This window comes from Haliotis cracherodii, unplaced genomic scaffold, assembly GCF_022045235.1.
Source record: "Haliotis cracherodii isolate W230 unplaced genomic scaffold, xgHalCrac1.p SCAF_7, whole genome shotgun sequence".
Classification (NCBI taxonomy): Eukaryota; Metazoa; Mollusca; class Gastropoda; order Lepetellida; family Haliotidae; genus Haliotis; species Haliotis cracherodii.
In genome coordinates, this window is record NW_027266330.1 from 8,283,875 (window position 1) to 8,339,922 (window position 56,048).

General features: G+C 41.0%; 1 protein-coding gene and 2 pseudogenes across 1 annotated transcript; 1 reads left to right on the forward strand and 2 right to left on the reverse strand.

Annotated features, from left to right (window-relative positions):
- Positions 1–511: 511 nt before the first annotated feature.
- Positions 512–16,878, reverse strand: LOC139447459 (blastula protease 10-like). The gene is made up of 10 exons (XM_071228836.1): positions 16,810–16,878; positions 15,528–15,945; positions 14,666–14,768; positions 12,895–13,010; positions 11,219–11,339; positions 10,320–10,386; positions 8,854–9,057; positions 5,107–5,236; positions 4,150–4,431; positions 512–537 (listed from the first exon to the last, which is right to left on the reverse strand). The coding sequence occupies exons 1-10, from the start codon at positions 16,876–16,878 to the stop codon at positions 512–514; spliced, it is 1,536 nt and encodes a 511-aa protein (XP_071084937.1).
- A 14,753-nt stretch (positions 16,879–31,631) lies between these two features.
- Positions 31,632–36,266, reverse strand: LOC139448037 (monocarboxylate transporter 12-like; annotated as a pseudogene).
- Positions 36,267–47,348: 11,082 nt separating this feature from the next.
- On the forward strand, positions 47,349–48,736 carry LOC139448039 (putative nuclease HARBI1; annotated as a pseudogene).
- Positions 48,737–56,048: the final 7,312 nt, after the last annotated feature.

Here is a 56,048-nt window from a genome sequence, read left to right on the forward strand (position 1 = left end):
CCTAAGTTGTGTGGTAGTGACAGACAAAGTATTATATCACGACCAGCGGATCTAGGAACGGGAACGGCCTGCAACTCTGCTTTGGGACAGAACCCGCTTCAGTTTACTGGACCATCAATAGAAGACGGTGAGAGGTAAAGAGGCGTCGGTATGAAACAACACAGCTACTGAGGTGGGTTTGACAACATTATTGAACATATATAGGAACTGTTACTAAACCATGTACATAGTTCATTTTGCCGCCACGCGTATCTTCTAGTTAAGACGTCACGTTGCAATAACTGAGACGTTATTTGATTTGTATTTGACGTTCATCAGCTGATGAAGACACTGGCTCACGTAAGCAAATTTACCATAAAGCGCTTATATATATATATATATATATATATATATATATATATATATATATATATATATATATATATATATATATATATATTCACTCATTTATTTTTTGTTTTTCTGTAACTGAGAGTTAGAACTTGCATGTAAATACTTACTTTCGTTTTTTTCATTTAAACGGCGGATAGTAGGGATCTGAAATACAAATAAAATAACGCATCATATATAACGCATCATATATTGAATCAGAATACTTGCGGTGCTTACGATTCAATATTACCCATATGGTTAGTATGATCGTATGTTATAGCTTTCCGATATTTGCACAGGTGCATTTCAGCGCTTCTCAATGCTGATCGGGCATGTACATGTAACATGGCAGTGCTTCATTGTTGAGGAACATCCATTGTTCACGAAGTCACAAATTGCCTTCATTCAAGTTTCTCACCAGGGTTGACACTTCATATTTGTTTTGTTCATTTTCTTTCTTAAAATGTCAATAGGTAGTATACAGCATAACCCACTCGGAGCTACGGTTGGTTGGTTGGTTTGTTGTTTAACGCCGCACTCAACAATATTCCAGCTATATGACGGCGGTCTGTAAAAAATGGAGTCTAGACCAGACAATCCAGTGATTAAAATCATGAGCATCGATCCACATGCATCAGCGAGCCTCACCACCCGATCCCGTTTGTCGCACTGGCGACAAGTATAGCCACCTTTTACGGCAAGCATGGGTTGTTGAAGACCTATTCTACCCCGGATCTTCACGGGTCCGGAGCTACGGGATTATCTGTACCCCGGGAATTAATATGAGTGAGTGAGTTAATATTTAACGTCAAATCGGCAGTATTTCAGCCATATTGTGACGAGAAGTTATACATTAATAATAATACTAAATATAAAGCTGTCAACGATGGACAGTACAATAACTAGAATATCACAGATTTGATTTTAAAACTAGTTGAGAATATTAAAAGTTAGTAAGTTTTAGAGACCAAAACAATATAAAAATAGGCTAGAGATGGTCAGTCACAGAAGGGTGATCACCATACTAGGGACCATACTTACAGTATCATGAAGCCACGATATGACGTAGACCTGTACATATTAGAGTACATGAAGAATTGGTATCATGAGAAATGATCCACGACTTCGGGTACGTAGACTTAAGGAACAATGTCACCGAGGCTGACCACCCGATCCACTACATCTCTTGGGGGCACGGGTGGCCCAGTCGTCTAAGGCGCCGCAATTCGCTGTGCAGAGTTGCGTCCCTTAGGCACGCCTGAAACCTATGATTGTGGGTTCGAAGCCCGGTTTGTCAGCACCATACCCGTGCTCGTGGGTTTCACCGAAGTGGTAAACGTCTGAGACCTGCATCACTTCGGGCATTCCCCCCACATTAAGCTGACACGCCGTGATATGACTGGAATAATGTTAAAAGCGGCGTTAAACCAGACTCACTCACTCACTCATTACGTCTCTTCGTACGACCAGCATTGTTTGCTGGTGACCAGTTCAACTGAGAAACCCCACGGGGCACACGTCAGATCAACCACAAGCACAGACATCAATATATCATGTGCAGCCACTATCATAGATATGCGTCAACATATCTACAGTCAACAACATGCACATGCGACCCTATAATCAACCATATATGGCATGTATACCGTACATTAACAAAGAAAATGCACCACGATACTTTTACCAGTCGTAGTAACCTCAACCTACATATAACCTTTCCAGACGTAATATCAACGAGTATAATTCATAAATCATAAAAAATAAATGATGCCACCGTCTCCGTGGTCGAGTTGGTAAAACGTTTGCCCGGAGTGTAGAAAGTCGGTAGTTCGATCCCCCGGCTACGTTTAAAAGTGTTACTTGTTGTTACCCTGCCTGACACTCGGCAAAATAGGACCGGTCGGCTCGGCGGCAGTATACTGTCTATATAAGTGCAATAATCTAAAGCGACGTTAAAACCATTTCACTTCACCTTACCACCAACGATGTAATATTATCTGGAGCTACTGCGCACCCGTTTGATGACAAGACTTTGTAAACGTCTTGGTGAAATCACGCATGTACACATGCATCCACCAGGTTTCATGATATGATGTTCTGCATGTATGTATATTCGCCTAAAGTATTACAATTGTCCAGATGTTACAACCAGAAGTTAGTGAATGTTTTGTTGAGGTCTCACTGAGTACTATTCAAGTCTTGTCATGGCTTCCGGTTCCTGATCGTGTCTAGGCCTGATCTATGATTACTTAAATGCGAGGAATTGTTACTCGTTTCACGAACATCTTGTGTCATAGTTTTTAGTCAATTCCATCTCTGAAGTAGTAACTCTGATTCCTTCGGGGCGGCGGGTAGCCTAGTGGTTAAAGCGTTCGCTTGTCCAACCGAAGACCCGGGTTCGATTCCCGACATGGGTACAATGTGTAAAGCCAATTTCTGGTGTCCCCGGCCGTGATATTGCTGGAATATTGACAAAAAACATACTCACTCACTGATTCCTTCCCCGTTACAGGCTTGCCGTAAAAGGCGACTATGCTTGTCGTGAAAGGCGGCTAACGGGATCGGGTGGTCAGGCTCGCTGACTTGGTTGATGCACGGTCATCGATCCCAATTGTGTGGATCGATGCTCATGATATCAATGACTAGATTGTCTTGTCCAGACTCGATTATTTACAGACCGCCGTCATATAGCTTGAATATTGCTGAGCGCGGCGTTAAACAACAAACCAACCAACCAACCACGTTACAGATGCATGGAGATGAGTGAGTGAGTATATTCCTTCAGGAATAGTATGAACATAATCACAGCGGGAGACACCGTAAATTGGCTTCACACAATATTAATGTACCCAGGTGGGGCTCCACTAGATGCACGATAACTCACATTATCACACCTCCATGTCAGAATGATGACATCTGATTGGTCCACGTGATCTTGATAAAATACTGAGTAATCCGTCTTGGAGCGAAATTTTCTCAGCGGGGGAAATACATCCCTTACACCCCGCCACGAGCAATACAGGCTGTACGTGGATTTATGAGAGGCAGAATAAATCCCTCAAACCTCGCTTCAAAGCAAAAAGCCGCACGCTTTATCCGAGTTATTGGAAGTCACGTGGCAAGGACAAGCTAACCTCAGCTCAATCGAACAGCTGTTTTCTATCAATTTTGAATTTGTGTTAACTCTTTTACAATGTCACATTCAAACATGTCAGTAAGACAAAAATCATTGTAGCAGGATCAGTCGGGGTACATGGAGTTTTATGTGCCCTCGTTAGGTATAAAACACATAAAAATTCCGAATGAAAACACATAAAATACGTACCTCGAGTGATCCTGCTACAACTTATAGGTGAGGTGAAATTGGGTTTATTGCACTTATATAGCGACGTACATGCACGTGTGTGTGTGTGGCTGCTTGTACTAGTCCGGGCAGATACCGATTTATAGTGCTAGCTCACTGAGATACCATAACGCAGTTTAACATGAATATCCCACTCAGACACAGTATACTGACTCCGAGCCGACCAGTCTTTGTTTTAGCCCCTTAATGCCGAGCGCCAGACAGGGTAAACCCAAGTACCATCTTTTAACGTCTTTTGGTATGACGCGGCCGAGGATCGAACCCTGGACCTTCCGCTCCTCGGGCGGACGCTACCACTAGACCACGGAGGCGGTCGCTACTTATCATACACAAGTGGTTGTGGTTATATGTGGCGGATAGAAGATGAAGGTGGGGTTCCTGTCTGGTAGAAACCATTTGGTTATCCAACTTACCATAGTGAGAATTGACATATGGCGCACTTGGATAATATTGCCCAAATCCGGGGTTGATTGGCGGGTATGGCCTGGGTTCATAAGGCATCATGAATGAGCCACGCCACGGCCTGTTGCTGAATCCAGACATCCTTATTCTGGGATTTGGCCTGGTGCTTTGAGGTACTGATGTGACTGTCCGCCATCTTCTCTGGGCACATCGCTGCGTGCCTCCAGGGCACACACAGCGACAATACCTGTTGACATATCCTTCTCCACAGCTTGGCTTTCGCCTACAATTGCCTTGAAACAAATAGAAAATTGCGTCTTATGAAATTTGAAATTGTTATGATGTCGAGATCCAAGAGTATATAACAGGAAATCTGCATTGTAAGAAGAGTTCACCTTTACTTAATTTATATAACATACATGTAAGAGTAGAGCCACACTTTTCAAGCTGTATCCTCAACGAATGCTGCTGAAAGAAAATCGTAACGATGGACACATAAAGCGAGACGCGTCTTTATATATTAATAACTATCAGGAATGTCTAAAAGGGCTCCTTGTTTACCCCAAAGAACAACTTATCAGTTTGTTGTTGTCTCATTGATCGATTCTTCAAATCACTTGTGGCATCGTGAAAAGTTATCCCTATGTGTGCATTCATTGTATACTATAAAAAAAGCACTACCAGCGTGACTGAAAGAAATAATTAACACCCTTACGCTTGCAGGTTTCCTACAAAAAACCCTTTTGTTGCTAAACATGACATTGAAATAATAAATACATGAAACATATTTTTGTAATTGTACTTCCTTCCTTATGGAAGCGCTTTTTTTCGAAAGAATTGCCCCGAAAATAATGATAATATACCTACTGTACTTGCTAGAGATGAAATACTTAATGCCTTCTGCTTGCATCACTGCTGCCCCCCCCCCCCCCCAAAAAAAAACATGACAACAATCATGCAATACTTACTGTCACACTTGTACATGGAGTTCACAACCTTAGCATCTTTAAATGACACCTTCGAGCTGGTTCCAATGATGTCTTGGAATGACGGGTTTCTCGTTATCATTGTGGTGGAGACATCATCTTTCGAAAATGCCTGAATTGACAGAAACGTGGTAAACAGTCTGGCCCTTTAATATATTATCACACAATATCAGTTGACGCAGTAGGACACAGTACCATCTGATGATGCAGTAGGACACAGTGCCATCTGATGATGCAGTAGTACACAGTGCCATCTGATGATGCAGTAGGGCATAGTACCATCTGGTGATGCAGTAGGACACAGTACCATCTGATGATGCAGTAGGACACAGTACCATCTGATGATGCAGTAGGACACAGTAACATCTGATGATGCAGTAGGGCATAGTACCATCTGATGATGCAGTAGGACACAGTACCATCTGGTGATGCAGTAGTACACAGTATCATCTGATGATGCAGTAGTACACAGTACCATCTGATGATGCAGTAGGGCATAGTACCATCTGGTGATGCAGTAGGACACAGTAACATCTGATGATGCAGTAGGACACAGTACCATCTGATGATGCAGTAGGACACAGTACCATCTGGTGATGCAGTAGGACACAGAACCATCTGATGATGCAGTAGGGCATAGTACCATCTGGTGATGCAGTAGGACACAGTAACATCTGATGATGCAGTAGTACACAGTATCATCTGATGATGCAGTAGTACACAGTACCATCTGATGATGCAGTAGGGCATAGTACCATCTGGTGATGCAGTAGGACACAGTAACATCTGATGATGCAGTAGGACACAGTACCATCTGATGATGCAGTAGGACACAGTAACATCTGATGATGCAGTAGGGCATAGTAACATCTGATGATGCAGTAGTACACAGTACCATCTGATGATGCAGTAGGACACAGTAACATCTGATGATGCAGTAGGACACAGTACCATCTGATGATGCAGTAGGACACAGTAACATCTGATGATGCAGTAGGACACAGTACCATCTGGTGATGCAGTAGTACACAGAACCATCTGATGATGCAGTAGGGCATAGTACCATCTGGTGATGCAGTAGGACACAGTAACATCTGATGATGCAGTAGTACACAGTATTATCTGATGATGCAGTAGTACACAGTACCATCTGGTGATGTAGTAGGGCATAGTACCATCCGATGATGCAGTAGGACACAGTATCATCTGGTGATGCAGTAGGACACAGTAACATCTGATGATGCAGTAGTACACAGTACCATCTGAAGATGCAGTAGGACACAGTACCATCTGATGATGCAGTAGGACACAGTAACATCTGATGATGCAGTAGTACACAGTACCATCTGATGATGCAGTAGGGCATAGTACCATCTGATGATGCAGTAGGACACAGTACCATCTGATGATGCAGTAGGACACAGTACCATCTGATGATGCAGTAGGACACAGTATCATCTGGTGATGCAGTAGTACACAGAACCATTTGATGATGCAGTAGGACACAGTACCATCTTGTGATGCAGTAGTACACAGTACCCTCTGATGATGCAGTAGGACACAGTACCATCTGATGATGCAGTAGGACACAGTACCATCTGATGATGCACTAGGACACAGTACCATCTGATGATGCAGTAGGACACAGTAACATCTGGTGATGCAGTAGGACACAGTACCATCTGGTGATGCAGTAGGACACAGTACCATCTGGTGATGCAGTAGTACACAGTATCATCTGATGATGCAGTAGTACACAGTACCATCTGATGATGCAGTAGGACACAGTACCATCTGATGATGCAGTAGGACACAGTACCATCTGAAGATGCAGTAGTACACAGTATCATCAGGTGATGCAGTAGTACACAGTAACATCTGGTGATGCAGTAGGGCATAGTACCATCTGATGATGCAGTAGGGCATAGTACCATCTGATGATGCAGTAGGACACAGTAACATCTGATGATGCAGTAGTACACAGTACCATCTGAAGATGCAGTAGTACACAGTAACATCTGATGATGCAGTAGTACACAGTAACATCTGATGATGCAGTAGGGCATAGTACCATCTGAAGATGCAGTAGGACACAGTACCATCTGATGATGCAGTAGTACACAGTACCATCTGGTGATGCAGTAGGACACAGTACCATCTGATGATGCAGTAGTACACAGTAACATCTGATGATGCAGCAGTACACAGTACCATCTGGTGATGCAGTAGGACACAGTAACATCTGATGATGCAGTAGTACACAGAACCATCTGATGATGCAGTAGTACACAGTACCATCTGGTGACGCAGTAGTACACAGTACCATCTGGTGATGCAGTAGTACACAGTACCATCTGGTGATGCAGTAGTACAGAGTACCATCTGGTGATGCAGTAGTACAGAGTACCATCTGGTGATGCAGTAGGACACAGTACCCTCTGATGATGCAGTATGACACAGTACCATCTGGTGATGCAGTAGGGCATAGTACCAACACCATCATGACGGCTAGTAAAAACTAAGTAAAGACCAACAACGCCAGTGAACCGATCATTATGACGGATAATTTGTCCTGGAAAGTACTTGAAACATAACGCATATTCACTGGATGTCCTCTGCTGTATCCTGGATTCCACAACATCAATCCTCTTGACAGAGACAAATCGTGAATCTGACAGGTAAATAATCATCTTTCTCTGACAAAACATCGAACCAGTGGAGCAGACTTGAGGTCATATGACAACATGTATTCTCGATCTTCAGTAGCGGGTTTATGCTGCCTATGTATTTATAAATAAAGAATGCCATTACAGTTTGTATCCAGAACTTCAGAATGAAACGCGGCACAGGAAGCGAATTTACCACGCAAAACAAGAAATAATGAAAACGGGGTTGACCGATGTGTTTGGCCGATCAGGAAGTAAATTAGTCATACGGCGGTAGTGTTGCCACAGACAAAGTGGGAACTGAACTGCTGGGCAAGGACAAATCAAGTGATATGTTTGATCATAGTTGTGTTTTAAACTACAAATTTGCAGTGTTTCGGTGACTGTATTAGCCTCCTGGTAATCCAGGATTAGCTGAACCAACATACAAAACGAGTTTGAGACCAGTTGGCGGTGCACAGAATTTAGCCAAACATATTTGGTTTGTTACAGGTCGAGAGAGTACGCATGTTATGCACGTGCATGTAATGACGATGACATTGACTGCGTTCCTGTGGACACACGTGTTGCTCATAAGACTATTAAGAGGTCGGTGTGACAAACCGATACCAGAATTCTCTTATAGAAGTTAATAATAAAAAAACAAAACATGTCAGTGCTAGGTAGGCATGGCCAAATCATACATTCTCAGGGTCGAGAATTGGCTTATAATGTCATAAATTACGTTAACTCTCAAGGGTCAAAACCTGCGGTGCCGATCGGGTGCCCACATCAACACATACCATTATGTGCCTGTCACCCTCCACTATACCCCGTTGTTCGCCGAGACAGGACAGGCACATATCCATCGTACAACTTGTCGCGGACCACCCGCTACCCCTTTCTTGACAATGGTACGCGCCAGTGGGATTAATTGTCCACAATTCAATTTATCTTGGCTTTCCAGTAGTAACGTTTTGATAACGTTTCTGATGATTTGCTCAAATCCAATTTTCAAGTGTATGATTTCTATTGCCCGGCAGATTACGATCAGAGGTTACCAGAGACGATCAAGGTCACTCACAGTTCTCCCGTAATGCATGATGGAGTTGTAGTCATAGTCAACCCCAAACAGGTTGATGCGACTGCTGTCAAACTTCCGGTAGTTCTTCATGCGCCCGACGCCCACGTTTTCCGTCGCAACGATGATGTAATCATCCCTGTCTGGACGCTGGTGCTCGTGGATGAGGCCGATCACATGACCTAGCTCGTGGGTCATCACGTGCTTCTGAAAACATAACGAAGCACCAGTATTATCGCATCTGTTTCATTGACAAGAGACCTTTCGTTTTCAGGCGGTGGTATAGCCTTGGGTTTAAAGCGTTCAATTCTACCGCCGAAGACACGGATTCGATTATCAACATGGGCGCAATGTGTGAAGACCATTTCTGGTGTCCCCCGCAGTGATATTACTGAAGTCTTGCTAATAGCGGCGTAAAAACATACTTACTCACTCATTTCGACTTCACTCGGCTTATTCCGCTGGCTACATTGAATAAAACTATCAATTCATGTTTGACAGGCGTTTAAATGGGAGTGTTTTTGTCCGTTTTATCTTCTTCTTTAATCTGTGATGCATAAACATATTTAATGTAAAAAGAGTCAATATATGTTTATTGCCCCCGTTCTTTTCCACTTAGAATACCCATATCCATATCCGAGTTCGATTAACGGAGGTCCCGAGATTGTAAACTGATACACCACAAAATGTATGATTCTAGCTAAAATCTAGTCTCCTAGTGATTTGAGGTGAAATAAGGTTTAATGTCGCGTTCACGATTATTCATGCATGTGTTTGTGTGTGTGTGTGTGCGTGCGTGCGTGCGTGCGTGCGTGCGTGCGTGCGTACGTGTGGTGTGGTGTGGTGTGGTGTGGTGTGGTGTGGTGTGGTGTGTATGTGTGTGTGAGTGATTGTGTGTGTGTGTGTGTGTGTGTGTGTGTGAGTGAGTGCGTGTAAGTGAGTGTATGTGTGTGCGTGCGTGTGTAGGGGTGCGTGCGTGTGTTGTGGTGTGTGTGTATGAGTGTGTGTGTGAGAGTGTGTGTGTGTGCGTGCGTGTTTGCGTGCGTGCGTGCGCGTGTGTGTGTGAGAGAGAGAGAGACTGCTTGTATTAGTCTGGACTGATGTCGGTTTCCATGTTGCAGTTTAACCTGCAAATTAATCTTTAATGCCGATCGCCAGGCATATTAAAAGAGAGTAGCATCCTTTAACGTTAGGTATGACGTGGCCTTCGGCTCTCAAGGCAGGTGCACTACCCACTAGACCACGGCGGCGGTCCTAGTCTTTAACCCTAGTGTATAATACACACCCATGTGAGCACTTATTCGACTTGGCCTTGTCATCCGTGTGGCAGACGTGTCTCAGTCGTCCTGGGCCCAGGTTCTTATGCATTGTTGCGTCCCCAAGAAATGTATTATCTCATGTGTGAAGTAAATATGGTGCTTTATGATATAAACAATGCCATGCTTCAAGAAACCCATGCTATCTCTTACCACGCGACAGCCTGCTTCCAGGTTCAGATTCTGCTGACCTCCAATTCGACCAACAAAAGAGTTGCATCTGCAGGAGAAACACAATTTTAATTACAATCAATACACAATGCATTTTACGAAAGTGGTCAAATGTAACAAATGTTAGATTTGGAGTACACTGTCTTAGTAAAGTACAAATTCTTCTTCTGCGGAAGCCTCTGTGGCTTGGTAGGAAAGATTGCTGATTGTTTGACGCTTAGGTTTCTCACTCTGAGAGTGTGGGTTTGACCCACAGTGGGAATGGTTTAATGGTTTATACTGCAAGCGCCGCAGTAGCCAAGAAATGGCCAAACAACACCACTGACACAACATGTGTTAGTGCCATGGACACTGTTTCATGTAAAGATTTCTAAACAAGGTCGAAGTAGAAAGTAGAAATAATAACAACAATGATAATTATTATCCCAGACTGGCTTCCACGGGAGATATCGCTTGGGTGAGATCAAGCGATATCTATATTGTAGATATCGCTGCAATGAAATTGCATCACTATGCTTTGCCGACCATTGTGACGTCACTGTTACCATGACGTCACAATAAAATGACATCACTAATGGCCCTGCTACTGAAACTGTTAGCAGTACTTTTTACACTTAATACTGCTTATTACTGTCAACAAATTGAAAATGCTGGAAGAATGATGTTGGATGATAAATAAAATCTCACCCGAGTGTCTTTTGATAGCAAATATATCAACACTCGGCAAGCCTAGGAGTTTTTTCACTATTATTAATTCGTGTTGATATATTTGATATCAAGAGACACTCGGGTGGGATTCTCTATTTATCACGACAATGATCACAACTATGGCAATGATGATGATGATGATGATGATGATGATGATGATGATGATGACTTACCCCTTGCCGTTCTGGATATGGAGAACATCTTTGTCAGTAGGACGGGCACGTATAAACTGGACGCATGTGTCTTCCATCCATGCCTGGAGGGAAGCATCCAAGAGGCGCCTCTCTGCTTGGCCTGTAACAAGAATGAAAATATTGCGTTGTCTAAACGAATGAGTTTAAAGTTGCATGGAAAATCATTTCGTTTCCACCCTGACATTTCAGTTTATGTGGGAAGAATGAACAGTGTAACGCCGACTGGCTAAAACTAATAATAATAAGCTAAACACATATCTCCAAGTGTCTGCATATGTATGTAACGTGGATCCAACTAATTTACCTGATTGGACAATGTAATATACTCTAAGAGCTGTTTCCCTTAGTCTGCAGGCACCTCACCTTTTATGGTAGTAGTCAATTCTGATATATTGAACGATACCTGTGGTCGTTTGTATTAAGGCGGTATAGTGTATGTGTATGGGCAGGAAGTTCATGATCAACACGATAACATTGAATGGCCAAGCCCGAAGTGATCGCTGGGCATGTTAGCATCATATCATAACAGTGCCTCGATTTCTTATTTACCAGTTGTCCTACATGCTCGTCCGTTTAGACAAATAACTGCTGCTGCTTTCCTATGTAATGACTAAGAGTCACATGTAATTGATCAAATTACCTGGCTGTGAATGAAATATCCTAACCGTTCCACATTTTGTCGCAAGGTGAGATTTCAGAAGTGCAAAGAGTTGACGCCATATTGTAATCAAATTGTGTCGAAGTCGGTTTCAAATGCAATACTTCTATTTCTGTCGATTAAACATAATACAACTACTGAATACATTAACATGACTTCCATGAGCCCAGTGGTTAAAGCGTTCACTCATCACGCCGAAGACTCGGGGTCGATTCCCGACATGGGTACAATGTGTGAAGCCATTTCTGGTGTCCTCCGCCGTGATATTGCTGGAATATTGCTAAAAGCGGTGTAACATCAAACTCACTCACTCACTCTAAATAATGACAGCAATTCATTTTTGCATTTGCGTTATCTGCTCATGAATACGCTGTGCTCTGTAGAATTCAGTTCAATTTGATTTTCCTTTCATTGAAGCTGATAAGAGCGCTATAAATGATTGTTTGCTGAAATAGGATTTTCCGTGTCTCTAATTAAACAGGTAACATTCTGCGACTGTACAAAATTACTAATTATGTAGGTAGATATTATCAAATACACAATACTAATTCTTCACAGAAAATGCAATATAAATGTATATTATTGTAACACGACAGGTTCGTATTTCCAACATTCTGCAATGGATATTGGATAAGTCTAATTAATTTTAGATTTACAATTAGTGATGTAGATTTTTCTCTCGATTTTCGTATGATGATCTATCTAATCTATATGATAATCTATGAGTATCTATGTTTTTACTATTATTTGATACTTCATCTGTGGTGTTAGCAGTGACGTTACTAAGTGCAATCAGTGGGTTACCACTCCAAAACCGGCATTATTATGTAGAAATATGTAAATATATATATACTCTTAAAAAATGTAGACAGTCCAAAAATTAATTTTCAGGATTTTTCGATGCATATTAATGCATATCAGTAAATGCTAACGTTGAAAGATATTATGGTAGCCGCGATTCTGTCTTTCTTGGCAGCAGTTTAAGAGAAGTACTTACTGAATGAACCATCGACGGTGAAAGGGATCACTCCGTTCGGCCAGTAGGTGAACTGGGATCTCAGGGCTTTCCTCTTCACTCGTCTACCACGTCCATTGTGTTCACGGGGAACTATCCTGCAGACAGGGGCAGATATATAAGATATTTCTTTCTAACTAACTTCGTTTCGGATCAGAAGTAAATAAAACGATTTTTTTTATAAGCACCTATGTTGTTAATATAGTAAATTCAAAACAAACTTACTGGAGTCGCCCGTCTTTCAGGCCCGTAAAGAAATAATCAAAAAGAAAACACGTGTGAAATACCTGTTAAGATTGCGGAGTGGTTCCGGAGCCAGTTTCTGTATATGTATTGTAAAACTGGTGCCTTTTACCCACTGACAATATTTTTGAATGGATTATTTAAAAATAGATTTGGCAATTTGTATATACTAGCCACATAAAGAAACTGTGCACGGAGAAAGTATAGATATAAGGGCACACCGTACATATATGAAATATAGGTTTGAACACAGCAATTATTGGAGACATTCAAACGCTCATGCACGTGCCATGCGATATGACGTCATTGATGGGGGCCTATGGACCTGCAATGTGTTACTGCACGTGCATCCTGTGCAGCTGTACACAGCATGTGCAACTCAAAATTCGCTGTCACTTTGGAAAGCATGATCTGTGGTCATTCAAAAATTCAAAACTTCTCGGGCGCAGACACAAGCATATCACAAGCAAATCATGCCAAGATTGACAGCTGCACAGCGTCATGAAGCCATTGGAATGATCCGAGCGGGAATGAGGCAACAACAGGTGGCAACACATTTCCAATGCCATCGTAACACGATATCGGCATTGGTGATGCGTTATCAGAACACAAATGACGTTGCCGACCGTCCGACCACGTTCAGGACGTCCCCGAGTAACGACGCCAAGACAGGACAGATGGATTCGAGTTACACATCTCCGACACAGGTTCCAAACGGCAGTAACGACGTCCCAGACAATTCCTGGACTGCGCCGTATCCATCCCAACACTGTCAGGAATCGTTTACGTCAGTACGGGATTCGACCACGACGCCCTGCCATACGTCCCATCCTGACACACCGTCATCGAGTCAACCGTCTAAGATGGTGTCGAAATCATGTTCGCCAACCTCGAATATGGTGGAGAAATGTTGTCTTTAAAGATGAATCGAGGTTCAACATTTCCCACAGTGACGGGCGCCCGTTATTGACTTTGTGACTTTGTCGTTTGACCCCCTACTCCATTTTGATCTTCTGACGTCATCGTAACAGATGTTGTTCAGGTCCCGTTGACATTTTCTTATGGTCCGATCATTCAGCTACTACAGCGTCTGCATCATTTTGTTCTTGCTGTGTTGTATTTCAATCCAGAATATATTTTCTCCGTGCACAGTTTCTTTATGTGGCTAGTATATATATTTACTCGACCACACACCCTATGTTTTTGAAGGACCGTGCATCAAGTGTAAGCTGTACCTGACAAAATGAACCCACGCGTGTACTTATATGTTTCTCTCTCTCTGTAATTACGTCTTCCACATGACGTTTTCCACAGGACAAAAACGTTTAACATTATCATCTTAATTATGACAGCTTTGCATAACGAAACGGCCGGTCTTCTAGAATAAATTCTTTTTTTTTTCAAAATATTCCCGGCCTCAAAGAATATCTCATTGGATGTCCTAAGAATCAAGGGCCCTTCGTTCACATACAATCAGGATGTGCACACACACCGCTACGGAAACCCTTACCTTCGGTTCTCGTAGTAGTGCATGTATTGGGCATACGTCAGTCTCATATCAAGTTCCATGAGGATGTCACCGGTGTCGGAGGCGTAATGTAGCTGGTGTGGAGCTGAGGAGGAGACAGTGTACAGTTACCATAGCAACCCAAACTCAATTCAGTAGGAGTTAAAAATAGTAAAAAAATTGCATTTAATATGCACACATATTTTGAGACAGTACCATTTCATTATTTTGAACAGGATTGCAGTTTGCTTGAAATGGATTTGATTGATGCAGCGGAAATCTCTGTGTGCTGTAATATGTCAATACAATTCATCTCTTTACGGTGACTATACGATGAGCCACAATATCCGTTGTGGGGTCCCTCCCATACTTATCAATTATTCTATTGTACATGTAGGAATAAAGCGTCAGTAGGCAATTCTCTATTTGGTAAATATGTGATAATAGAGCGCCAATGTCAAAAAGGACACACACAGTACGATTGTTTTGGTTTTTTTGTTGTTTAACGCCCCACTTGATACGTTATTCCAGCTTCATGACGCCTCTTACGACAAGCATAGTCGCTTTTACGGCAAGCATGTGTTACTGAAGACTTATTCTACGCCGGATCTTCACGGGCCCACACAGTACGAAGAACAGGGGAAACTATGAATGGTATTTAATAAAATATTTCATCATGTGCCTCATTTAGAAAGGGAAACGACTGGTGATTGTTTATTCATTACAATATTCCCAAGCTCGATGTCAATAAAACATTTTTAAATAAAATTTTCTTTATTATTAACATTTCTGTGTTTTACGTTCTTTTGATCTGCAAACAAAGAAATACTATTAAAAAAACGTCTCCAATGCTGTACCCACGTACTTCTGCTGTTGCTCTTGATGATCTGGTCCACCGACAATTCTGGCCTGGGACTGTTGAAGATCTTGGGAGACTCTGAAACTACAGGGTTGTGAGGGTAAACATTCTGATACTGGGCGTCCGTCATGCCTGGACGTATCTCCCCCAGACGTACACCCGCGGGCATGTTCTGCAAGAGTGCATTGGTCTCGATGATCTTATCCTGGGCCTGGCCTCCCGGTACAGGGGCAGAGAGGCTGATACCTCCTGACCCACGCGTCATCATCACGTTACCGTCTCTTTGGACGTAGTAGGCGGGTTCTGTGGAAGCCGGAATGACAACTGAGATTGAACTGTTTGATTTGTTGAATTTCACACCTTGTGGAGATATTTCAAGTGTGCCGACTGCAGTTGGAACTGTCAGTGTATCGTGGTTTTGTAACTGAAAATGGAAGATCGTATTGAGCGTTGCATAAGGAAGAAATCTTTAGGTGGAGATATTAGATGTAATCCTACACATTTACGCAAAGTTGTAGACGATAAGAATGTATGGAGGAGTGAGTGAGTGAGTATGGTTTTACGCCGTTGTTAGCAATATTCCAGCAATATCACGGCAGGGGACATCAGAAATAAGCTTCACACATTGTATCCATGTTGGGAATCGAACCCGGGTCTTTGGCGTGGCGAGCGAACGCTTTAACCACTAGGCTACTCGCCCGCTCCTCACGATGTATGGAGATTAAAATATATAAGACCACGGGGAAGTGGCTACTTCGCATGAACTTTCGCATGTACAATACAGAAATACAGAGATAATTCATTTAATAAAGTGACCACTACATTTCTCTTACTTCTTTTGATGTACATGTTCATGTAATCGAATATATCAAACAAAGTTGTAAGGGACAGTCCATTTAATCTTCAGAAGAGTGTGAGTTGGATTTAACGCCGCTTTTAACATTATTTCAGTTATATCACGGCGTGTCAGCTTAATGAGGGAGGAAAGACCGAAGTGGTTCAGGTCTCAGACGTTTACCACTTCGGTGAAACCCACGAGCACGGGTATGGTGCTGACAAACCTAAACATAATCGAGGCGAACAGGGAGTCGAACCCACAATCATAGTTTGCTGGCGTGCCCAAGGGACGCAACTCTGCACAGCGAATCGCGTCGCCTTAGACGACTGGGCCACCAGTGCCCCCCTCAGGCGGTTAAGATAGTGATATTGATCATACACGCTATTATCGTTTAGGCATCATTGCGTTTAGATGATGTACACAAAAGATTAAAATGATGATCTTTCTCACCATCGCAGACACCAAGGCTCCCAGGCAACACAGCTGGAGCACCAAACGAGAACATCGTGTAAAAACCATACCGGCGCACCTGGGGCAGACAAAGTAATAACTGTCACAACAATGATCGAAATGTAATATTACTTCTTATCCATGAATACATTATTTGAGACATTTATAGAATATGCTGGTGTTGGGGGTAATCGTCTTTTACCCTAAGGCAACTCCAAAACGATCACACTGGCACCTTGAGGATTACTTTCATGAAGGAGATGGTCAACCCCAGCTTACCTATGTAATCCTTCGTGTCCTTCGTTTCCGTTTATGATGTCTCATAGTGCTTGTGTTCATAAGTTTATCCAGTGAGATCATGACAACTGATTTTAAACTCTGAATGCCTCCAAAAGGACGCTGGCGTTACAGCGAAAAAATCCCGTGAAGATCCTGGTCAGCGCCCTGTGCTTATCGTAAGAGGCGACTAACAGGAACGGGTGGTCAGACTCGTTGACTTTGTTGATGCATGTCATTGTTTCCCATTTGCGTTGATCCATAGTGTCAATCGCTGGCTTGTCTGGTCAAGATTCCATCTCCCTGTGAAGATCCGGGCTAGAATAGGTCTTCAGCAACCCATGCTTGCCGTAAAAGGCGACTATGCTTGTCGTAAGATGCGACTAACGGGATCGGTCGGTCAGGTTTGCTGACTTGGTTGATGCATGTCATCGATCCCAATTGTGTGGATCGATGCTCGTAATATATGCAGCCGGTACATGAAATGTTTACTTCCCTTTAACATTGACAAGGCGAAATAATGACAGATTGACAATTATGCTATCCATATCGCTTCTTGCAGTTGTTATGATCTAGAAAATGTTTCGCTTTAAACCACATATTTGCCACTTCACTTGTCAATGGAGACTGTATGGTTACTTGACCAGCGTATTCAACAGTCCCAGAGATTTCAAGAATTTGTTTCGTTGAAGCTGATTTTGTGTATTATCATATCCAAATGTATGATAAAGAAGTTGTTTTACCTCAAATATTTTTTGTTCCTTTTGTTGATATTATATTTCTCTCATCAGGCGTTGAGGGAAAGGAGATATGTTCACGAATGGCGTTGTGAGACATGGAATATCATCTGGGTATCGTGGCACAGACAACGGTCTTAAGCCCATGCCTATGTTACAGAGCTACACAGTGAGGTTCATTTTATTTACAGCTATACCTGGTATGTCATATAATTATCCTCCGTCAAAAAAAACAACTGATCTGCTATACTTGACCGTAGGCTCTGTCACAGATAGACAAAGAATCCACCTTATATACAAATATTGACAGCTATAATTAGAAACATGGGTTATACGACGACCGTCCAGCTCAACGGCTGTCAAACATATGTCCATTGTCTGCAGTTACGTTTTACTGTCAGCAGTAATCACAATAATCGTCATTTATAGCATATTATTTATATTAATACAGGGTTAGTTTTTAAGCTTTAAGACTTAACATCGATAGATGATGTAATTGTTGGGGTAATACGGACCTGTTGGCTGTCCTAGTTTGGTAGTCACGTATAATAAGCCTTTCACATTAATCATTCCTTGTCATTTACTTTGTGTCCGCGAGACGTAAAGGCGTATTTGAACCAAATGTGTCTACATTTTCTCTGTATGGTAATATTGGTACCCAGAATGTAATGGTTATTACAACGTTAAAACATATGGGTTTTTATCAAGTTTTATTGATACAACTGAAATGAATAATCTAATTACATTACTAGAGTGGTTAAGATAACTAGATTTTATCTACAAAGGGGTCTTAACGGCAAGATATTTGTGAGCATCATTCTTTAACATTGTCAGTAAGCAAGTTAAAGTTACCATCGTGTTGCACAAATAACGACCATTACCATCTTACAAAGCAGACACAATTTATGGATAACAACTTCTATATTTTTCTTCAAATCTTTGTTACACTACCGTGATCCCACGGACAGACAATCGTACTGAATATAAATCATACAAGAGAATTTATTTCACTCATTCTTGACAACTCGACCCTTTCTGTAACCTTCACGTAGAGACGTTCCTGAAACGATTTGGTTTACACACATACGTCTGACTAGTTCGCGTTAGGGATGATAGAGATAAAACGTCAGTATGCTGGTAATAACAACATGGACCAAGGATCCAAACATTAAAATGAATATGAAAATACCCAAAGAAGATCGACATTCGTTTCTTGTTTGTCTTAATCATCGGTATTTGAGGTTGTTTCAAAGTAAATGTGTTAATCAACAAATAAGGTATAACTGTAAGACAATAGAACCTGCTTACCTAAACGCCACAGATCTTCAGAGACCTTGCTACTCTCTCCAAAAAGGCCTACTGTTCGAACCCACAGTGACTAATAACCCTGAACGTTCAACATCCAGGAAACTAGGACGCGATAACGGGAGAAGTAAAAGAGGCGTCTTATTTATGTAATGATGGATTGACTGACGTCTTATGCTAGGTGACAGGCAGATTGACATAGGCAATAAATATCAGCCGCTTCTAAACACTAGTTATTACAGAGAAAGGATCTGATTGATCTGCTGCAATGGATAGCACTGGCTGGGTTAGATACTTTGATCGCTACCATGACGTCGTGCATTAGTTATAAAGCGTCCTCAGAAAATACTCTTGGTATTCAACTTGTCCGTAGGGGTGTTGCTAATAATGATGATGTCTTTTGTAGACACTGTCATGTCACTGAGGATGAACGCCATGTTGTATACAAGTGTCCTCTTTATGCAAGTCGGCGGGATATGTTTAACTCTAAGACAGTTATTTTATTTTTGTTTAGAAAAACTCAATTATCCAACAATAATAAGTTTTGCAAAATGCTTAATGTACGTGTTCTCAACACAAGAATTAGGTAACTCTTTGATAATGTATATCATGAAATGTATTTTGTCATTTGGCCTTTATATAAATAAATCTGTCTGTCTGAATATGTCGATACATGTGAACATAATGAGTCAATGCTAGAGAATAACCAGTCTCGATCATGCGCCGAAACAGATTGGATAGTGTACTTCTGACATTCTGGATACATTTGATCTTGAAATATTTAAGCTTCTACACAACGGCTTGTGCTCGGCCACTGCTACCTTCATGTTTTACAAGTACAACCAGTCGTGTTTTAACAATTACGTCATGTATCTCTAGACTGCGTAAACATCACAACAACTCATACCATCGGCGTTCTTTTATCTGCATTTGTACACAGTAGACTTAAATCAGACTTATCATATTGTTTTCGTTCAGTTAATGCTCTTTCCTGTCACTGCATAAACCTGTCCGTCACTTCATTGTTTGAAAGTGTCTCGATGGTTCACAGGCAACGTCGTATGGCAGTAGTATTGCTGTTCGGCGTGAGGCAACAAACAAACACTAACTCTTCTACGCAACTTATGTTATTGGTGGGAGCTATAAGTAACGGGGGGCACGGGGGGCACTGGTGGCCCAGTCGTCTAAGGCGCCGCGATTCGCTGTGCAGAGTTGCGTCCCTTCGGACGCGCCAGAAACCTATGATTGTGGGTTCGAATCCCGATTCGCACCGATTATGTTTCTAGGTTTGTCAGCACCATACCCGTGCTCGTGGGTTTCACCGAAGTGGTAAACGTCTGAAACCTGCATCACTTCGGGCTTTCCTCCCACATTATGCTGACGCGCCACGATATAACTGCAATACTGTTAAAAGCGGCGTTAACCCCAACTGACTCGCTCACTATAAGTAAGGCAGACATGCTTACCACGCGACCACCTGGTGTTATCACTGACTTTCAGTGATCCAATCATATAATTGTCACCGCTGTTTTGCCTTTTGTGCCATCTTCCCGAGACAAGGGAGTTAATTGACTATAAAAGTCCAGTTTCAAAACTTATCGAACTAGGCTGGAATTCCTGACTTGCATTTTGGCTGGACTAACGAGTCCAATCTAAATCGTGTAACGAACTACACATCCGGTTCATAAACAACATGGATTTCAACTGCAAATTTCAGTCGACTGCAGGATTTGCAAAGCACGTGTACCGCCAACTGGGCGTCGACAGATATTGTGCAAATATTTTCATGTTTTAATCAAGGTGCACAAGTGATTTGATGCACTTCAAGGGGTATGAATGACTGCGTACATGCTTTTAGCAGTATTTGACCATTAAAACATAGGTTTTTGGTGTGCACAAAGGGCGTATCTCTGCACAGCGAATTGTAGCGGATAAGATGCCCGGGCCACCAATGCCCCATCGTTTGACAGATGAATATTCTGCAGAATGTCCCAGCTGAGAGATTTTTCTTCGAAAAGAAGGTCCCGTAAGATCAATACGATGACGTCACTACAGATTTATGATGAAATCTCAACGTTTCATTGTGTGAATAGCCCATGGGCATACCGCCCTCGGCAATTCGCTCTTCGTCGCGTTCACATGTCGACATGCCCGATGACGCGTGTTTTACCACGTTGCTTAACCTCACCTCAGTGATGCCGATTTCACGCATGGCTTTCCCGAGTTTGAATAACGCACGGGTGTAATGCGGTACGTTATAGACTCAATTATGAAATGTGATTGGTGGTAGATCTTCTTTATGCCATTCACGATAAACTCGTGCCATTTTACACAATATAACCTTTCTTGAGGCTGTTATTAATACATTGACAATGGTGGTGTACTCACCTCACAAATATTCAGTTGACAAGTGCAATAACTTTGGAATTTGTCTTTTCCTTGCTGAAAACAGTAATTTAAACTTATGTCTTGACTGAGCTTTTCATTGACAGATGTAACAAATGTTGTACACAGTATGTGTGTCCATGACAACATTCATCATTCATCAGAGATATTTAGAAGTATATACCTGCAACATTATGTGACCATTGTAATATTCAAGCTGCGACTTTTAATTCGTATTGTCATAGCATCCGATGTTGGATAACCATTGTCTAAAAATGAACATTTAGTTCCAAAGGCTAATTACCTTGTAGCCATGGTATGTATCTGCACTGAATCATTTAATTGCCGTTATTTATAAGATGCTAATCTATGTGCAGCTATGTCACTGATTAATTACTGTTGTTTGTATTTATGACTTAATCCATGTCATGTTACCATCACCCTATAATCCTTGGTCCTGAGAGAGAGAGAGAGAGAGAGAGTGAGAGAGAGAGAGAGAGAGAGAGAGAGAGAGAGAGAAAGAGAGAGAGAGAGAGAGAGAGGGAGGGGGGGAGGCTTAACTCTCAGCCTAACTAGGGTTGGACTAGGTGCTCCGGGGCACCAACAAATCAACCACTACCAATGTGTGCAGACATGTCACATAGCGCTTCTTGTGTGTATATATCTACCTGTATAAAATAAACTTGTATATACCGCTAGCCATTGACCATGTTGTCACTTGAGTATGCAAATAACAGTAATCAACATCACACCAGCGCGTTGTTAATTTGGTGGAGCTATCGGGAATGACAGACTTTTTACTCTGTCTTTGCAGCAAGGCATATGGTACACAATACTGTTGGAATTGGCAGTCTCTTGGTAAAAGATATAGTAGCATCCAATCACCAAGGAGGAAGAAACGGCAAGTATCAAGACAACAAGAACCTCGTAAGATGTAGAAGTTCTCCGGTCCCAAGACTCTCCAGATCGAATATCTTAGCAACACCGCTAAGACTTCACATTCAAGATTTCGTTCCCACATAAGACCAAAGGAGTATACATGTGTATATATCCCACAGAGGTCCGACCACAGTCAGCATCATGCAGACCCTGCACCAATACAGAAACCGCCTCACGGGCACCTACAATATGAACACAGTGTAAGATATCTCATTGCTATTTACTAACTTGTGTGAACGTCCATAGACTCATCCCAGGATATATCTTATGTGACTATTGATAAGTGCACCCATGGAAGGTTGGATCAAAGCCAGGATATTATTGCCTTATTGTGTCTTCCTAAAATTCAATTGTGTATGTGCGAAATATACTGAGTTCTCAGTACTGAGCTAGATCGTTAACGTTATTTGTGTAGGGAATCGTTAAGATGACTCCATGCCATGCAAGACATCCAGAACGAAGACAATCATGGCCGTAGGGTTACTGACTCACACCTGAAAGCTAGACTCGTAATTCAGAAATCTAAACGACAAAACTTGTCATTCGTTACAATGAATTAATGGAAACAGTTTGGTACCAAATTTAATGTATTGTCGAGGACTAAGAATTCAGATGAGTGATATTCTTGAGTCCAGCCACCCAAATACATAAGTAATGAAAGAAGACTAAAAGTCGCCGGTAAACTCAAACGATGTTTTCTTGTTCAGACCAAAACAATAACTGACAACACAACTGTATAACTATGATGACGTCATCACAACACTCACACAACCTTTCCAAACTAGGTTAACATTGCGTTCTATTTATAGAAATACTCCCTTAGATCATTTCTCCTTCTCAGATACAATCATACATACTAAGAAATTAGACATTGATAAAACAGAGGATAATAAAGAACTATTTACAGGTAAGCATTAAACTGGTGAATATGAAAAGTACAAATACAACACTATTTACAATTAAGTGCATTTATACATTGTCAAACATGACAATAAAGGCATTTTCACTTGAAATACAGTCAGTGTAAACATGCTTGTCACTCTGACACTTTGGGGGCTGGCGAATCCGATTGGAATGTCTCTGGCAAACGTCTGTTGAATTTTGTTTCACAACACTTGCTTGGAACACATCATCAAGTCCCAACACAATGTCACTTGCACCTCTTGGGATGTTGATGCTGCCTGTCGAGTTGTCAATGTCAGGTGAATCTGAAGATTGACATTAAGTGTCCACATTCACAACACAGTCTCTAGCACTATCACTACCACTACTACTTGTAGTCAAGTGGTCCAGTCCCTCGAAATGTCTTTTCAGCTTTCGGTGATTGATGACGCGTGAGTGTCCATTTCCTTCACAGGGGTGAATACGGTAAGTATTTTCACCGATTTGGCTATCAACACGGAAAGGCCCTTCCCATCTTTCCCAGATGAGTTTCCGAGACGTTCCGCGCACTTGCTGAAGATGACATAGCCACACTGTTTCGCCTTCCTTGAATGGAGTGAACTTGGTTTGTTGTTTCTTTTCACATCTCTGCTCTTGCTCTTTCAAAATCTTGTCTCTCTCAGTCTTCTGCAAATCCACTAATTCACTCAGTTTAGCTGATGAATCAGTCACCGGTTTCCGATTCCCACCTACACCAGTGTCTGTTTTGTCACTAGGAGATTGGCCAAACACAATCTTGAATGTGGTCTCTTCTATTGCCTTATTTGTTGATGTGCGAGTGGCTGACAATGCTGACGGTAACTTCTCATCCCAATCCTTTTGGACATGATCTTCTATTATAAGAGCTAGTCTTTCAGCTTAAGTTCTTTTCATTCTTTCAACCTGTCAATTGCACTGTTGGTTGTATGGAGAGGTTCTTGTCTTGTTCTTTTAATTCCAAGCTTGCTGCACAAATCTTGGAGTAGTTGAGCTTCACAGTTCCGGCCTTGGTTAGAGTGTAGTCGCTCTGGCAGTCCATAGCGGCACATAATTTCGTTGTACATAATTATTCCACCCTTACATCAGCATATTGTACACTGTGCCAGGAACACTGTGTTGAAATGTGAACAAAGCATCCTTCAGATTTTATACTATGTAGCATTTTCTGCCTATTTTGAGAGATCCATTCTTCTAATTGGTGCACACATTGGCTAACATGTTTTTGAATATTCATGGGAAGAGTATCGTAACACAAAAACAAAAAACGAAAATACATGACAGTGATCCGGTAAATTCATCAGAAATCGAGTAGTAAGCAGTACGTCGGATGACGTCATCCAAACCGCTTTATTATGTAATAATGCGCCACTGCAATCATGAAAATAGACAAAATGATAGGCTCAATGCTAAAAAGGTGCGATTCTAGGGTGTGTAAGAAACAGATTACTGCACCCGTTCCTGTCAGATTACATTTATCTTACAGTCCGTTGTTTTTTTTTCAAAACGTGTCTGACTCGCTTCCCCTCCTTAGATACGTTGTGAAACAACTCGTTTTAAGATCAATGGTTTCTGACAGACACTCGTGTATAAATCTCTGTATATCGTTGTGGCTTATTGAGTTGTGGTTGCCTATCTATATATACCGCCATCGGTGACAGAAATTATATAACCTGTTTGTGTCGTATTTATGATATGAACTGTATAAATGGGTGTGACGAGTTCTCTGTGAAAAACGGCCATTTGGTTTCTTTGCACGTCGTCAGGCGTGAATTGTCAAAAGTCTGTGTCGCATTTATGATGGGAATTGTATAAATGGACGCGAGGTGCTCTCTGTGAAGAAGTGGCCATTTTGTCTCTCACACGTGTTTTTCGTGACAATCAAATATCTGTGTGAGACATTGTTCTATGTGAATAAACCTATATAAACCTATATCATACTTTGAAGTTTACACTGTTTCTTTCAAGCTGATTGGCTGAATGGGTAGTCACCTGATCTGATATTTGGAGTTCACACGCCTGTAAACGGACAAAAAGAATTCACACGATGTGATCTTGGTGTAACCTCGTTCTATCATTACCCAACGGTTTTCAAATTGATGCAGTAATATTCCAACTATATTGGGACCTGTAAATGATCGAGTCTGGGGCAGGAAAAGCAGTGGCTGCTAGCATTAGTGACGAACCGGGCTGTTGGCTGGCTGCGTGTCAATATTCCACGCCGGTGTAGGACTTTGCTCAACTTGCACAACCTTTGCGGTACAACCCACCATGCTCCTCCTGCGACGATTTCAAAGAACATAATACGACTCTTGCTGAAAACGTTGTTTGATCAAGGTTACAACATTCATAGTCTTAAGGCATTCAAAAGGTTTTATGGAAGACATGTTACGGACATTTTCACATTTGGCGCATCAGTGACAAAGATGATGATCAGTGCATTAACCTATCTGGACTTGTACCAGATCTAGATGTTCCAGTGTCGTTGTTATCACAGGTAAATAATTGACTTTCCTTTCCATGTGTTTTGGACGCGTTCTACCGGTGGGGCAGAATACGCTGACCTTTTCACGTGGTCGTTTTATATTTGCACTTTTCCATAACTCGTGTAAAATATGGAATACATATAAACGTGTCAATTAAAAAGCCAAACATTTGCGAATAAGGTACCCCAGAACGCTCTTCTTTTAACTTCATTCTAAACCTGTGAACACGAATGTTCCATTCATCAGTTACACCTGTCATTTACATTCCAGGGGCACTTTGATGTTAGTTGTATTACTTTCTGCCTTTTTGGACGGACTGTGTCAGGTGAGGATTGATGTGGAGATGAATGAAAGTCATCGTGACATCAGATATATATTTATTATGTGCGGTGAATGGAAAAGTGACAGTGACAGATGTTCCAACAGAATCAGTGATGGATTTTTCAGAATAGGCATAGACTCATTTATCACCTGTAACCTGCAGACTGGAACCGTCTTCACTCGGGTACACTCGGCTCCAATCGGCTCCAATCGGCTTCTGTCACGAACTACATTCTATGACTCGAGCAACAATTGAATTGGGGTATTGCATGAATTCACTGTAAACCGCGTAACAGAAATTCCACCATCTGTTTAACAGGAATTCTACCATGAGTTAGAAAAATCATCGATTTTGATTGGTTAGTCCAATCAAAATAAACCTCCTCTGATTGAAACAGTGGATTTGACTGCCGCATAAACGCGTAAGCTAATATTTATAGAATAGTACTTCTTCTACAGTCATTGTCGGTAGGCACATATATATATGATTATATGTACATTATAGGCTACAAAATGCAAAGTTGCGGTTACTACACTATACAAAGGATGTGTAGCAATACGTTTCGTGCAGAAAACACAATAGAAATCTATAAATAGAATGTTTATTAAATTTGGAGGATGAGAGAGAGCTTTGCTATTTGGCGCTTTTCTATATACGACAGTGACGTCATATTTTTTTGCGTCACAATGAGAGATATGGCATCATAATAGAGATGAGCGGCGTAGAACAAAACCTTCAGCAAGGCTTGCTTAGTTTTCTTTAGGGTTGTCCACCTCATGTTAGCTCACGATGTTTTAAGTGTCTGTCATAGGTTCCATTGAAGAATCATGGTGCAAATGTAATACTTTAACACATAGAGCTTGCTTGAGCAAATATTTTGTTTAAGGCTATTGTCGGTGATTCCGTCAATTCTGCTCAACAACCCACTCAAAACACTGGACAAAACCCATGCCACTTTCATCAGTATAGTTTCTAACACCAAAGACTTCGGGTTGTATTTAGTCATGGTGGTACGAAACATAATGTGTTCCCAATGTAGAGCTAAGCTACCTCTAGATTTAACCGCGCTGAATTTAACGTTTGAAACCTCACGCTGCGCGTTCGTTTCCAATTTAAATTTAAATCTGAAGGTAACCTAGCTCTACATTGAAAAAACAGTATGATTATCGTCCTGAGTCGGGATAGACTCTAATTTGAAGACACAAGCAAACGGAAACAATTTGAACAGTTACAAATGGTTTACGATTGCCGTTCATGTGGGTTTATAAAGTCACGTGCACGACAATAGGTCCAACATGGATTCCTGCCAGTGCTGGCCGAGGCGCTATCGGACTATTCCCCTCTTAAACTCCGCTGCCTTCCTTTTCAGAGTGGCAACGAAAGCAGCCTCATCCCCTAAAGTTGGCATACGTCCGCATAGAGGGTTTGTGGGGTCAGCCCGTTTAGTTGGAGATATTTCATAAGAGCGCGGGAGTTAACATCGCCCATTTTCCTCAATAGAGAATACCTAGCAACTTTGATCCCTGCAGGAATATGCTGCATGCTTGTGTATTTGGTTCAGATACACTCTGTAAGCAAGTAACGTATTCTACTTAATACGTGCAACCTGTTACGGCAGCACTACACTATTGCGGGGTAAAACAACATTCAACATTCTATGTGACACAGCCCATGAACTGCATGTGTGATTAATCTTCCTAATCTAATTACAATTTTGTTCTGACCTTGTGTCGCATTACTTTATGACAAATACGACATATGTCAAGATATATTACCAAACACCAGACATTCAGCCAAATGAGGAACCAGTTCATGTAACATATCCTGCAACAAACAATTTCATTAACTGTATTTCCCAAAACGACCGTGATGTGTCAATAAACGTGTCAATGTATGTTGTTGTTTGTTGGTTGTTATACGTTTCATAATCTTCAAGCTGTGACGGCGGACTGTAAATAATCGAGTCTAAACCAGACAATCTGCTTCAGGACCAATGCTGTCGGGGCACGATGACACGCAATTACCACGTCACCCAGGTCTGATCATCAGATCCGTTAAGTCGCAATTACTAGCATTACATGGCCGACATGAGCGTATACATCGATGTAAATCACAGTGTGTTTGTATTTAGCTTATCCGTCATGGCAGAGTAGTAGTAGTTGTTGTGGCTGTCCCGGTTGTTGATTATTGATTGTGCAGTAGATGATGCAGTAGATGATGCAGTAGATGATGTAGTAGTGGTGTGGTAGTGGTAGTTTGTTTTATTTGTTGTTTAACGCCACACTCTGCAATATTCCACCTATATGACGGCTGGTAGTTGTAGTAGTAGAAATTGCTGTGGTTGTCATAGTTGTTTATTGTGTAGTAGATGTTGTAGTAGAGGTGGTGGTATGAGTAGTGGTAGTAATAATGGTAGAGGTGCTGTAGTGGTAGTTGTGGTTGTTGATTATTGGTTTATTGAGTAGGAGATGTTGTAGTAGTGGTGGTAGTAGTAGTAATGGTAGAGGTGTTGGTAGTGGTAGTTGTGGTTGTCATGGGTGTTGATCCTCGGTTTATTGAGTAGTAGAGGTTGTAGTCGTGGTGGTTGTAGCAGTTATGGTATTGTCGTTGGTAGAGGTAGTTGTGATTGTCATGGTTGTTGATAATTATTTTATTGGTTCGTAGTTGTAGTAGTACTTGTATGTTTTACTCTGTTCATGGTAGTGTGTTTGACCGGATCCTATCTCTGAAACTGATAGATATTCATTCATGAAACTTTGCCAACACAAATACCAGGTTGTCAGTTGGTGCTTTCTTCTATTTAGGGATGTTTAGAATTTAGATTTGTTCCGTTTCGACGGCATCAATTTTGACATTGACTCTGTTCAAGACTGAGTAACTGACAAAGAAATACAAAGTTTGAATCCCGACGTCATGGTACTGTTTTGATAGATCTATAAATACTCTTGTAGCCTTTTAGTACAGACCGAAATATTAGATACAAGTTCTCTCACCAAGTTGGACAAGACAAGCTGTAACAGTCAGATGATTTGTTCTTTCGAAATGTAGGGGCCGGAGCGATTTGTCGTCTTCTGATGAATATGTTTACAAATTACTCTAGCGGAAAAAAACCATTACTCATATAAAATGGTACAAATAACCACATCATATTGGGTAATTCGCCTGATCAATACTAAACCCAAACCTGGTAACAGGACACAAAGCGACACTGGCTGTTTCGAAATCCCAGTTACTGTTGCGATGTGATACTGATTTCTTTTGTGTGTACAAAATGAAATAAATGTATACAAAGTTTTAAAATGGATGGATCAATTATTTAAAACAGTATAACATCATACACGGATTTCATTCCCTTTTCGTATATTGTTTTCGATATTAAAACGTATTATGAAACCAAAGATGACGAAATTGCATGAGATAATCACTCAAAACATAATGTTTTGTTTTGTTTGGATAACATGAACTTTTTCCAGGTCCATCCGAGATAAACGCAACGGGATACGACGGTACGTTGATGATTTCATAAGATATCAGTTGAATATAGTGGAATGCACTGCCGGCTGTAATTTGTTTTGTTTTGGGGGTTTGGGTGAAGAGGAGACGGGGGATGTGCCACACCGGTAGAACAGGACATGTTAACCCTTTCTGTGAATACCTAGTGATCCATTCGTATAACTTTCATCAATATTATTCCTGGACAATGTAGACATAAACGTTCTAGCATAGGATCTAGTCGCGTCCAAAATTATTGCACTTATATAGCGACGTGCATGTACGTGTGTGTGTTTGTGTGGGTGCTTGTACTAGTCCGGACTGATGCCGATTCATAGTACTAGTTCACTGAGATACCTTGCCGCAGTTTAACATGATTACCCCACTCAGACACAGTATACTGACTTTGAGCCGACCAGTCCTTGTTTTAGCCCCTTAATGCCGAGCGCCAGACAGGGCAACAACAAGTACCATCTTTTAACTTCTTTTGGTATGACGCGCCGGGGATCGAACCCCGGACCTTCCGCTCTCCGGGCGGACGCTCTACCACTAGACCACGGAGGCGGTCTTTTCGGGAATAGCCTTTTTGCCATGTTGTCAGGTTTTTGTGAGTTAATACACTTCACCTTGTTACACCTCTGAAATCTCCTTCCGTATTATGTTATTCAAGTTGGTATCAATTGTTTGTTTATTGTTTAACGCCGAACACCAATATTCCAGCTATATGATAGACAGATTGGATAGAAGTTATCTCATCAAGTTAGACTTACTGTAACAGTCAGACGATTTATTCTTTTGAAATGTAGGGGCCGGGGGATTTGTTGTCTTCTTTTGTTGTTTGTTTGTTGTTTTACGCCGCACTCAGCAATATTCCAGCTACATGAACGCAGTATGTGGATAATCGAATCTGAACAAGTCAATCCAGTGACTGGCATCACGAGCGTCGATCTACGCCATTGGGATACGATGCCAGCCTGACCATCCAATCCCGTCAGTCGCCTCTTACGACAAGCATGGGTTGCTGAAGATCCAAACCAACCCGGATCCTCTCCAGTATGGTCTTAATTGTGTACAGTGTGATCTTGTAACACGAGGGCGGTCGGGTAGCCTAGTGGTTAAAGCGTTCGGTCGTCACGCCGAAGACCCGGGTTCGATTCCCGACATGGGTACAATGTGTGAAGCCCATTTCTGGTGTCCCCCGCCGTGATATTGCTGGAATATTGCTAAACGCGGCGTAAAACTATACTCACTCACTGTAACACGAAATGAGTAAGTGATACATACTTCCTTCTGTACTGGAACTGTTAAATGCCCCCTGCTGGACGACACGCTTTAACTTCGTGTAAGCTACAAGAGGCATTTGCATAATGTGATATTGCCGTTTGTAGAAGAAAGCGTATAACAGCCATGTTTACAGTTGTGCAAATTGCAAAAATGTGCTTGAGTTGTGTTTTGAAACCCGACCTCCCTCCCTTTACCTATACACTAGTCATTTTTACAAGTTATCATGTCCGTGTCAGTCATAACAATGACCTTATTACCCCAGCTGCTGATAACTTGAAATGAAAAAGGTCTTAATAAACTTTCACAAACATAAAAAACAACATAAAGCAGAATGATGGACTGTCAACATTCAGAGAAACTACCATGATGGCATGAACTGTTGATCAGCAATATATTTATATTCTTCAGAGATCGCAGGGAACCTTCAGGAGAAAGCAATGGTAGAAGGCCCCAAATGGTCATGGGGATTTTCGCAGTTCCTATTGTCTGGAATTGTGAAATTGATAACAATAATATACAATACAGTAAATTATGGTTATAACAAACTTAAAGGGGCCACTAATTTTAGTTCATTATAACCGTAGTTCGTTATAAGCATATACAGCATATGATCGGGACAAAAACATAATTTCGTAATACTCGTCAGTTTGTTATATTCGTGTTCGTTATAACCGTAGTTTACTGTATATGAGCAATGCGTTTGGGTCCTTTTACTGGTGAACTTTTGCGCGACATTCCCACACGTGCACCAAATGTTGCTGATGTCAGAAGGGCAATTCCTGAAATTAACAAAAACATTATACATCCGAGATTCACTTGAATTAATTAAGTTTGTAAAATGCGGAAATAAATTTATTTCTTAACAAAGGAGAGATTGTTAATTCTTACCGAGTCTTCAGCATTTTACCGTTAACAAAACATTTATGCTTTCAAGTGGATGACTTTCAGTGGTTGTGATACCCTCTGCGATCTACATGATCTGTCGAAATACCCTCGTGAGAACCTGAGTAAGAATAGGTCCCCTATTGTCGTACTAGGTGACTTATCTGAACTGGGTGGTCAGGCTCTGTGTCTCGTTGCCCGTTTATCTTTTTGTAACCCTGATGGAGTGGGACTGTTAATTCTTTCCGACAAAATCGGCCATTTACAGGCCGCTTGGTATACCTGGAATATTGCCGACTGGCCGAGACCATGCACAATCACAAACAAACAAACATGAGAATGCTGGGACAAGGTGCTTGTTGAAAACTTCCAAGATCCTACAGGTGTAAGTCAAAACTGTCAATGACCTACACATGTGGACCGTCTTTGAGTTCTAGTGGTAGAGTGTCTGCATGGAGAGGAAAGGTCGTGGTTTCGATCCCCGGCCGCGTCATACCAAAAGACGTAAAAATGGTACTTGTTGTTACCCTGCCTGGCGCTCGGCATTAAGGGCCTTATTCAAAGCCTTTTCGGCACGGAGTCAGCATACTGTGTCTGAATGGAGTGTTCAGGTTTAACTGCGACATGGTAACTCGATGGGCTAGCACTATAAAATCGGCATTAGTCCTGACTAGTACAAGCGGTCACACACATGCACACACAAACACACACACACACGTGCATGCATGTTGCCATACAAGTGCAATAATCATGAACGCCACGTTAAACACATTTCAGCTCACCTCACCTACACGTGCACGTCACTATATTGTCATTGTCCTAAGCTTGCACGGCACTATATTATCAATGTCCTAAGCTTGCACGGCACTATATTATCAACGACCTAAACGTACACGTCACGATATTGTCATTGTCCAAAGCGTGCACGTCACTATATTGTCATTGTCCTAAGCTTGCACGGCACTATATTGTCATTGTCCTAAACGTACACGTCACTATATTGTCATTGTCCAAAGCGTGCACGTCACTATGTTGTCATTGTCCTGCACGTGCACGTCACTATGTTGTCATTGTCCTGCACGTGCACGTCACTATATTGTCATTGTCCAAAGCGTGCACGTCACTATATTGTCATTGTGCTGAACTTGCACGTCATTGTTATCTGTAATTTGTGTCTACTTTGTCATCCGTCAACTTCTAAGTAAGGCCTATCAAACAATGTATGTATGTTCATGAACTATCATTGTCCTACACATGCATTTGAAAATACTGTCAACGACCTATGCATGCACGATAAGGAACTGTCAATGTTAACATTCAACTTACCTGCAAATACAAAGGTGAGTTCATATCTCCCGGTCTCTGAATAGATGAAACCTGCCACAAAAAATATGAACTTGTTACAATGCTCTAACATGAACTATTTATAGAGTGAATACTCATAAACACGAACTGTTTGATTATCGTTTAGTGCGCTCTCAGAAATGTACCAGGTAAAGAACAACAAAATACAACGAAATTGACCCTGAAGCTAAAGGTGTGTGTGGACCAGACAAACCAGTGATTGATGCTATAATCATCGATCCAAGCCGTCGTGGTACAAAAGACACACAATTAATCAATGGAGGCCAAGTCTAACCAGGAATCCCCACATGTTCATGAACACGAATTTCGTTAACTTGTTTTCGTGTCTTTGGACATGTTTCAGACGTGTTAGAATTTGTGATTAACGGTTCTTTGTTCCATACTTAAATAAGGTTGATTTAATACAGTTGTTTCATATCTAATATCTTTCGGGTTTTTATTTAACACAAGAAAACAACATACTTGCAAGCGGAGGGCCTATGCAAAATGCAATGCCACTACAAAAGTTTTCGATGCCAACGGCAACAGACAGATGATCTAAGCCTACAAGGTCTATCGTCAACGGGCTTATAAGCGTGTTAGGACCGCCACTGTACATCCCATAGGCGGCGCTAAAGATCATCTGCAGAGGAAAAGAGTTTGAGAATAGCGGGAAACATAATGTGAGGACTCCTGATAATGTGAGAAGTCCCATGTGGAGTGTCACATGATCAACTGAAGGATCGCTGACAGCACACCCTGTCAGGAGTCTTGATGCCAGACTTGTCATCCCCGTGGCTGTTAAGAGACTAGTAGCCTCGTTCTGAGTGCTTCCTCTATTTAAGGCGTAATTTGGTAAATGGAAAAAGCACGTCCCTTCTCCTAGAAACCAGAAGAAAAAACTCAGGCAGTAGAAAATAAATCCATATTTGTTGTGAATGTTGACATTCCTTATACTTCCAAAACAGCTGAATACACTGCGGCGTGTGTTTACACCTATACTGGATCGTCCTATGTTCATCCCGGGTTCCTCTGTGTCACATAATGAGTAGGCCGAATGTTGCTTGCCCTGATCAGAGCTACAGCTCCGTGTGTCCGGATCTGTTGAATCTACATCTGAGCCATGGAACTCATGGTGGTCTTGGCAGACAGTTGAGTCTTCATTGTTACATACCACAAGCTCTCTGTCGAGTGATGACCCAGTCTTGAATGGAGATTCATTGGTTTGGCCATTTTTTATATTGGTAAAGAGTTCTTCGGCACATTCAGTATCCCTAACAGGGTGTGTGTTCTCGACGGAATCATTGAATCTTTTAAGTGCAATAACACAATGTTCTGTTTTCGTACTTGGTCTCGTGGTTGAGATAGGCCTCAGAAAACTTGCAGCAACACATACGTTTGACAGGATAGCGCCCATGATTAGCAGACAACCACGTAATCGGTATTCGTCCAGGAGAATTTGACACAGCGGACCCGTAGCAAACATACCGACCGCAATCCCTGACGCAGTCACACCATAAGCTAGACCTCGTCTCTTTATGAAATAGCACCCTGGGACGACAAAGGAGGTGTTATATGCTAAACCAGTGCCGAAACCTGTTAAAACACAAAACAAAAGATCATAGCCCTGGTCTGTCTTAGGTTAAGCACTCAATAAGTTAGTTTTTAACATGTGTTAAACATATATATTTTTGTGATTGGTTGTTTAAAGTGTATTTCTGTTCTATCGTGGCGTGATAGTTCAATGTGGGAAAGGTGTCAAAAGAAGAGGTTTTTCTACTTCAATGAAGCCCACTAAAATAAATACTTATGCAAGAAAACACTGGACAAAGATTGCCTCAGAATTTACCGAAAGAATAGTTCAAAGGATGTCCTGAAAAATGTTCGGCTCCACGATTTAAAAAAAATATGTATGTTTTTAATGTAATGACTCTACGAAAATAACGCATGAACGTTACAAGTAATAAAGCCATTAATGCAAGCACAAAAGGACACAAATTACACTTAGCATACTGGTTCCAGCATAACAGACGCAGCAGTGTTTGAGGAGTGTGTATAGTAACACACCTTCGTGTGGAAATATAGTTACCGAACCGATGGTAAATAACATTACCTGCAATAACACTGTACGTAATGATGAGTCCAGTGACGTCATTAACAAAAGAGGCTGCAGTCAGTCCAATCAGCATCAATACCCCTCCACCAAAACAGGACACTCTCTACCCTAAAATCCTTGTGATTACGCCAGCCACGGGACCTATAAACATTAATGGAGAATTATTTGTCTATAATTACATATCTATAAGACACCTGGTGTTTGAGCTATTGATGCAACATACATATCCACATATGACACCCTTTGTTTCAATTGAATGATGCCACAGGCATAGCCATGTATCTTGAAGTCACACGGTGTTTGGCTGAATGATGTCAGGGACATACCCACATACCTATAAGACCAATTCTGGTAATTACACAATGATCATTCGTATGCGGAATTTCAGTGAGGTGTGAACACTTATACCTCCTGAAAAATGTTTCTACGTGAATATGTTTGTTTCTGACAATTCTTTATGCCTTTTCCGTTTTAGCATGTGTGACCCAGTAACCTGAGGCGTCGCAATTCGCTGTAGAGATCCCTAGTCAGAAACCTTTGATCGTGGGTTCATATTCACCTTGATTATGTTTCTAGGTTTGTCAGCACCACACCCCCGGGATAGCAGGGTTCACGCATGCATTAAACGTCTAAACCCTGCGCTCTCCATTTCGGTCTTACATCCAACATCAAGCTAACAAGCTATGATGCGATTTAGAATGTTGGGGGGATTTTTTGCATTTGTCTTAGTAACCATTTTTTTATGTTTATTGGGAAAAGATGGACCTGCACTTGCCAGTGAAGGCCATGATCGCGAGCATGCTCGAACCAACCCATGATGTCTTCAAGAGGTCATTGTCTACTTCCTCTAGAATAGCCATGTTGAGTACACCAGGCGAGTACACCATCATCCCGCACAGAACCGTGGTGCAGAAGATGGCAAACAGAACAAGCCAGGCGAAGCCCCCGTCTATTGTTTGCTGGTTAGCCATCTAGCAGGCTGCTGGATAATACAGAAGTAAAAAGTTATGACAACAACACTACCAACAGCAAACACAAAATAAGTCAATAACCAAAACGACATATCTATTCCACCGTATCGATTTCATTGAGCCTGATCATGCGGTACACAATTATTACAGTGGCCAAAGGTTCACATAACAATGAGAAATATGCAACGTGATCTGTCATTAACTTTGTAATACAACTGGGTACAATTCGATGCCGGATAAACGTACTAGGCACATTGTCCAATACCACCTGTGCGAGGAGCCATTGAACTGTTCTTATCCAGTGATTATGTGTGAGGCAGCACCGATGTCCAATTCCACCTGTGCAAGGAGCCATTGAACTGTTCTTATCCAGTGATTCTGTGTGAGGCAGGACCGATGTCCAAGAAATTTAAGAAGAATAGACACCATCTTCCGCCACCGTTGCTGGACCTGATTTGCGACCATTCCTCTGTGCACTGGACAATGTGCCACCACATAGAAATACGAATAGAATAATATCAGAAGACTGGATAATTATCTAGTGTTAAATTACGTTATAGTGTTGCTGCAAATATGATTTGATCATCTAATCCACCATTATACGTTTGGTCACGGTTGGTCCATCAGTGCAGACGTAACAATTCACAAAGCCTTTTGCCTACTATCTACAACTACTTTACAGCGAGTCATATGCCGCATGAATATATCACTGCTTTCATGTTTTTGTCCTGAGAAAAAACACCCCCAAGCCACACCATATTTGATCATACAGTACACCCAGTGGAATGGTCAGATGATTGAGACTGGTTATTCCACACCTGTCGTCAGAGTCGACTGAAGAACGTGGTGAGGCACGGCTGGGTGGGTTGGCCTACTTGGGGTCATGGTGCCGATGGCGTAGACATCGTTGTCCGTGCTTTCAGTCAATAAGCTGCCTGAACGAGTTTCGATTACTTACAGACCACTGTTCTATATTACTTACTGCAGCGTTTGACACTTCATCGCTCGCTTCTGTGTTTAAGACGTTGAACCTTTCAGGCTCAGAAAGAATCCTAATCAGCACCTTGTGCAAATGTTGGCACTCCGTTTGCCTAGAACTAAGGCTTAAGAACTAACTTAGTCACGCCAATACCACACGTGACACTTTGTCACAAATTCATCTAACCAGCCAAACTCCTCCCAGACATTACAGACAGAAGGCATTTCTGCTTCCATGGAAATAAATAAATAATTCTCCAATGATTCCTGGCGAGACAGTGTTAATCACACACAGACTAGAAACACAAGTAATGACAGTGCATGCGGTAGGATCCCCTTTCATGCAACTGGACAAGGTAGACGACATATAAAAAGAACTTTAGCAGCAACATATCACAGCATCAGTCAACACTATCAAGCTAGATCACTGATCTTTCTAACAGAGAACACCTTATGAATAAATATTTCGAAAACGACTATGGACCTACTTTTAGAAACACAGCGCCCCATGCAGAAGCAATAAATGCACAACGCAACACCACAAAAAGCTGAAGGGGGACACGCAGAATATAAAATCTCTGGCTCAATCTTAATCTTCAATGGAGCGTGTCTTTCGTGTTCGGACCAGTCTGATCATTCTCTCCAACATTTGATGAAACGAATTTTATCTTTGACTAGTGTTGCAAACGCCATGTACGTGCAACATATGCCAAACTATGGAGCAGAGACTCCATTACAACACATCTGAGACCTTCACCATGCAAGTAAATATTGTCTCCGCAGACTATGAGACAATCTGGCCTCCTGCCATAACATGTAGAGACTTCATACCATGGAACAGATGTTATGCTGACACAGGTAACAACGAAACAGGTGGCAGTATTTTCAACATCGTTATTGACCTAAATTGTTAACTGTGCAATGGAACTAACTGCCATCATGAATACTTGTACATTGTTATTCCTGATGGCTCTTAACATTCTTACCTGGAATGTAGGTGGGTTGCTTTGCAGCACTGAAAACATCTGTGCATCAAATCCTAATGGTATAGATGTATTAGCTACACGTGAAAATAATATGAACTACGTAAGAGGATCTGGTGGAATTTCTATTCCAGCCAACAAGCACTGAAAAAGTAAAATGCACAAGCTTAATATCAAAAGTCAACTGGTTGTTCCGGTAGCTGTAAAATCTCCCTGTTTTGGCAAGATAGACACAATTTTTATGGATAACAACTTCTTTAATACTGTAAAAAGCGACGTTTCGGTATAGATCCTTATACCGTTGTCAAGCAAGACTGAATGAGGGACATAGTGCATAGTGCAGAATATATATAGCAAGTGGAGCCCCTGCTTTGACACGACTTGTGTATTGCTGAGCCGCCTTCCTTCCTCTATTGTACTTCACTCTGTTTATGATGATGCCCCAAATAGACTGAAACATGCTTACGGCCACTTTAGTGACATTGGCGATGTTATTATTCTAGATAATCTTAATTCAGATAGTAGCAAAGATATTCTTTGAATTGAATTGAATTTCTTTAAGAAGCTTTTCACTCAGAGGTTTCTGTTTAGTGCAGTGTCCATGTTACGTACCCGTGGACCAGGTTTTCATTTCTTTTGTTTGTTTGCTGTTTAACGCCGCACTCAGCAATATTCCAGCTATATGAGGGGCGGTCGGGTAGCCTAGTGGTTAAAGCGTTCGCTCGTCACGCCGAAGACCCGGGTTCGATTCCCGACATGGGTACAATGTGTGAAGCCCATTTCTGGTGTCCCCCGCCGTGATATTGCTGGAATATTGCTAAAAGCGGCGTAAAACCATACTCACTCACTCCCTCCAGCTATATGACGGCGGTCTGTAAAATAATCGAGTTTGGACCAGACAATCCAGTGATTCACATCAGGAGCATCGATTCACTCAGTTGAGATCGATGACATGCATTAACCAAGTCAGCGAGCCTGACCACCCGATCCCGTTAGTCGCCTTTTACGACAAGCATAGTCACCTTTTACGGCAAGCATGGGTTGCTGAAGACCTATTCTACCCCGGTCGGACCAGGTCTTAAGCGTATAGGATTATCGATTACTTACATCAGTCACTACGTACTGCTACTATGTCACCTAAAAACCTCAGTAGTTAGATGTGATGTGTTAGATGGTTCTACTTATGATGTCACAGATCACATGTCTTGCTATGTGTCACTCTTCCGTACGGAATGTAGTCCTGGTGGAGATGTGAAGAAAACATTATACACCTAATGGGAAAAAGCAGATAATGTGCACAAAATCCAATACCAGAACTGGACTTATGTTCACAGATATTAACTTTCCACCAGGTGATATATCACCCGAGAACGTGGATATGTATAACTCTGCTATTACTGGGGCTTGTTAGTACCTTCGGAACGTACCATTCCAGCCCCTGCCTACAATTCCCATTTAAAACCTTACTGGAAGGAAAATGACTTACATTATAGTCACTGTGAAATTAGAACTGCCAGAAAACTTCTACTACAAATGCTGAATATAAAACTGCTAAAAGCGTGTGAAGGCGTTTACATAGGATCACCAAGAGGACATATATATAAAAGAGGAAGAAAATGAGTTTGCACAGTCCTGTGAAGCAGATATTAATATTTTTCATAAAACGGTGAGGAAGCAAAAACCTCAAAATCGATCGGTGACTTAACACAGGTACCGTGATCAAACATAATTATCTACTTCTGGCATATGCAAGCTATGAGGAGACAACTACGCTGATTTATCGCAGCCTTACTACTCCAGCAAGATCTGATAGTTTTAATGATCATTTCAAAAGTCATATTTGTGACATGCTTAAGGGGATCAATGCCAATCAGGATGATGATCAAACTGACGTAGAGTATGATCTTTACAAGTATAAATCATACAGCAATAGAATAAAGAATAAATGTCCAGGTCCAGATAACGTGTGCAATGAAAAGTTGTTGATTGCAGGCAGTAATCTTCTCCTGGAACTTAACAGTTTATTTGACTTAATTCTCAAAACGGAATATCTCCCAAACAGCTATAGACTTCATAAGGGTACAAAAAGGATAATTCAGATCCTACAAACTTAAGGGGAATTACTCTAATCTCATGTCTGGGAAAACTATTTGAAATAGTAGTTTTACAACGTGTGAAAGAATGGTGTAAGATAAATTGTCCATCGTTTCAAGACCCTCTACAATTCGGATTTCGAAAAGAGCATGGTGCCTGCCTATTCATTACATGAATGTGTTAATTATTATTTATCCGGAAATCACCTGTGTATGCAGCCTTCCTGGAGAATGAAAAGGTTTGATAGCTTTAATCGTATTCGGCATGCTAGCACCTTCTCCAGCAAAGTTACAGAAGTAGTAGTGCATATGTTACCTACTGTGGTGAAATATCACATACCTTTTCTGCTGAGCAGGGTGTTGGGCAAGGACGGGTACTTTCGTCGTGTCTCTTTCTTGACAGACAATGGCATATAATGTTTTGTCACTGATTCGTCAGATGTGGGAATGTTCCTTAGGGTGTCGGGCAAGGACGGGTACTTTCGTCGTGTCTCTTTCTTGACAGACAATGGCATATAATGTTTCGTCACTGATTCGTCAGATGTGGGAATGTTCCTTATTGTGAACCTTTTTGAAATCTATATTGAGGCCTGAATGATGTTATCCAGATCAAGAGTCACCTGGCGCTCTTTGAAAGGTAAGTAGAAAGAGCTTTCTGGATTGTACCTCATCAGTTGTAAAATGTAGACACCATGTAGGCTGATTATGTTGCTACAACATTTGATATCAATTTTCTATGAACTGATCATCCAGACAGGTCAGACACAATATTCAGAGCAGCGATAATTTACGCACATAAGTGATGCTGCCGTGCAGCTGGTTTTCTATCAAATACGTGCTCTGCATAAGACGCCCATAGACCCTTGAATATCGGGCGTAAAATTGAAAATTTTATTATAAATTGTATATTTATATACTTATCCTATCTCACACTATGCATTTCTCTTTCTTCTTTCGATTCTGAGTGGAAACGTATCTGAAATAAAAGTTTCCATCTTCTAAAGTTAATTAACCCTGTCATACCTCACATCGCCACGGTCACCTCCCAGATCTGGGTCATGCGCCCTATGCATGCTGGTTGACCTTCTTGCACTGATCACGTGTCTATCCCAGTCAACTCATTCTCTTTCAGGAGCATATAGACTAAGGAATTGCGATGTGGGGATGGACGGGTGGGCATATAACGTGTGAGATAGGATAAGTATATAAATATACAATTTATAATAAAATTTTCAAATTTTTAAACTTATCCTATCTCACACTATGCATTTTATCCCACGGTTGGATGGTGGGGCGCAACTCCCTTGTCTATAGATCACAACCGTAGGATATTTACGAGGAAGCTGGAACTTAACAGTGGTACAATACTTAATACAGTAACACAGTGTCGTAAGACAAAAAAAACAAACAAAAAAACCCCAAAAAAACAACAACTCGTAGACAGGATAAGGAGAACACTCTCAAAGAATGTTGAGATCCTGATACGCGAACAATTGAAACACAATAAGTCGGGTACAATATGTGTAACATGTTCAAACGTAATCAAGCGTAATCGCAAGTCTAAAACGAACGAGTACGACTTATATTCGAGAGAGTATACATCCAGTCGTCGAATCTACAAGACGGGGTATTCCTATCTCCAGAGGACGATAGGTTGGACCCGCTCGGCATCTCTTTTATCGCTTCGTCAAACCCACAATCATGTCAGTGATTGAATCGATGGGTAAAAAACGAGAAGAGGAAACGATCAACAATATCCTCAAAAGGATCATCGATCCGTTACTCAACACACATACCTAAAGTAGAGGTGTTTGAAATAAGGGATCGGGACACCGAAATCGGCCACGTCTAATGACGACTTCAAGTGGAAGACCAAAGTCTCTACAGACGAGTGATTATACCCTCCAACCGGATACTCAGTCTGGGAAGCCCGAATGAATACAATAAACACCAATAATCATGACAAATGTATATTATGAATAGAGATGGATGTAATGTAATGAAAAACTGGTTATACATCTCCCTATCTGCGCAGCTGTGTCTTGGAGATCTGTTGTGCGAGTACCAAGGGTCCAAACTGGTGAAGGCCTTGAACGTCCGTCACTGAGATGTCTCGGAGGTAATGGGATGCGAGCACGGTATCGGATGTCCAAAAACATCCCTCCATAATTGCAGTCTCGGAGGTTCGGAGGTTCGAGGTTCGAGGTTCGGAGGCCCGAGGTTCGGGGGACCAAGTTCGGAGTTTCGGAGTTCGAGGTTCGGAAGTACGAGGAACCTTCGGTGGTTGTATGTTCGGTGAATCATCTCGGTGTGAGAGTGAGATGTCCGTTGGTCCATGTCTGAATGCCGATCCCCCGATGATTGCACTGAATAAAGTGCACTGACTGTCGATGCTAGTCGATCCCGGGACGAATGTCTATCGTCTTGTGAATCCTCTCGGGAATGGGAGGTTCGTGAGCCTTGATCCGATGAGTTGTCATACGACTCCTGGTCTTGAGAGGATCGATCCTGCAAAGATCGTCGTATGGGAGATTTCGAACGAAGGACCGAACTTATAGGGTTGACCGCGGTACCAGTACTATGTGTACTCTCCGAAGGTAAAACAGGAGCGAGCTCCATGTTAGTCGTAGAACACGACGAGTCCAAAGTACGAACCTCGGTCGGGTTCGATACGTTGGCTGACGTAAGCCCGTCATCCACAACGAGAGGACTCATCGAATGTCCGAGTCTCGAGATGTGGACGGTAGGTTCGGCTTTGAAGGTGGATTCGTGGATACCTTAGACATGTCATCTGTGAGAAAAGAGTCAGAGACTCCCTCATCGTCTAACGAGATCACGGGACCAGTTTGATCCCTAGTATTCTGGCCCGCCTGTGAGGGTGATCGGGCCGATCTCGCTTTCTTGACCGGTGTTTTCTTGGCTTTCGTGGATTTTTCTGCAGTCTTAGAGAGACGATCTGACACCCGACTCCGACATTTATGCAGGTACAGTTTGAAGGATTCATCTGGTAGATCGGAGCAGTGCTCGCAACGCTCTAAAAAACTGCATATTCCACGACAATCCGAACATTGGGCATGAGGGTCAGACGGAGAGAAAACACGTCGGCACAAAGTGCAGACAGGTCTCCGTGTGGACTGCTCGTCCATTATGAAGAATAACTATCCTAAACAGGAATATAAGTAAATTTGCAGGCAATTAGACGACAAAAATATGAAGATCGCTTGCAAGCGAAAAAGAAAAAAACCAAAATGGATTCCTGTAATAACAACACGTCACCACTGCGTGGCGATTTGAAAGAGAATGAGTTGACTGGGATAAACACGTGATCAGTGCAAGAAGGTCAACCAGCATGCATAGCGCGCATGACCCAGATCTGGGAGGTGACCGTGGCGATGTGAGATATGACAGGGTTAATTAACTTTAGAAGATGGAAACTTTTATTTCAGATACGTTTCCACTCAGAATCGAAATAAGAAAGAGAAATGCATAGTGTGAGATAAGATAAGTTTTAAAATGAGGTCTTCAGCAACCCATTCTTGAGTGGACCGATGCTCATGATGTGAATCACTGGATTGTCTGGGCCAAACTCGATTATTTTACAGACCGCCGTCATATAGCTGGAATATTGCTGAGTGCGGCGTTAAACAACAAACAAGCACCATCAAGCACGTTGCAAGTGACCGGTTGTGCAGAACATGCTTACCCTTTTCGCGAACACTTGCTGTGCTTGCGGCGTAAAACAACAAACCAACCAAACATACACCTTAGGTAATTAATGGATGTCACTCGTATCACAAAGTCATTTGTATTACCAACTCTCTGTATAAGTACTACAGCGTGTGGACCAATGTAACAGGCAAAATACACCTCAAAAGTAATTATTATCATTAACTCGCTGTATAAATACCACACTGAAATGCGAATTATCCAATTCCAACAGTGCGGACCAGTAAAGTACCGCTTATAAATCGATCATAACACTCACCGACATGCAACTAGCACATTGTAATCTGATTCATCCAAGTCCTAATGTGGATCTGCGACACAGGACAGCATGTAAAACAGCTGTGACCCAACTCGCGTCACTGTGACAACACCATGTGGACGTGCTCAGAATAATACAATGAGGCTGAAACTACTCATGGATGTATAGCCAGCAGCAGCATTTGCTCTACATACTCTCTGGTTAAGGTCATGAAGAACAGAACCTTCTGGACACCCATTGTTGAACTGTATCAATCATTAACTACTACATCAGGTATGCAGCTCTGCTCTTTTAACATGTGCAGCATATACAAGTAATCAAACCATGGAATAATTTTGTTTGGAATACTGCAGAGACTATTTTCGCGATCTCGATCTTTTGAAACAAAGTGCACATGCAAATATCAGAATGTGTATTTTGTAACTTGTATTACTTATTCCAAAACAAACCACTAAAATGCGACATTTCACTTTTCCGTCATCTCGCATATTTTGCATATCTAGGTAATTTCCGGATATTGAGATCCCGAGAACGTACCTTACCTTAGTCTATAGTTTTGTGAGATATGCTTTCGTGAAACATGCTGATATTATTAGGGTTGTTAGTGTGCCAAAAGCCTTGAACGGATATGAAAACATACGACACAGCGTATCCTAAACATTTCCTTATGATTTAATAACATACACATTTTAGGACACGTTGTAACCGTAAATCTGAAAAAAGAGCTACAAGGCTTGCAATTGCTAGCTCATTTGACGTTTTTCTGGAATGTCTTATTAGTTCAGAAATGTTATGGAGCTTGATTTTTTTGTTAACGTCGCACTCAGCAATATCCCCTCTCTTTGACTACGTTGTGTTAATAATCAGGTCTTGGCCAGACAATCCAGTGATTGATATTAAGAGCATCGCTCCACGCCACCCATGTCCCAAACTTCATAACACAATGTAGTAAGTCCCATCATATGACCAGCATAGGTTGTCGGGGACCTATTGTGACTCGGACTTTCTACGACCTGTATCTCTTTGGGTTTACACCCAACATCAAGCACAGCAAGTGTTCGCGAAAAGGGTAAGCATGTCCTGCACAACCGGTATCACAGGTCACTTGCAACGTGCTTGATGTTGCTTGTTTGTTGTTTAACGTCGCACTCAGCAATATTCCAGTTTCATGACGGCGGTCTGTAAAATAATTGAGTCTGGACCAGACGATCCAGTGATTCACATCATGAGCATCGATCCACGCGATGGGGATACGATGACATGCATCAACCAAGTCAGCAACTCTGACCACCCGACCCCGTCAGTCGCCTCTTACGACAAGCATAATCGTATTTTACGGTCAGCATGGGTTGCTGAAGACCTATTGTAAACCTATAGAAAGTGTGTTCTGTGTTGTGATTGGCTTATTTGGGTCACATGACCAAACGTCAAAGGGTGAAAATATGATTTGCATTCCCTGAAGCAAGCGACCGAATCACTGAGTAGGAAATAGAGACTACTACACGAGTGTCTGTCAGATACCATTGATCTTACAACGAGTTGTTTCATAACATATATAACGTGCGAAAGCGAGTTAGATACGCTTTGTAACAACGAGTTGTAAGATCAATGGTATCAGACGGGCACGAGTGCAGTAATCTGTTTCTTAAACACCCCAAAATCGCACCTTTTTAGCATCGAACCGATGAATTTGTCTAATCTCATGATTGCAGTAGCGTTTAATACATGACACCACTGTCATAAGTGACGTCATCCTATGTGTGGCTTACTGCTCATAAATAATGTGACCCTACACAAAAAGGTTTCCGTCATATCTGGATTATCAAGGCGATGATGAAAATGCAAACTTGACAAAAACAAAGAACATGCTGGGTGCCAAGTTGAAAGTTTACACCTCAAAGAAATTACCAAATATTTACAACAATGTTTACTTCCATATGACATCACTACCGGTGACCGACTTTTACAAAATGGCGTGTTCACTGACAACAGTACACGGGATTTCCAGAGGATGATTTTCGTTGATTTTGCTTTGTTTACATTTCATCAAGAACAGTTTTCCGAGCACAGTTTTCGTTTCCATACCTAATTTATTTGGCATGATTTCATCTAGATAATTTGCATTGGGGACAAAGACCATTTGCATTGTTTCGAAAATGTATGAGGAATTCAGGGATGCATGTATAGCAGCTGAGTTTGAAATGTACCTGATCGAATAGGCGTCTCATAACTGGCATTTTGTAAACACAATCCAATTTGGCGAAACGTACACTTCAGCGTCCGTGTATGCGTATTTTTCAAAACATTCTTAACGATTCTTGGCTTATCAGCGACGTTTCAGAATTATCAGTAGTGATTTGATACCTGTGATCGCGTATATGCTATTTTTCTACTTTGAATATTCGAGTAATTATTTATGAAACGCCGTGAATTGTGATTTGGCGAGATGTACAATGTACCTAATTTTCAGAAGTCACTTTCTGTAATTTTGAATTGCCTAAAATGACAGTGAATGATAAACAGAAGGGGGAAATCAAAACTGTGAAGTGTATTAACTTGCGTGATGTATTTTGAATTTTATTCGATTTCGAAGTGAGGGTTGAAGAGGAGGGACATATGTGTCGCTGTGGCATCCAGGGGGTTTACACTCTGAAAAAACGATTATGTTGACATAACAACAGATAATGTAACTGACAATAATAACAAACAAACACGCAGACGATTTCGAGTTTGTTTATTTGTATTATTAATTATACGGTCATGTTGTTCAATACAGACGTAGGTGAACATTTGACTGAAGCACGACAACTTATGAATGACTTACACTCAGGAAAGTAGTCCGTCATCGTCTGACCCCTGGCCCCGATTTCTCGAAACAAACTTAAGTTCAAAAACTGACTTAAGTCTGAGTTTTTACTCAAATTTGAGAAAACTAAGCAAAATGCATTTCTCGAACCAAACTGAGTTCGATTTTGAACTCAAACTGAGTTTACAACTTGAGTTAGGTAGGAAGGTGACTTAAGTTTTTTTTGTCGGTCATAAAATGGCGTTGTTGAATAGGCGTAGACGTCGTAGGCAGAAACAAAAATCAACATTGTCAAGGAGATTAGTCGATAGACAGTTCCTCTCGATTTAATGGAACGCGAAGAGTAATTTATGAGGTTCCGTTTCCGTGCGGAGAGCATTTTATTTATTGTTTCCCTTGTTTGTGAGAAACTTGAACGGTGCTCCAACCGAAGCAGCCCATAACCTGTTTTAACGCAGGTACTTGTCGCCCTGCGTTTCCTGGCCACTGGATCTGTTTATTCTTTGATCGCCGATTCATATTCGATTATTTCAATTTCGTCGGTGTTTCGGTCAGTCAGAGATGTATGCACTTATCTCATCGAACATCTCCGGCATTTTGTATGTATGCCAACTGGACAAGATGCAGACGAGATCAAGAAAATGTTCTTCCAAATTGAAGGTGAGTGTGTTTGAATTTGATTCATCTTCAACTCGCCACACTATCAGTGGTGTTATTAATTACGAGGTCACATAAGGGGGAGCTACTCTAATTCTTGTCATTCTATATAAAAAACCTTTCCCTTTCTAAAACGAACAGATATCATCATGACATAAATCCTGATATTCTGACGAAAACTTCCAATAATCATTACGTTTAACATATTTAAAGATATACACTTTAATTTTTCCAATACCTTTTGTAAAATGCATAAAAGCGTTCAAGCGTTTAAAAATCAAATCTTAAAGAAATATTTTACAAAATATAATGAAAGATAATTACCATAACAGCCAAGTCAAAATTCTTGACATAATGTTAGTTAAAATTGACAATATATTTTTGATAATAACATAATAAGTTATCATTAATTAAGCTGAAAAATGATACATATAATTTAATTTTTCAGGATTCCCCAAGGTTCTTGGCTGCTTAGATGGAACCTCCATTCGCATTCTAGCACCCTCAAGGAATGAAGTCGATTATTTGAATCGAAAAGGATTTCACTCACTCAATGTTCAGGTAATAATATTATGTTAATGAGACTTAACAATTGTCATTGCCTGAAGCTAAAATCACTTTATGTTCATGTACTTTTTTTGTTTCATGAAATGTATGAAAATAGAATCGACATTTTGAAATTCACAAATCACTGCCTACACAGTGACAGCCAAAATATGAATCATACCATTTCAATTATTCTTGTGTAATAATTTACATCAATCTGTTTACTGACCAGTGACCTGCTGTGTTTTTTGCTTGTAAATGTATTGAACTGACCCATTCATTCTATCACTTATCAGATGATATGCGATGCCAATTACAAGTTCAGCAATTGTGTTGTGAAGTGGCCAGGGAGTGTCCATGACAGCCGCATCTTCCGGGATAGTAAAATCAGCGTTGCTTTTGAAAATGGTATGAGTTCATAAATCATCTTTAATCTAACATGATTTGAACTGTAAATTATACAAAATGACAAAACTTTTAAGGACACAGTTCATTTACAGAACCAATAATATTCATTGCTGAGGGAAAGAGGTAAACAGCCTCTTGATATGATTATTTAAAAAAAATGTATTAGGATGTTCCAAGACAATTGGTTATTGCATCACTGTTAAATCATTAAAAAAATCATTTTCTGCATGTCATGATCAAATATCACGAGAATGAATCACACAGATTTTGATCTGTTTCATTACCAAAATCACAATCACCATAGCAACAACAGAACGTTCGACGTTGACGCCTCACAACCGAGTAAGTACGAGATGTGAAAGAGTGCGCATGTTTTTTTCTAAATAAAACAATAGGTTTACAGTATCGATAAATACTATGTGTGTGTCTATTTCCGGGATTTTATCGAGTACTAGTATTTGCATTTTGGAAATTTTCATTCCAGCCCCTCAAGCTAACGCTTTCTGGTCTCGAGATGAATTTCCAAAATGCAAATACTCGATAAAATCCCGGAAATAGACACACACATAGTATTTATCTTCTAATTACACACCGGATCTTCACGGTCCGGTATCATTTAGATACATTCGTACGATAGTAGCATATAACTTTTGGAAATGAAAGCATACAAAAACTGTTTCGAATAATTGATGAAACAGAATTGTATTCAGAAAGTTATTTGTCGATTTCGGTTAATATTCAAGGCCTCCATTTCCATTCAGTAGCTTCACCACTATATATACCAAGGACCCAAAATAGCCAATCACAACACAGAACACACTTTCTATAGGTTTACAATTAGAAGATAAATACTATGGAAATTCATCTCGAGACCCGAAAGCGTTAGCTTGAGGGGCTCGAATGAAAATTTCCAAGATGCAAATACTCGATAAAATCCCGGAAATAGACACACACATAGTATTTATCGATATTGTAAACCTATTCTTTTATTTAGAAAAAAACATGCACACTCTTTAACGCCTCGTACTTACTCGGTTGTGAGGTGTCAACATCGAACGTTCTATCGCTGCTATGGTGATTGTGATTTTGGTAACAACGTACACCGGTAATGAGACGCAAATACCATCACGTATATTTCAGCTGCGATACCTGCAGCCTTGAATTCCTCATATATTTTAGAATCAAATGCCAAATGGTCTTTGTCACCAATACAAATTGTCTAGAAGTAATGAAGCAAAATAAATGAGGTGTGATAACGAACGCTGAAAAAACTGCACTTGTTGGAAATGTAAACAAAGCCATTCGTCTATTCGTTGAGTACATTGGCTCGAGATCTGCATTTTCAGAATATACACGGGAAGAGAATCGTAGGAAGAATTAGGGAATTAAACATATATACATTGCAATAATTTGATATTTTCAACAGAACTTGTCGAAGTTCCCGTCCTGTGTGACGCCATAACTGACGCAAAATCACGCACAAGGATAACGGTATTTATCAGAATTTCTGACTTTTTTCGTTGGTTTCAATGAAAATACAACAACAAAAATGTCAAACTTCAACATATTTGTTGTACAGATTTGGTAATTTCTCTGAGGTGAAGGTCCTTGAATGAAAGTACAAACGATCATTGTTAACTGCTTTTTACTGTTTCATGATGTAGATCTTGCATATCTTTTGTACATTTTTTTCACACAATTAATTTCACTTTGGAAATTAATCAATGTTCAATATGATATCATACGTAGATATAGGCCACTACATATATGAACGTTTGATAATCTCCTGTTTGTTTGAACAATGTTCACATATGAAGTTGATAAGTGTATAGTGTCGTATACGATATTTCTTTAATTTGAACAAGTGTACATGTGACAGGTACATTTACATTTCATCTTGTTTGTATTTCTAGGGAGTGTAATAGTCAATATTATAAGTTCATATAAATAGTGTCCATGAATAGCCGTTTCATTTTATTTTATAACTAAAACTGACGATATAACTTAACCAAAATCGATATTATTTTTCGTTAAGTTATATGCACACATTTCTTGAAGAATTGGCTTGGTCTTGGATTTTTTTTTATGCCGTTTGATATACAGAACAGTGATATCTCAGGATTCGCCAGGAGCGCGTTAGTCGCTATGGTGATTGTGATTTTGGTAATTATTTCAATAATCCCAATAATTCCCATGAATAGAGAAAATCAAAATATTTGTTATGAATTTTGTATTTCAATTTGCGTCCATTGTTAATTAGTATGCAAAAAATGCTGAGTAATAATGTATTCCTACACAGTGATTCGGTCGCTTGCTTCAGGGAATTCAAATCATATTTTCACCCTCTGACATTTGGTCATATGCCCCAAATTAGCCAATCACAACACAGAACACACTTTCTATAGGTTTACAATAAATAATAATGCGCGCATTCCAGGAAAACTCGCAATGTTTCGGTAATGTTTGTGAGAGAGCGAAAGCGATTTTCAAGCACAGAATTAAAGAATGACATTATATGATAAAGAGGTTATCACGCTTGTGTTTTGGGGGATGGTAAATATCCTGTATTAGGAATAAACACTATGTATTTAGCTCGCCAAGGCTCGCTATATACAATGTTTATTCCTAATGCAGGATATTTACCATCCCCAAACACACTTGCGTGATAACCTCTATGTACGATATACAGCAGTCTATTAACGAACTTTTCGCAACTGTATCAAACTCAGTTGACACTGACACCGCATCAAAGCCCGCGGTAGGCTGGACACAGTTATTTGCGCACCGACTCCTACCGACAGGGTTGGATGGTGGTTCAAAGCAAAACGTACAGTCTGCTGTCTACTAAATGCTGGGCGGCGCCTTTCATCTTGCTTCCAATCATGTGAAAGAAGTAAACTAGGACAATATGCTCTGGAAATAAACAACGTTCGCGTGAGTTTTGTTGTGTATTTGTACCCAGTGTATCCGCAATTCAATGGAATGTTTCATATGTACAAAAATGTATACAAGCGAGGTATTTGCCCATAGCAAATGTTTATTTGCTTAATTGCCAATCTCACTAAAATCAGATGTTTGTTCTCACTGTCGCTAAACAAAGATCTGAGGACATCCCCTTAAGGGTCACCACAGAACGACCTTTCATCCAACCAATCAGGGCGTCGCTTACCAGATCATGAAAGTGACAGTCGGAATGCGTTAACTTTTCTAATTATGCAACTACGAAATATTTAACAGGGGGTATTCCGAATGACAGTTACGGGTTTTATGATTATATCCATACAATCTAGGCCATCTATGAGCCATTCCAGAGTGTTCTTCTTATCAGTTGTAATTTTTTTAATCGAGAATACGTCAAAATATGTTACGAAGCGTCGTCGCCAGTTTGAAACTAGTGTCGTAAAACTCGAGAAAGCTGTCATCTGATTGGCTAATGTCGATTTCTTGTCAGTCATTTCATTGGTCAGTCAAAATTCGCGAAAGGTCGTTCTGACATGACCCGTAATAGGATGTCCTCAAATCTTTGTTTAGCGGTAGCGAAAACTAAGATCTGTTTATAATGAGATTGCTTAATTGCGTCAGTGCGGTTTATCAACACACACATAACGCTTATTCACGCTTTGTCTTCCCAGTTAGCTCAAAACTGAAATTCGGGAGGATTATGGAGATTCGGGCTGTTGACAGTTACAGTGTTTTAAGAACACACAATGCCATTTATAAAGTGCTAAGCCTCGGTGTCTGAGTGGGTTAGATCGCTGACTTTGTGTGCTGGCGACTCACTCTGTCAGTGTGGGTTCGAATCCCGGAGGGGACTTAACCCCACAAAATACGAGACTTTACTTTATCAAGAAAGTGTTTTCCCAAATATAACAGTTGTTACGTGTTATAGAAGCACAGGGGTCATGCCAAAAGCGCTCACAGGAGCCAGTGAGTGAGCCCAATTAAGGATTAACGAGTATCCGTCAAAAGCTGTGAAAACTAGCATGTGAATTAACCGTGTTCGCTGAAATTTGATAAATTAAGGTACGTGTATATAGTGACCATTTAACAAGTACTCAATAAGATACTGTATAAAGTTTTAGTACGGGTGACTGCTCTATCATAATTGTGACATCGGAAGCATACATTTAGCGAATGAACATCGTTACATTTGTAGTCACTTGGAATGACTCATGTAAACAAATTACAACGAAATTTTCACAATCCACAATCACTTTATTAATTGCTAACATTTGCCAACCAGGGACAATCGTACCATTTCCTCACACAATTTGGGGGTTCCCGTATCATCTAGATTCACTTCTGTCGACAAGTCACAGTAGCTACACTGGACCCTAGTGGAATGGTTCCCACATATAAAGTCCAGCAACCGAACACTAATTAAGACGGCCGGCCAAGTGTTAATGGCCCGGTTAACACAGGTCAGGGGGCGCTGATTAACTCAAGATTCATATCTCATTGTTTTCTTTTATCTCACTATTCACTGGATCTATTTGTCAGATACAATTGAAACCCGGTCCCGTGTTTCGCGCTTGGCATACGCGTGGGTCATGGTTGCTCATGCCGTGTACAACCCGTTGACCACCGGTTTCACATGCGTGTTACATGCGTGTTACATGCGTTCTTATCGCGTGTAAGGGGAATGAACTTCTAGGCAGTAGTGTAGTTGGACTATTGTTTTGTTTCGGCGTTAATCTTGTCGCGGATTAATAGCCATGGCAAATAAAACCGAAAACAATGCTAACTGTGTCTTACCACACGAAGCGTTGTAAAATATAAACTCGCATCTGGGCAAATAACTCTTGTAGGCATACTGTATCCAATTCTACACTCCGTTAATGCTCCCACTTACAATTTCGTTTGTGAGCGGTATTTTGTCCATCTGTACACTGAGGAATCGAAAATAAGCAAGCAATCGTGTACCAGGTCACAGACACATTCCCTGAATAGCTAACGGTCTGCTCAGTCAGTGAGGGGGCGCATTGGTGTTGAGTAGAATTTCAGTTATATCACGGCAAATCAGCTCGATGTGTGAGGAAATCCCGCCATTATGTAGGGTTGAGACGTTTACTACTTTGGTGAAACCCATGGACATGGCGTTGTTGTGTTGACAAACCCTGAAACATGATCTGGGCAAATCGAAATGCGGAGCCAAGCTCATTGGTGTCTGTTACGATTAAGGCCCGCAACTCGGCACAGAAAATTGTGTTGATGAAAACTGTCATGTGTCTCCCCGACCATCACTGGCTTCGGTGATTATACATTCGGAACATATATTGTTTAACTTCCTTTTCGATAAGATATGAATGAAACACCACATAAAACACGAAATGATAATAGCATTGAGCAATTATATTCAAACTGAATCAAATAGCAATACCAATGTCAATATGTGCACATGTTTACACGAATAGATGGTAATGAACTTTGGGTGACTTACATGATGCTTGAGGCAAGATAAGTAGCAGACTGTCAGTGGTCAGATTGCTGAAGATCTATTCTACCCCGGATTTTCACGGGTAAGATTATGTAATGAATTTAATTAGACTGTCCAACACATTGTTAGTGGATGCCTAGCTTTGGCACAAACACAGTATCTTAAACGACATGATGGTGTAGCTCGATCATTTTATTAGCGTCTTCGCCATGCTTGTGGTTTTGACACAGAGGTCCACCAATGGTACGACCCGGAATATGTAGAGGGCGTCATGGAAAATGATAAATACAAAATTCTTTGGAATAGGCCCATTTAAAGCCTCAGTCGTATACAGGCCAAGAAACCTGATCTTTTCCTTTTTGATAAATCAAATGAAATCATTTATATCATTGAATTCTCTGTCCCCTTTGACAGTAATGTGATTGACAAGATTGAGGAAAAACATGGCAAATATGCGGACCTCGCTTTCGAAATGTCACGCTTGCATCCTCAGTACCAAGTTGTCCGACTGCCCATTGTTCTCGGTGCCTTACGCTTGGTACCTCCCAATCTGTTGACTGACATCGGGAGAGTACCCGGGTTTGCTACCAGGAATACATCCCTTCTGGCAATCTGGGTAATGCAGAAGGCTCCAGTGTTGGGGAGTCTTCACATTTTCCGAAAAGTCCTGGGTGGGTTTGACGAGGCAGCGCTTCCTGGGAGAAGTCCCATTCGCTGTCTGGGCTACGCGTAGAGGGGGCAAGGGCCCTGAGTTGATGATGAGCCTAATCAGCCTGACTGTACCAGGATCACCCAAACACTCTTAGCTGTATTTTTTATTTTAATCTGTAAATAATAATGATGATAATAATAATGAAAATAATAATAATAATAGTTGCAAGCAACGCTGCGGGCTCCTTATCGGAAATTGTAACAGCGGATCCTGCTCTCCATTCATAGAAGTCCTTTTACAAAATCGCACTTTGGTTTTACAGAGTACTAAAAACCATTGAAACTGTTTTCTTAATTACCCTAATCTATTACCGTTAAGGCATTTTCTGCTGTTGTTATATAAGTGCATTCCGATATGCGGAAGGATATGTGCACTACTGTGTACGACTATAATATCTGGATTATCAATAGGATATTTCACCGGTCCGTTTTGCCCAAGAAAAAAATGTCCATTTTGGCTCTGGGCCTGTTTAGGATGGATGATACCAGCATGCAGGGGCGTTGGTGACTTGGTGTTGTAATTTGCAGGAAATGGATGTTGACATTTGACACGTGCTAAGGGATGAGATGGGATATTATCTGACAGTAACAACACATGTCGGTCACTCCTTGTTATTTTCTTGTTGAAGCAATTCAACCAATCAGCAAAGAAAACCCCAGTCTTCCAAGCTTTTGTGATCAAAGTGTAAAAGAGGATTAGCTGTAAACGCAATAGAGATCATTGCACTTAAGAAAGAAAATGGTTTCTAAACGATAATGATATTGGTAAATAATACTTCCTAAAGTTGGCATTATATCAGGGATGTCTCAGAAAAAAATGGAATTTTCAATAATGAACAGGTTCGCAAAAAAAGGTAATTTGATAGTGCGGAAATCCGTTCCAAGAAACCACATAGTGTCACTTTGATACCAATGATTCAAGGTCATGGTCATTCATAATTGGCACCCTATGAAGCGTCAAAAGTGTGGACTGTGGACCTTCTAAAACAGGGCATTTTTCCTGTTGACTTACAAGTCACTACCGGTATCAGGAAGGATATGTGCATTACTGTGTACCCTTATAATTTGGAAATTTTAGTATAAATTGTATATTTATATACTAATCCTAACACAAACACAGTATCCGACCTCCAAAAGCACCCTTCCATAATGGTTGAAAGTGTGCAGTTACTGTAGAG

Bases quoted from the DNA above. Each gene is read 5' to 3' on its own strand.
- LOC139447459 (XM_071228836.1), bottom strand. From the start codon at position 16,878: ATGGTTTTTACACGATGTTCTCGTTTGGTGCTCCAGCTGTGTTGCCTG. The intron at 4,432-5,106 runs GTAAGTATTGCA...ATTTGTTTCAAG, and splicing joins CTCCATGTACAAGTGTGACA to GCAATTGTAGGCGAAAGCCA. The intron at 538-4,149 runs GTAAGTTGGATA...TTTGTATTTCAG, and splicing joins ATATGTCAATTCTCACTATG to ATCCCTACTATCCGCCGTTT.